General features: G+C 41.0%; 1 protein-coding gene and 1 pseudogene across 1 annotated transcript; both read left to right on the top strand.

Moving 5' to 3' along the window:
- The first annotated feature begins 914 nt into the window (after nt 1-914).
- Nucleotides 915-46567, top strand: plcl2 (phospholipase C like 2). Its single transcript, XM_088327521.1, has 6 exons — nt 915-1698; nt 15165-17648; nt 17932-18135; nt 25565-25640; nt 39502-39611; nt 42117-46567. The coding sequence occupies exons 1-6, from the start codon at nt 1495-1497 to the stop codon at nt 42324-42326; spliced, it is 3288 nt and encodes a 1095-aa protein (XP_088183647.1). The 5' UTR covers nt 915-1494; the 3' UTR covers nt 42327-46567.
- Nucleotides 10370-10486, top strand: LOC148373001 (U2 spliceosomal RNA; annotated as a pseudogene).
- Nucleotides 46568-60948: the final 14381 nt, after the last annotated feature.

Raw genomic sequence — 60948 nt, 5'->3', positions numbered from 1 at the left:
AGAGAGAGAGAGAAATAAACACAAATAGAGTGTCTTTGTTCGAGGCACCTGGCTTTGGCAACATCAAGTTGACATATTTCAACCTGCATCTTGTTTTTCTCCTGCGCTTCTCTGAGTGTTGTCTTCACGGGCCGGATTCAATCCCTTAGCGGGCCGCCTGTTTGACACCTGTGCACTAAATAATACCTACTGTCTTTTTAACGGTTATACAAATAAACTTGACGCGAAATTTTGTAAAGAATGAGGGTTTTTTACCACACGGAGGCGCCAAAAAATACAAAATGTCCCTTTAACTCACGAATGACAATTCCTTTGATTTAAGTGGGGTCAAATGACATTTACAGGAGTTTTTCTTCTTTAGAAAGAGTTTGTATAGTGTCGAATATGTCTATTTGCAGAGTTGGGTAGGGTTACTTTAACTGGATTACTTTCAATTACTTTTGGATTACTCCAATAGCAAATATGCGAATAAAAGACAAAAGAAACTAAATAGGAATAAAATGATGACTCACAACACGTGGTAAGCTTTCTCTCCTGGCTTTGATCTCCGGCAAAACTAACATTAAATGCGACAGAAACAAAATGAAAATCAATCCAAACAGCTTGCCAACATCGTTTTTGCCGTTCCATGTATTCCGTTAGTCCCCAAGCCTGCACAAAATTGAGTCATTTTATTCATAATTAGTTTCTTTTGTCTTTTATTAGCATATTTGGTATTGGAGTCATCCAAAAGTAATTGAAAGTAATCGAGTTAAAGAAACCCTACCCAACCCTGTCTATTTGCATTTGCTCCGACGCTTCAAAAGTAATCGAACATTTTCAACGGAATCGGAGTTTTGATTGACAGCACATCCTGTTTTTGTCCGGCGCGCGTTCACGAGGAAAGACAATTTGCGTGCGCGTGGACGCTGGAAACGGTCCGTGCAGTGGTTGAACGTCTAACGGCAGCTTTCGTTTCTCAAACGCGGATATTGTTACGTTTACTGCCCAGTACGTCTTATAATGGCGGTTATGTGTTTAGTGTGTGTTTTGGGATAAAGGGGGTTATTTTTTTAAAGCGTTAAAAGTTGTCACGTAAGTTGGCTAACTCTCTAGCTAGGTAGCTGGCTAGGTAGCTAACAGGAACTCCGGCAGCTGTTAACCCGCCGCCGCCGCCGCTCCCCCCGCCCGCCCGCGCTCTCCTCCCTCCAAATGGAGAGCAACGACACCGCCGATAAACTGGATCTCCCCCGGTGAGGTGTGTGGTTCTCCGCGGGGATTCAAAGCCTCTCGTTCTCCTCCACCTTGGTTAAATCTTTCGCCGTCAGCTCGGTCCAATGTCACGGTGCCGTGTGCCGACACCGCCAGTGCTTCCCCCGCCGTCTCCCCGCACACCCGGCGCCGGATGATCGAAAAGCCGAACCCCCGTACGGATGTTCCCGACCTGGAAATCGGACTGAATCCCAACCGGGAGCTTGTTTTTCGGGATTGAGGTGTGTGTTAGTGTGCGTGCCCATGGCGGAGTTCGAGGAGGATGGGGCCAGCATGCTGGATCACGCCGAGGTGGGCGTGCAAGCGGCGGAGAAGACGCCCGGCGAAGGTTCGGTATCGAACGGCGAATGTGGCATGTGCAAAGACAATATGGTCGGCGGTGGCGTGGAAGCCTCCGTCGAGCCCGACCTCCAGGCAGACATGCCCCGCAGGAGCAGCATCATCAAGGTGGGTGGAAATATGAAAGTCAGCCTCCACCTGAGCTTCCTAAACATTTCTTGATCATAATTTCCACTCATGACTGCCTAACACACTAACACACATAGCTCTCGTTTAACCAGAACACTCTGTTCTTTAACTATTTTGCAAACATCAGTCACGTCGTATTGCTCAAGAATTTGCACAAAATGATGACAACACACCCAAGGTTTTGTCTGTCGAAACTGTGCCAGCTAGTCATGATAACTTTGGCTCAGTGTGATGTAAAATTTCCTTATGTACTGGGTTGGGTAGGGTTACTTTAACTTGATTACTTTCAATTACTTTTGGATTACTCCAATACCAAATATGCTAATAAAAGACAAAAGAAACTGAATAGGAATACAATTATGACTCACAACACGTGGTAAGCTTTCTCTCCTGGCTTTGATCTCTCTGATCTCCGGCAAAACTGACATCAAATGCGTCAGAAACAAAATGAAAATAAATCCAAACAGCTTGCCAACATCATTTTTGCCATTCCATGTATTCCGTTACTCCCCAAGCCTGCACAAAATTTAGTCATTTTATTCATATTTAGTTTATTTTGTCTTTTATTAGCATATTTGGTATTGGAGTTATCCAAAAGTAATTGAAAGTAATCAAGTCAAAGTAACCCAACCCAACCCTGCTTATATACCATAGGGGCCCGTTTCAAAATTATTCTATCTATCTATCTACCTTGGTCATATCCCTCAAGAGGGGTGACCGACAGCAAGACACACACATACAATAACAAATAAAATAAAAGGGAATTAAACAGCATAAAAAAAACACACAAAAATTTTTGGACCATGGCCAACCCAATTGCCCAAACACCCAAACAAGTTAGGCACCTCGGCACCCAAGTTGGTCATGCTTTCGTCCCTCCAGATGAAATTATAGAACATTATTATAAAAAAATGCAAAATTATAGCATTTTCAAAACTCTTTTCCTTAATAAAGAACGGGATAGGTTTAAGTGTGATACAAACACTAGATAAACATGTAAAAGGGGGAAAACTAAACAAAAATGTCAACAATCAGAAATACTCCACTGCCATCCGATCCTTGGCACCGCTTTCTCTCTTCTTTGGCTCTGTTAGTTTCACTTGTGGAATACCGGCAGAGTCTGTGGAGGCTCCAGTGTATTACAGTGAGAATATGTTACACAGTGTTTATGTCTAACCCACCCAATACCATGACTTTGATATTAGTCCTAAATTTAGCTCCGTTGAATCAAATTCAACAATGAATGAATGAAAACTTTATTTCGAACATTATAAAATAAAAACAGGACAAAAACAATGACTTAACAACAAAAATAATGTTAACATGTTCGAAAAGAGTTCGTAAGAAGCAGACGCTTATTTTCCATACTCTTTCATCTTCCCTATTTATTACATTTTACAGCTAGCTCCTCTTTTGTGTCTAAATATAACAAAATCTCACAGATATACATATTACATAGGTCAAATATCAATAATTATAATAACAATGATCACATATTTTATACCCTAACCATCGTAGTACCGATCTATCAACATTATAATGTTACTACTCACTAATTATTATTGTGACACCAATGATAATAACAATAGCAATAATAAGTTATGATATAATAATAGTAACAATAACAACAAAGTTAACTATAGTTGTAAACGCAGCATTCCAATCTCTAGTATCACTCATACTCCATTTTTTTAATCTCTGTATTCTGCCAATATTGTTTTTTTGTATCTGGGTTTGAACAGGTGAATATGTGGACATTGTTTGATCCCGTCCTGTAAATGGTTCCAAAATTTGACTCCGCACACAGACACACACATGCTTTTCCTGGTGGTTCTCACCTTTGTGATTTTGAAAGAAACGGCTCGCCTCTTCTTTACACTTTACACAAACCATATTGAATGGACGCAAGAGATATTCAACGATAAAAATACCAAAAGTTCTGAGCGTGCCAGAGATAGTATAGACATAGTATAGAACATATGGAATTTTTACACATGAACTATAATGAGGAACCGGAGTTTTTTTCTTCCGGGTGGATGCTGGGTGACGCTAGTAGCGGCGGAAAGAAGCGCTACAGTACTGTCCTGTACTCTGAAAAAGGTGAACACAATACACAATCTAACTTTATCACGACAACCCTGTATGTAACATCCCACATGCCGACATTTCTTGTGTAAATACCATGTAAATTATAACTATAGCCTTATCCCCCTTGTCTTATAACATTATCTTCTCTGTTCCTTTATCTTCTTGCTCATACCTCACTATGAATGTGTAAAACTGGAGTGTCATGCCCAATTTCGTTGTCACAATATGTTAGCCCATTTGTAGCAATGACAATAAAGGTATATTCTATTCTTTTCTATTCTATTCTATTCTAACTTACGGCAATGTCCGCATATTTTTCGACAACCCCAATTTTTTTTTCCCTATCTACCGTTTTCCGTAAGTCGAATGGTTGTAAGTTGGGGAGCGTCTGTATATTGATTTAAATAATAAGCACAAATACATGAACTACCATAAAAATGCATATCTATTTTTGAATACTCGCAGATCAAGAAATTTGTATTACGCAACATGAGCCTCATCTAAACGGATCTGACCTAATTGTTTGCCATCTTGCTGCTACAGGTACCCCAAACCCTTGCACAAGGCTTGGCAAAAAAAAAAAAAAAATCAAAGGAAAAATGGTGCGGTTTGTTTACTTTGAGCTTTTGTTGTTTGTATTCTTTCTTGTGCTTTATAGCACTCTTTTTCTGTCAAACACAATACAGTGATATACAATGAAGTGGTCGAATAATATAGTGCAGTCCCACGGTTGCGGAGGTCCAGGGTTGATTCCCAGCTACCCCGTGTGGAGAAATCAATGTTTTTCTTTCAAATTATTTTGATTTATTACTGAAATAAAGTTTTTTGTACCACTTGGAGGAACGACATATTACACACTGTCCTTTTAATAACGTTTTGCGTGGTTTTTACCTGATTACGTCCTCTAATAGTACCAGTAGGTTTAATAAATCATCCTGGTTCAAGGAAATTTGTCGATCCATGATTCGCACTAAGTGTGACAACTTGATTTAGTTTTATTATAGGGGCTGCGGTGTCAAAGGGTTCGTTCACAGTAGGGACTCAGGGTAAAATAGATTTAGCTCTGCTAAATCATTTTGCGGTTGGAAAGACATTTCCCTATGTTTTTACCTTTTTTTCCCACTTAAGATCAACATACTGTATTCAATAGAAAAATGCAAACGTGAAAAGAGGGTTTAACTAATGTACAATAAACACACATACTAGGTCGAGAAGCTTTTTGACTCAAAGAGCCATAAAAGCAGAACATATTTTATTTGGGGGTTTTTGAGAGAGTGCGTCACCATATATTTTAAGAGAAAATCCAACAAAATCACCAAACCTGCTCTCCAGACCAAAGGTAATTTTTCGGAATATTTTATTTCAGAACAACTAATAGCGAGGGTGGCGTTGGGAAAAATGCTCGCATGCTTACATTGACACTCAGGTTTTTATAGTCTACTGACTTTATAAAGGCAGTTTGGAGTTGTGTTTCTACTACGTAACACCTGTTGCCACTGTCCATTCTGTTGTTAAAGGTTATTACAGCACAACGACTATGTTGTTGAGATTATATTGACATTTTCTGTTAAATATGTTTTTATTGTTTGGAAACATCCCAGGCCTCTGGAATTCGATGCATCTTTGTGGCATTTACACTAGGTTAGTCTCTGAATGAACGATAAAAACTGTTTAGGGCCGCTTTCTTTTTTGATTTCTATCTATCTATCTATCTAATCTATCTATCTAGACATCTAGACATCTATCTAGACATCTATCTAGACATCTATCTATCTAGACATCTATCTATCTATCTAGACATCTATCTATCTACCTACCTACCTACTCTGGTCTTATCCATCGAGAGGGGTGACCGACAGCAAGACAAAAACAAATACAATTTAAAAAAAAGGGACAAAGTAGCAAAAAACACACAAAATTTTTGGGACCATGGCCAACCCAAAGACCCAAACAAGTTAAGCACCTCGGCACCCAAGTCGGTCATGCTTTCGTCCCTACAGATGAAACGGGACACAAGAAAGCGGCCGTGTCATTTGGGTCAGGGTGACACAACACACTCTTCTGTTCGACAGCAAGGGCCCGACAGTTTTTACTGGTTTACCCCTGCCGCATCATACAGGTGCCCTGCCCATCCCTTAGAACACGTCTAAACATCCCACTATCCTTTTACAACACCTCTCCACTCATTCCAATCACCAACAAGAGCTCTAGCTTCCACTACATTTAGACCTCTTTCCTGCAGTGCACTCATGACACCATCCATTCACTTCAATCTCTTGGTCTCCTTCCATTTACTTCTGCTCTGTAGATCTTCTTCAACATTCGCTTCTCATCCATTCTCTCCATGTCTCCAAACCAACCTAGTACTCTCTCATTCACACGCTTGCTTGACTTTTTGTGATTTGGCCCTATATAGTCCAGAAAGGTCCACATGGCAATACCTCATAACCCCCCAGTAACATTAACCAAGCTCATCCCCCTGCCTTGTGTCTGTACACTTCATCATTGCGGTGTCCGGAAAACAAAAACAAAGCAAAAGGGTACAGTAATCACTTCACACCATCGAGATCCCCCGTGAATCAGCACAGGAGATAATTAATATGCACCGTGAATCCTTTTTAAAATCGCAGCTTGCTTTCATGGCCTTTTCTCTACACAGATGGATAAACGTCATGAGTCACTTAACACTTGGCTTTACTCGAACTTGATGTGACGATGACTAAAAATACAACACTCGAGGAAATGACACTCAAAATCTAAATGTACAACCCTCTTTTTATCTTCTTTGGAAAAAGTCATGCAATTTTAACCATGACAGTCGGCATCAGCCAAAACACCGAACCCAACACTAGTGGCAGTTTCTTGTTTTCCTTTACTCTGCACCGAACCAGTCAGGCCTGAATTTACCCTCATCTTGTGTTGTTTGCCAGGAAGTTATCGAGTCTGTTTAGCCTCCAGCTATTTTGAAATTAACATAATTTTATCAATGATGGGAATGTTAATTAGATAAACCGAGGAGAGTACAATGTATAGTGCTTTTCAATTGTTTTTAAGACTCCTCAAGAAAAAAACTTAGTTTATTAGTCTGAAGGTTGCAAAAATGAGTATGTTTATATGCACGCAATAATCCGTTTGGAAATTTACTATTACCAGGATTTACATTATGTAAATCCATGTAAACGCTCAAGGAGAACTGATCAAAGTTTGAGTCTGACTGCCAGGTAAATTTAAGTCAAGTCATGATTATTTGTGACGCCCTTAATCCCAAAGAGTCTCAAAATGCTGCACAGGTCAAAGACTATTGCAAACGACAGACTATTAAGACACCATCCCCTCATCTAAAACCTACATGAGGGCAAATAATACACAGATATTGTCAACATAAAATATAGGTTATCCATATGCTATCGAATAGAAGTGTGTTTTAAGCTTAGATTTAAACATTTCCACTGAGGTTGCAGATCAAATCTCAGGGGTAAAGAGCATTCCACAGGATCGGGGCCCGAATGGAGAACGCTCTCGAACCTGCGGATCTCTTCTTGGCTCTTGGGATCACTAGTAGACCAGCATTTTCAGAGCGAAAGCCACCGGACCGGAACATAGGGCGAGATTAAATCTGAAAGATATGAGGGAGCAAGTCCTTGCATGATTTTGTATAATGCCAACAGAACCTTGAAATCACATCTTAAGCTAACAGGGAGCCAATGCAGGTTAGCTAAAATCAGGGTAATGTGATCAAACTTTCTTGTCTTAGTTAAAAGCCTCGCTGCAGCATTTTATACCAGCTGAAAGGTTTTGATTTTGGACTTCGGGAGACCAGAGAGTAGTGCATTACAGTAATCGGGACGGGAGGTAACAAACGCGTGAATTATAATCTCCGCATCCAACTGAGACAGCATAGGGTGAATTTTGGCAATGTTGCAAGGATGGAAAAAAGATGTTCTAGTAATATTCTTAACGTGTGTTTGAAAGGACAGATCGGGGTCAAATATGACACCTAAGTTTTTGAATGAGTCACTCCGGGTGATATTACATTTGTCAATATTCAGAGCCGGTTTTGAGAACAAGTCACGGCATTTAAATGGACCAAAAACTAACATTTCAGTTGTTTCAGAGTTTAGGCGCGAAATGTTGAGTGACATGCATTCTTTTATCTCAGTGAGGCAGGCCTCCAAATTTCCACAATTTAGTGTGGCAGATTCCTCCATCTAAAGTTGAGTGTCATCTGCGTAGCAATGAAAACATTAGTCATCCATAAATCTACTACTGCTTTAACCCACTGGGGTCCGCCGCATATTATTATTTAAACTTAAAATGTCGTTGTGTACTCTACCCTAGACGAGCACGTGAGAAACCCAAATGACATAGTGCAGTTCAAATTGTAGAACAACAGCGGTAGGTTTTTCTGAACTACACTTCTGCACACCAAGAGTGTTTAGCAAACAGCATCAAGTGTTTGCCGGCCCTGTGGCGTATTTACTGTTTACGATGTGAAAACAGAACAGGTCCATCTGGCTGCCGGCGTTAAACATTTGCAAATTAGCAGGTGTTTGATCGTGGTGATAGCCGCCTTAGCGAATTTTATTCACGCTCGCAAGGTGAGATTCATATATCCATTAAAAAATACAAATTCATAAATCCCCTGCAAAGGTAATTCAGCTACCTGGAAAGCATTAAGAATATGCACAGATAGGACTAAAATAAATTGCCGAAGTTGAAAATTTTGGGGATGTTTTTATTTTTAATGCATATCACATTGTTCATTTGACCTGTGAAAAGTGATGGGTCCCGGGGACTCGCATGCTCAAAAATCTATGGGTCCCAACAGAGATCTATGGGTCCCCCAAATTTTGTGTTATCGAGGTTGAAATTGTAAATCGGCGACAAATATTTAATATAAATCTATATATTCATTCAGTTTTAATAATCACAGTTTATTGGTAATACAAATCAGTTATTACTTCAGATTTTTCAGTTCACAAAAATATTGTACATTATACAAAATAATATTGCTGAAATATTTGTCTATATATTCATGCAGTTTTAATCATCACAGTTGATTGGTAATACAAAGCAGTTCAGATTTTTCACTTCGTATATTCTTCGTGGTTTGCCGTCCCACCACAGTTGTAATGCCTTCTCAAGGTCCAATCCATTATCATCCTCCTCATAGCGTAACTAGGAATATAATTTAGTCCATTTTGGCTGAAAAGTCCTTTTCTTGCGAGGAGTATTCTTTTGTTTTTCTTTCGTCGAATCGTTCGCTTCAACACACGTGTTTTCCCTTCCCTCCGCGATCTTCCGAAGAGTTTCTCCGCCGTTTTTTTCGTGCCGGAATTATTGCCGTTGTTATCACTTTCTGCATTACGTTTCGACTTATTATTTACGCTGAAGAAATTACCAAATTTGTGTTGATTTTCACCTAATACTAACTGTTTTTTCGGAGGCATACTTCTCTTTCACGCGACAACAACCACCACAACAATGACGTAGTCTCGGAGGAACGAGATCTCGTTTGCCGATCTCGAACCGCGAGACCAAAACAACAATGGCGTATCTGCCTGACGAAAAATTGAGTCCGGTAAATCTTTGTTAAAAAAAGTATCGGGTAGTAATGACAATTTTGTGTCAAAAAAATTGCGTCCCGGGGACGCACGTTGACTCGACACTATGCGTCCCCAGCAAATATTATGCATCTAGGACGCAGGGACGCGGGCAAACAAGAACACTGATATCAGTTGTGCAAATTTTGGGGCAGACTTTAAAGACTAGTTGGAACAGCCTCAGACTTTTAAAGTGCTCTCATTTGTATTTGGAAGTGACTAGTACTGTATTTCCACACTATAAGGCACCCCCAAAAAATTGTACTTTGTGATTTTGTTTTTTGGGGGTATTTAAGGCGCATTGGACTAAAAGGCGCATGGAATTAACAATACAGTTAGGGCTACAGTTGCACATACACCAAAAAAAACAGATTTGTGCATTGATTGATAAGTCACAATTCCATAACATTGGATGCAACAGATCTTATCGACTCGTCCAGAGATACAGACGACCTTAAAAGAGATTCAGTTTTATCTCGTCACTCTATTTTTAGTCACAGAACAAATTGTGATGATTTTATTGGGCGAGGCCAGGAGAGTATGGTCAAACATTTAACTGATCCGTGGTACAGAAAAGGTTGAGGACCACTGGAATACAGTATTGTATCGATTCACAGTCATGTCTTCTAAACTGGATGAAGAGAAAGGCATTCTAAAAAGTAATTGTGTCACTAGGAACTTAATTAAGAGAAATGCATTGTGGGAAGTTATTTGGTTGCCCTGAATTAAAGACACATGGCCGCAGGTATTTAACTTATAATCCTTCGAAAAACGTTAACAAAATTTGATACAGATTTGTAATTACTTTTTCTCATTTTTTCAAAATATCTGGTACCGTGACTAAAATGGTGTTATAATTGGATAAGACCTAATGCCTTTTTATGTCGCGGTCCGGGTTTGATTTCCGATATATCCAATTTCATGCAACCATCTACTAGAAAGGCTTTGATGCTAGGTCCTTAGCTTGGCCTTTGGCTAAGTTGATTTTTGCAATCCGGAGATGGAATAAGAGCTTGCTCTGTCCACTCCACGCATCGGCCCGGTATTGCAGTACCTCCGGGAACGGTGCATTCGCAATGATCGCAGCAAGGCTTTAGGGATAGGACCTTAGCTTGGCCATTTGGCTGAGAGTAAGTGTCCCGGCTCCTAGGCTTTGTAGCGTATTATGAACTGACCGATAACGGATAATGGATAATGAATAACGAAGATAGAACAATAACCCTTAAAAACCCCTCTACTATTTTTCTAGATCACTTTAGCTCCAGAAACCTTGTTAGAATATGATATGGTGAAATTGTGAATGGGTTTATGCTGTTAAAAGTGTCGCTAAAAATTGTTCAAACCTCATATTGTTAGAATATGATATAATGAAATTGTGAATGTGTTTAATTGCTGTTAAAAGTGTCAATAAAATTGTTCAAACCCTACTATTTGTCCCAAGCTAATCGAATTAGTATAGTCACACATTTCCAATTTTGTCCACATGAGTGTGCCTTTGAAATCTCTGGACAATTTGGGGATTTAGTTAGTCTCATGTGCAGTCCCATCCCAAGGTTTCTTTATTTTCTTCATGTTGAGGTTTTTGAGTTTTCCCTTGCCCTCAAAAAAAAGCGATCCAACCTTTTTCTCAACTGCATCAAGCTTTCTTATTCCACTTTCATTTCAAAAGAAAGGGCTCGTCTCGTCTTTACACTTTACATCAACCATATTGAATGAATGCACGAGATACCTCTCACAGCGCCACACGCCAGTAGTGGCAGAAAGAAGCACTACAGCAATGTCCTGTACTCGGAAAAAGGTGCACACAATACGAAATCTATCTGAAAGCAATGTCCGGATATTTTTCGACATCCCGAACAAAAAAGTTCGCATCTACCGATTTTTGTAAGTCTAATGGTCGCAAGTAGGGGGGGCGTCTGTATTTACTGCCTCTTAGTGGTACGAAAATTTTTCTCGACCTGTGATTTTTGCAGGTCGAAAAATGTGTACGTCTTTAACACCAGGAAATCCCTTCTTAAATCTGTCCCAGGTTATCCATCACTGGCCCTCGGTCTTGCCTGACAACACAGTACTATCTAGTGGTCAAATATTACAGATTGGGGCTTTAAGCAAATTATTACAGTTTCTTTTTCAATTTCAGGTTGTAGGAATCCTTTGATTTCTGCCTCGCTGTTGTCATCCGCCTAATTTACTTGAAGAACAAATCAAACCAAACAAGAGTTACAAATATTTTCGAAAGGTTTGTTGATGACCACCTCAGTCTTCCTCGTGTTAGGTTGCTCATTTATTTTTGAGGGGTTCGTTACATCCGTAATAAAAATTGAATGGAGTTATTTTTACTTTACATTCCTAGAATTTCAAATTCCTGGGGGAATGAACACCCTCCGTGGCTTTCATCTTGTTACGTTGTGTCCCCCTTGTCCATTCATTTACGGTCATGCCGATTTGCTTGAAAGCCGTCCACATTGAGCTTTCACACACAGCTGACTCTTGTCTCATCTCATGTGACCGTCGCGCCCCGGCTCCAAGACCGAGAAGACACCGGTGTTTTGTTTATTCAGCACAAGAAGTGTTGTGTTGTCGTTGTGTTTTTTTTTTCTTTTTTGCATCCTTCGGCTGTCACTCCCGGCACGTAAGCTTACTCCAGGTGCTGAGGACTGCAGGCATGTTAAAGATGCTCTTTCAACCATTACTGATTTGTGTCACTGTGTGTGTGCACATTGCTCATTCTTGCGTCAGTTGGAGTGTTACACAAGTGTTGCTCGCCTCACCCTCTTGTTTCCTGTATTGCCTAAATTGCTGAAAAATTAGAGCTTGAAATTCAGGGAAAACAATTTGTTTGACTCTGGGGAGAGACAGATCAGCGTGACAAGAATAAAATTAGAATAATACCTCTGAATCCTAACTTGAGGAGACAAAAGGGTTCATCTATAGGAAGTATACACAGGCCATTAGTAGCGGCTGTTATGAATCCTCGTTAAATCCCTTGCATTCTTTCTGCTACCCAAAGGATTATGTCTGCTCATGCATTTCCTGGAACTTTTGAATTCGAAGTGTCAGAAAAGTGGAATGTGACTCATTATTTATACACGTTCGCCGGAACTCTGGAAGTGCTCCATTTCGTGTCGGATCAAATTGTTCACATAATTAGAAGTCACGTCAGAAGAATGCTTTTCCAACACAAGATCAAATTGAATGGAACTAAGGCTGGTAAGCATGTAAAAATATAGCTTGAACCAGGAGAAGAAAAATGTAAAATGTATAAAATAGTTAAACATAATTTCACAGCAGATAGACATACATTAAGTTGAGGTTTTTGAGTCCATCCTTGGACTTGTTTAGGTTTCAGATCAGAGGATGTTGTTATGGTAGTCTGTGCAGCGCTTTGAGACATTTTGTGATTAAGGGCTATAAAAATAAACATGACTTGACACATTCCTCCGTCATGTAGTTTTCAAACAAAAACAGCATTTCATTCCATCAAACTCTCTCTTAATGAAAATTGAATTAAATCCTTAAAAACCGTGTTGACAAAAAGGTATAGAATGCTATTTTGTGAGGCGACATTTAGAAATCAAATGTCTACAACCTTTCTCTTTTTTCTTAATCTATGCAATCAGAATTTAGGGCTAACCACTCTACTGAGACAGCCCTGATTAAGGTAACTAATGATCTTCTACTGGCAATGAACTCTGGCGCTTCATAACTCTTGCTGCTGCTGGACCTTAGTGTTGCCTTTGACACTGTGGACCACAATATCTTACTAGAATGGTTGGAAAAATGTATTGGTCTTTCAGGAACTGTCCTCGTATGGTTCAGATCGTACTTCTCAGATAGGACGCACTGTGTAAAATATGGTGAAATGACATCAGAGCCCTTTAGTGTTACCTGTGGTGTTCCGCAAGGTTCAGTAATTTGGCCCCCTTCTTTTCAGCATTTACATGCTTCCATTAGGTGATATTATTCGCAGGTATAATATCAGTTTTCATTGCTACGCAGATGACACTCAACTATATCTTCCGATGGGAGAATCTGCCACACTAAACTGCGGAAATTTGGAGGCCTGCCTCACTGAGATAAAAGAATGGATGTCACTCAACTTCTTGCGCCTTAACTCTGAAAAGACCAAAATGCTAGTTATTGGCCCATGTAAATACTGTGACTTGTTCTCAAAAACGGTTCTGAACATTGACTAATGTAATATCACCCAGAGTGACTCAGTCAAAAATTTAGGTGTCATATTTGACCCCGATCTGTCCTTTCAAACACACGTTAAGAATATTACTAGAACGGCTTTTTTCCATCTTTGCAACATTGCTAAAATTTCCCCTATGCTGTCTCAGTCGGATGCGTTTGTTACCTCCCGTCTCGATGACTGTAATGCACTACTCTCTGGTCTCCCAAAGTCCAAAATCAAGAGCCTGGTACAAAATGCTGCAGCGAGGCTTTTAACCAAGACAAGAAAGTTTGATCACATGACCCCGATTTTATCTAACTTGCATTGGCTCCCTGTTAGCTTAAGATGTGATTTTAAGGTTCTGTTGGTAGTATACAAAATCATGCATGGACTTGCTCCTTCATATCTTTCAGATTTAATTTCCTCCTATGATCCAGTCCGTAGCTTTCGCTTTGATAATGCTGGTCTACTAGTGATCCCAAGAGCCAAGAAGAGATCAGCAGGTTCAAGAGTGTTCTCCATTCAGGCCCCGGTGCTGTGGAATGCTCTTCCCGCTGAGATCCGAACTGCAACTTCAGTGGAAACGTTTAAATCTAAGCTTGAAACACACTTCTATTCTATTGCATATGAATAACCTATATTTTATTTTGACAATATCAGGGGATGGTGTCATAATAGTCTGTAATAATAGTTTGCAATAATCTGTGGTCTGTGCAGCCCTTTGAGACTCTTTGTGATTAAGAGCTATACAAATAAACATGACTTGACTTGACTTTTTTCTGAATAAAATCAAGATAAATTGAACAGCCTTCTTCATTGTCTTTGAATCCTTGAACTAAAACTATTGACCTGGTCTGAATCAATGCTTTGTTTATTGACAGATTGACAGGCTCTTAAAATGCTGCAGCTTATATTGCCTCATTTTACATAAACATTCGTTCCTACAATGGGTCTCTTAAAATCAAAGACGCCAATATATTAAGATAACTTAAAAAAAAACCTAATCAGACAAAATGAGCCTCTCTTTTCTAAACACACAAAAGTAAATGGCTACAAACCAATCATTTACCAGACTTCAGAAAAATGAACTCTTGGCATGAAAACGTTTGCATCTCATATATTCATTAGAGTCTCCTGACAAACAACTTTGACTTTCCCTGAACTCTGAAAATACCACGACATAAAGTTTGCCCTGACATTGAACCTAGTGCTGCTGCAGAAATGATGGGGAAGTTAAAAAAAAGGGGGGAAGGGTGAAAAAAGAGGGGGGGGGAACCCTGGGTTCATCGAAAATGTCATCGCTGCCTGGAGATTTTGAGTCATTTCATTCGAGCAACTTTTCTCTCCGGAAGGAAACTTCATGGTAATGTAAAGTGACAGGTTCTTGTAGTTTTCAGCTGAAGTCGGGAGTGCAGGATATGTTCCCTGTTCGGGAGGTGACCAGGCTCACAGCAGTTCTGAATGTGATTTCATGCCTTATACATGCCATGCCCTCATCCGTCCAATTATTTATAAACAAAAAGAAAATGTGTTATTTTCTATGTGTCACTTTAAAACATTTATTATTTAATTCACAGGATTCTTCGAGGCAGCGAAAGGAGAGGAAAAAGACTGTGTCGTTCAGCAGCATGCCCACTGAGAAAAAGATGAACAGTGCCAGCGACTGCATCACGACCATGGTTGACGGCTCCGAGCTGAAGAAGGTCCGCTCCAACTCGCGCATTTACCACCGCTACTTCCTGCTAGACGCCGACATGCAGTCCCTACGGTGGGAACCCACCAAAAAGGAGCCTGACAAGGCCAAAATTGATGTCAAATGTATCAAGGAGGTTCGCACAGGGAAGAACACAGACACTTTTAGAACCAACGGAATCTATGATCAGATCTCTGAGGACTGCGCTTTTTCCATCATATTTGGGGAGAACTACGAGTCCCTTGACTTGGTGGCCAACACTGCGGACGTAGCAAACACATGGATTACCGGCCTGAGATACCTTATTTCCTACGGGAAACATACACTGAACATGATCGAGAGCAGTCAGAATAACATGCGTTTGTCCTGGCTCGGTGAACTTTTTAGCCAAGTCGATGGCAACAACAGTCAACAAATTACAATATGCGCTGCTGTGCAGCTGATCAAAAAGTTAAACCCGGGATTAAAAAATGTGAAAGTTGAACTCAAGTTCAAGGAGCTTCACAAGGTAAAGGACAAAGTCGCCTCTCTTGTGACGAGAGATGAGTTCATCGAGGTTTTTCACGACCTCTGCACGCGACCGGAAATCTATTTTTTATTCGTTCAGTTCTCCAGTAATAAGGAGTTTTTGGATACAAAGGACTTGATGATATTCCTAGAGGCCGAGCAGGGCATGGCGCAAGTCAGCGAGGAAACCAGCGTGGAAGTCATCCAGAAATACGAACCGTCCAAAGAGGGTCGGCTGAGGGGCTGGCTTTCTTTGGATGGCTTCACTAATTATCTTCTTTCGCCGGAGTGCCACATATTTGACCCTGAGCACAAACGGGTGTGCCAAGACATGAACCAACCATTGTCACACTACTACATCAACGCATCTCACAATACATACCTTATAGAAGATCAATTCCGTGGTCCCTCTGATGTAACGGGGTACATCCGCGCGCTCAAAATGGGCTGTCGCAGTGTGGAGCTTGACGTTTGGGATGGACCTGAAAATGAACCTGTTATATACACTGGTCACACTATGACTTCACAAATTGTTTTTCGCTCTGTTATTGATGTGATCAACAAATACGCCTTTGTTGCATCAGAGTTCCCCCTAATCTTGTGTTTAGAGAACCACTGTTCCTTGAAGCAGCAGAAGGTCATGTTTCAGCATCTTAAGAAGATCCTCGGAGACAGGCTAAGCCTGGATCCCCCTAAATCCGATGACTTTTACCTTCCGTCCCCTTCGGATCTAAAGGGAAAGATCCTGCTGAAGGGTAAGAAGCTCGGCACGAACTGTTCTACCTCTGAGGGGGAAGTAACAGATGAGGACGAAGGGGCTGAGATGTCCCAGAGAATGAGCATCGACTCGCCGGAACAACAGACAGCGGTGCCCAAGAAGTTCCAGCTTTCAAAGGACCTTTCAGATCTGGTCACGTTGTGCAAGTCGGTGGAGTTCAAAGACTTCGCAACATCGTTCCAGGCCCAGAAGCATTGGGAACTCTGCTCTTTTAACGAGGTCTTTGCCAGCCGCTGTGCAAGCGACTTTCCGGGGGAGTTTGTTAACTACAACAAGAAGTTCCTGGCAAGGGTTTACCCGAGTCCAATGCGAATCGACTCCAGCAATATGAACCCGCAGGACTTCTGGAAGTGTGGTTGCCAGATCGTGGCCATGAACTACCAGACTCCCGGTCTGATGATGGACTTAAACATCGGTTGGTTCCGCCAGAACGGGAACTGCGGTTACGTCCTGCGGCCGGCAATTATGCGCGAGCAGGTGTCGTATTTCAGTGCCAACACGAAAGATTCAGTGCCTGGTGTCTCACCACAACTCTTGCACATTAAGATCATCAGCGGGCAGAACTTTCCCAAACCAAAAGGCTCGGGCGCCAAAGGGGATGTCGTTGACCCTTATGTATATGTAGAAATTCACGGCATCCCTGCAGATTGCGCTGAACAAAGGACTAAAACAGTCAATCAGAACGGGGACAACCCGCTTTTTGACGAGAGCTTCGAGTTTCAAATCAACCTGCCTGAGCTTGCAATGGTGCGCTTTGTGGTCCTGGACGATGACTACATAGGCGACGAGTTCATCGGACAGTACACCATCCCCTTTGAGTGTCTGCAACCGGGTTTTCGCCACGTCCCGTTGCAGTCGCTCACTGGCGAGGTCCTGCCACACACCCTGCTATTTGTCCACGTGGCCATCACAAACCGTAGGGGGGGCGGAAAGCCCCACAAGAGAGGCCTTTCGGTGCGCAAGGGTAAAAATAGCAGGGAGTACGCCAGCATGAGGGTGCTGCTCATCAAAGCTGTAGACGATGTGTTCAAGACAGCCACGTTGCCTCTGAGGGAAGCCACGGACCTCAGAGAAAACATGCAGGTCAGACATTTCACAGATGTAGTCATTAATTCTGCACGATTGCCAGAATCATTAATTAGGAAATAATTCATTCTTAACCTACACATGTACCCACTACTCATTTCCTTTCACATCATTGTGATTTATACTGCAGGCTTAGAGTAATTCCCTCTAGTAGAATAGAAAAATGTTATTGGTGCCAAATTGCAAGAATGTCCAGACTTGTCTACTCGGCCTAGGCGCCAGACATCACAAGAAATGACACCGAAGTAATCATTTCCTCATTTGTCACTCATTTCTGCAGAACGCCATTGTGTGTTTTAAAGAACTGTGCGGCCTTTCAGCAGTGGCCAATCTCAAGCAGTGCATCTTGGCACTCTCCCCTCGACTTAGCGCACAGGATTGCAGCCCCCTTCTGCTGTTCAACCTGGCCGACCATTACCCCCTCATGGAGCCGCAAGGTTTTTTGCCAGACGTCCTTAAAAAAGTGGTCACCACATATGACTTGGTGAGTAGTGGAAGAGGTGAGGTTGGTGAAGAAGTGGGAATATTTTTATTCAAGAGAAACCGTGTCTAATGTGTTAATGTTTTTGGTAATGGTTGAAGATTAGAAATTCTATCAGATTAAGGCCGTTACAGAGTAGCCAAAATTAAAATACAGTCAGACTCTTCCTTAATTACATATCTACAGACTTGACATTACAATGTGATGAAAATAAGTTTGGGTTGCTTTACTTGCTACTCAAAAGTTGTGTCTGATGCAATGCCATCATCTACACCAATGGAGAATTTTCAAAATAAAACATTACAAAATAACATTTTAATTTTTTTTTTGACATGTCTTTATAACTAAACAAAGTCAACATCTAACATAAATAACATTTGACTAAAAGGAAATAATGAACTCTTGAAAAAATCAAGAACTTTTGCACAATATAAAAGATAAAATGTATGCACTTAAAATAAACCACACAAAACAACCTCTCAGTCCAATTGTAGATGCACCTTTTACGTCTTTTACTTGTAATCCTTTTTGACATGCCGTGTATTTTAATATGTGATCATTTTTAAGGTGCTGGTACAAATGACTTGTGTTTCCTCTGGATCTAGCAACTACGCAAAAGCAAATTCTGCAACGGGCGTTTTCTTCTGTTCCACGTCCGCTTCGTCAACACCAAAATAGGTCCATATAAATGATGTACCGCCCCTTCTTCGGTTTAAGCTTGGTTTACTTCTCGTTTGTTGACTCTGGGACTATGTTTCTGGAGTCCGCCATGAGACTCAATGATCTCACACGGTGGGTGTGGCATAGTGTGTTGCTTGCAAATTTTGAATCGCGTCTAAAATTTTCCTCTGATTGGTCGGCGCTTTTAAAACTCGAACAGTAACAATTGTGGTTGGCCAAAACTCCATCACTCACTACAAAACCTTGAAAAAAACGCAGTGCTTTGCGGTTTCACAACCGCACTACGTCACATCGCGATGTCGATTTGATTTCGGTTAATTCTGCAGCCCTAACGCTTGAACTTCTGACTTTGAAATCGGACAACATATTCCCACTTTGGGAATCACTGATCTACACTCTGAAGCAACTTTCTTTGTCTTTGCAATGGTAAAATACTGAATTTCTCAGTTAATTGGGACCTCTTCCATTTCTACCTGTTCAAAAAGAGTATTCCAGTGATGATGGTAAAATCCACAGCAGCAAATGGCTTAAATATCTAAATATAAAATGGATCAAATAGATTCACAATTAGCCCACCTTGCTCTTTTCTCACTATGTAGTCTATACATATACCTATAAAGTGGAACCTCGGTTCTCGACCATAATCCGTTCCAGAACCCTGTTCGAAAACCGATTTGTTCGATCACCGAAATCATTTTTCCCATTAAAAATAATGTAAATCGTTTTAATCCGTTCCAACACCCTGAATGTTTACCTTGAATGTTTAACGTAAACATAAAGCTAACCCAGGCTAATCGTACGTTTGCGTTATCGTAATCTTCCGTACGAAAGATTACGCTAACATTAACGTGTAAAAATAAAAAAAAGGATAAAGAAAATAATTATGAATAGGATTTCTTACCTTTGTGGTAGTCAGCAGAAGGCGCAGGTGGATGGTGGGGTATTCCCTAGCAAGCTCAGACACTCCACCTCCTTCATATTTTGCTATTTTTTTCTTTCTTAAATGCAATAGTTGTACGCACTACTTTTCTTTTTTCACCTGTAGCAACTTTGCTGATTGCACTGACTTTCTTCGGAGGCATAATTAGGGGCTAAAACACTTGGTACACCTCCAGGACTGTCTCAGAAAATTAGAATATTGTGATAAAGTTCTTTATTTTCTGTAATGCAATTAAAAAAACAAAAATGTCATACATTCTGGATTCATTACACATCAACTGAACTATTTCAAGCCTTTTATTATTTGAATATTGCTGATTTTGGCTTACAGCTGAAAAAAACTAAAAAATCCTATCTCAAAATATTAGAATACTTCCTCAGACCAAGTAAAAAAAAAAAAATTATAACAGCAAAACTAAATCAAACATTTGAAAATGTCCATTGATGCACTCAGTACTTGGTTGGGAATCCTTTTGCACGGATTACTGCATCAATCCGGCGTGGCATGGAGGCAATTAGCCTGTGGAATTGCTGAGGTGTTATTGATGCCCAGGATGCTTCGATAGCGGCCTTCAGCTCATTTGCATTTGTAGGTCTGGTGTCTTTCATCTTTTTCTTAACTATACCCCACAAATTCTCGATGGGGTTCAGGTCAGTGATGCCATGGTCAGTGCACCAGTTACTGGTGGTTTTGGCACTGTGGGCAGGTGCCAGATCATGCTGGAAAATGAAATCCTCATCTCCATAGAGCTTTTCAGCAGATGGAAGCATGTAGTGCTCTAAAATCTCTTGGTACACAGTTGCATTTACTCTGGACTTGATGAAACACAGTGGACCAACACCAGCAGCTGACATGGCTCCCCAAACCATTGCTGACTGTGGGAACTTCACACTGGATTTCAAGCAACTTGGATTTTGCTCCTCTCCAGCCTTTCTCCAGACTCTGGCGCCTTGACTTCCAAATGAAATGCAAAACTTGCTTTCGTCTGAAAAGAGGACTTTGGACCACTCTGCAACTGTCCAGTGCTTCTTCTCCATAGCCCAAGTCAGACGCTTCTTCCGTTGTCTTGAGTTCAGAAGTGGCTTGACCATGGGAATACGGCTATTGTAGCCCATTTCCCGGACACGTCTGTGAACTGTGGCTTTTGATACCTGGACTCCAGCTTCAGCCCACTGTCTTTGAAGCTCCCCCAAATTCTGGAAGCGGCTCTTCGTCACAATTTTGTTAAGGCTGCGGTCATCTCTCTTGGTTGTGCAGCGTTTCCGGCCACATTTTTCCCTTCCAACAGACTTTTTGTGGATATGCTTTGAAACTGCACTCTGTGAACAGCCTGCTCTTTGAGAAATTTCTTTTTGTGTCTTACCCTCCTGATGGAGGGTATCAATGATGGTCCTCTGGACAGCAGTCAGATCAGCAGTCTTCCCCATACTTGTGATTTAGTTTACTGAACCAAGCTGAGTGTTTTTAAGGCTCAGGAAACCCTCGCAAGGTGTTTCAAGTTAATTAGATGATTCAGGTGATTAGTTGAATAGCCTACTTGTATACTTTTTCATGATATTCTAATATTTTGAGATTTTTGAGTTTTCTTAAGCTGTAAGCCAAATTCAGCAATATTAAAATAATAAAAGGCTTGAAATAGTTCAGTTGATGTGTAATGAATCCAGAATGTATGACATTTTTGTTTTTTTAATTGCATTACAGAAAATAAAGAACTTTATCACAATATTCTAATTTTCTGAGACAGTCCTGTATATTAAAAGCGAAAGCAAAACGAAGCACGTCCGCACGCGATAACAGTTGGTCAGGAAAAGAGCGATCTACACCCGTACGCCGCTCAGCATCGCATCCTAGCGTACCCACTCACGCATTACTGGCGTTCGAACTCCGATTTTTTGACCGAACGGCGAAGCAAGAAATTTCTGGAAATTTTTGGTCAGACTCCGATTTGTTCGAACTGAGAGGTGTTCGAAAACTGAGGTTCCACTGTATGTATATATATATATATATATATATATATATATATATATATATGAGTCTTCAGATAACCTCAAATTATCTCGAGACTTACAAGGTGAATAGGAATAGTTCACCTGATAAGAACACTTCAAAATTTGATGGATTTTAATCTATAACCTGCAATTGGCCTATAGGTGTGATCGTTGACTTGTCTTGTATATGTTTCACAGGCCAAAAGTCACCTTGCATACACCCCAGTTCCCCCGTGACCCCAGAAGTGCTGTGCAAATCATTAGGATGGACACTTTTGTCTATACATACTACGTGCCTATCCATCCAACACCTCGGAAAAATAATCAGCGTCCGCCCATTTTGGATCGATACCTTGACTTTGCCGCTCTTAATGGGGACAACGGCCTTAGCGGCTAATGGCGCAGCCACTGCTGTTGAGTAATAAAATCAATACCGACACATACCAGGCTTCCCCCATCTCGCTTTTATTTATTTATTTTGTTACGCATGCTTATTTCCCATCCAAAGGCTCCCTGGCACATTAGCCAAACGGATGTTGTTGTCAGTCGTTGCCGTTTTGAATAATTCATCAGTTAATCAAATGCACAGCGCAGACACACACTGCCTGTTTTTATTCAGCACATAGGCCCACTTTTAAGGAACGTGCACTTGAGCTTGTTAAGGTGACCTTTGCGGAGGTCATTGTGATGAAATAGGACAATCAAGTTTTGGGAAAGGAGAGAGTGCTTTACAGATATTTGTGGAGCAAAATCAATCCAATCAAATGGAAGACGCTGGAATTGCTACAACACTAATGAAAATGAGGCGTCACAGTGAATAATGCCAGGATCATTAGGAACTGTTACTGTGAGCCATCACCGGGGACTAAACGTTCTGGTCCCTAATTAGTGGAATCTGGGGCTAACCCGAGTGTATGCTATGATAAGAAATGTCCATGGAGACAAAAGATGCAAAGAGGGGATGTAAACTTGTCTCAAACTTAGATGTACATATATAATTTGCATACTCTGTTTGCTTACATGACTAAAGGCTGTCTGAATAAGCGATTGTTAATCTTTTGTGGTGACCAAAACACATAAAAGCACAGTACATTTTCCACTGGAACTAGAAATAAAGACAACCTGTTTAATTAGAAATAAGTGAATTCCCATTCTTCTTATACATCTTAACATTAATTACATGCATAGTAACATCCAACTTTGCCTCCACTGTAAAAGCCAAAGGAAAGGCGCCTTCATATCCGATCCGGCGTGGTTGCCAGGAAGATGCTTCACAGACGACTTACAGAAAAGGAGCTCTGCAGTCTTTCTGGGGGCAGTATGAAGCAAGTCTCTCAAAATAAATCACACAGCCATTTGATTTAACCCTGGGGGAGGTAATGACAGCGTGCACCGCTGCTATGAGCACGCTTACTGCAGCTGCGGCATCACCGTGATTGCTCTGTTGGGGCTTTGCTGAGTTGCGACAAGATTATGATCATTAAAAAAGATTCACTTCGCTCTGTTCTAGGTTTCTGAGAAACTATGTACATAAATGAATGTACTAAACTAAAGTAATGATCTCTATGTTGAGCTGACAATTATTAAATATTTACATGCAATCCATCAAGTTTTTCATTAAAATTCAACACTAGATAGCTAATGAAACGCCGACGGGAAGCTAGCCAGACAAAATTATACCTAGCCTCACACATGTGGAGGAAAAACACAAATAAAAAGCCACAATGACCGACTTAAAATCGCTGGCTGTTTCCGAGCTTGCCTCAAATGTTGTGTTAATGGAATATGCCATTTAGAAAGCGTTGAGTTTCTTCAATGATGTCACAGCTCTACAGCAAACAAGCCACATGGGTCAACTTTGAGACTAGATTTCTGAAGTCCTCCGGCACTTGGAATACCTTTAAAGAAAATTGCGGGTATTATTTTGTACCTTGTACCTAGCGATGATTTTAATCACCTGGTTGTTAACTCTAATCGAGGAAAACCTCGTCTCCCGATCAGGGTCAGGATGAATGAATGAATGAAAACTTTACGGGGAAAACGGGACAAAAACAATGACTCAATAACACAATAATGTCAACATAACATGTTCGAAAAGGGGTAGTATAATTCTGACGCTTATTTTTCCCTACCCCTTCATCTTCCCTATTAATTACATTCTATAGCTCCTCTTTTGTGTCTAAATACAACAATCTCAAGGATACACACATTACATAGGTCAGATATCAATAATTATAATAATAACAATGGTCACATATTTTATACACTAATCATCGTAGTACCCATCCCTCAATGTCATAATGCCATTGGTCACCAAACATCACTGTGACACCAATGATGAAAACAACAATAGCAATAATATTAATAATAACAGTTATGATATAATAATAGCAACAGTAACAACAAAGTTTACCATAGTTTTAAACGCAGTATTTCCAATCTCCCGTATCACTCATATCCCATTTTCTTCATCCCCCTATTCCGCCAGTTTTTGTGTTTAAATTTGAACACGTGAATAGTTGGACATTGTTTGATCTCGTCTTGTAAATTGTTCCAAAGTTTGACTCCGCACACAGACACACTCATACTTTTCCTGGTGGTTCTCACCTTTGGGATTTTGAATTTACTACAGCCCCTCAAGTTGTAATTTCCCTCTTTCCGAATGAATAATTTTTGGATGTTTTCTGGCACCATGTTTTTGTTGACCTCAAATTGCAGTTGTGAAGTGAAAAATTTTACTAAATCATCCCATTTTAATAATTTGAACTGCAGGAATGAAATATGAGTATGATCCCGATATCCTACCCTGTGTATGGTTCTAATTGCATGTTTTTGGAAGAAAAAAAGGGGCTGTAGTGAACTTTTGTAATTATTGCCCCAGACTTCTGCACAATATGTTAAGTATGGCAGAACTAGAGAACAATATAATAAATACAATGCATTATAGTTTAAAAGGAATTTGGCTTTATTAATTATTGAAATGTTTTTAGATACCTTAGTTTGTATGTTTGTCTGATGTGTGTTTTCCAGCTTAATTTACTGTCCATTATGACTCCTAAAAACTAAATAATAATTAGGATAATTATGAAATCATCAACATAACTTTTCGGTTTGACAAACTTCGTACCATGCCCAATTACAGAATGGATGCTAAGTGGACTAAGGCCAGAAATGTAAAAGAGGGTGTTTGATGCCAAACAGCTGCGGTCTAGCACCAGAAGCCCATAAAAAATGTCTACATTTTCATAAGGCTGAAGAAATGACACAAACCAGGCATAAGGAAAGGCGGCAGTGTAGTAAACCTATTTAAAGCTATCTGGTTAACTAGCTAGCTTAGCCGAAATCTTACAGATATGAATTTTCACTACAGACAATGAACAATCAAGCTATCTAGAATCTCCAGTATGTGTGCTTTAGCATTGGTTTTTCTAAGACTGAAGAGTGCCCTTCTTAGCAACAGTCTGCAGGTCACCGCGGTCTGCTCTATCCATTCAAAAGCTAAACTTAGCGTGTTGCTATGACTCACCCTTATGTTTGACTTACTAAAATTACCTCAAGAGCCACATTTTCTCCTTTCAAAGCCAGTCGCATCGACGTTTTAACCCTCCAGACGCGATGCTTTTAATAGAAAAGTCTTCCTGTCTGCTTTCCCTTTAATTTAGGGATTTAGTGAGCGGGGCCTCGCCCACGCGGGCCCTCCTGTAATAGCGGCCGCTGTCTTTTTCGGAGAGACCTCCCGTGCGCGGAAGCACAGGGAAAACCACAGCATGACCACGTGGCTTGTTAGGCTAATGTGAATGGTGTGTATGTGTCTTGGTGTCAGGTGATCCAGACGAGCAAAACCCTTCTGGAAAACTCTGATGGCGTCTATGAGAGGATGCTCCAAACCCAAAGAGCCGGTAAGCAGAGGCCACTTGGCACTAATTCACTAGCGCAATTAACATCAGCTATTGTTTTTGTCTTTTTATAATGACACACTATGTTTAAAGGATGCTTGGCTATTTTAAGTTTCTCTGTCATTTACTTCCGTCGTTTCCGAATGCGTATTGACTTAACCACATTCTGCTCAGTAGGGTGAAACGGGACTTTCTTTTAGTTTCGTTGTCCTATTGTGCTGGATGGCTGTGAAATTGGGCATACACATCCTGATTTTCATCTGGAATTTCTACGGTCTTCTAAGATTGTTGGATTACAATTATCCGTCAAATCGCTGAAATTTCATGCTCTAACCCAGGGATGTCAAACTCATTTTAACGCGGGGGCCACACGATAGAACATTCATTCTGTCGGGGGCCGGACTTGTAGATAAAAGAGAAAGAAAAAGAGAGATAAAGAAATAAGAGAAAAGAGGGAGGGAAAAGCCGAGAGGGCGGGACAAAGAAAGAAAAAGAGAGAGAGGGAGAGAGCGCGACAAACAAAAGATAAAAAGTCATGAGACAGGAGGAAAAGAAAGGGAGAGGAAGAAAGAAATCCAAAGAGAAATAGAAAGACAGAAGGAGAGAAAAGAGAAAAGAAAGCGCGAAGGGTATGAAGAGAGAAAGAGAAAAAGAAAAAAGGAAGTTAAAGCAAAAGAGGTTAAAAGAAAGAGAAAGAGACAAAGAGCAACAAAGGAAGAGAAAAAGAGAGACAGAGAGTGAAAGAGACACAGACAGAGTGGGAGAAAAGGGGTGGAAAAGAGAGAGAGAGAGAGAGCAAGAGAGAAAAAAATACAAGTACAGCGTCTTTGTTCGAGGGACCTGGCTTTGGCAACATCAAGTTGACATATTTCAACCTGCAGCTTGTTTTTCTCTTGCGCTTCTCTGAGTGTTGTCCCGCGGGCCGGATTCAATCCCTTAGCGGGCCTGATCTGGCCGGCGGGCCGCCTGTTTGACACATGTGCTCTAACCCATTGTTTTTTTAATATTTTTTGATCCAGGGCATGTTTTTTACATTGTAAAAATTTTGCGGCACACCACTAACCAAAAATGTTATAAAATGACACTGAACAGTATGTTTAATTACAATATAATTTATAATACCCCCGGTTTTACACCACAGACACTTGACAATGACATCATATTTGCAGAAAATGATTCATAAATGTTTTATGAAATTTAAAATTTTAAAAAGTGACATTGGATAATTTCTCACGGCACACCTGACAATCGCTCACGGCACACTGGTGTTGAAACTCACTGCTCTAATCATTGTTTCACACTCTTAGCTTGAGCTTCAAAATGTTATTCATTATTTTGACTGTAAATTCTGAACTACATGCCGCAACTCTTTTTCTACATTTAAACACAGCGCCTTTTTTTTTTTTTTTTTTCACTGTTCGCAAAGGCTTCGGCGACGAATTTAAACAAGCGCCGGGCCTTTTCCGCGGATCTCCCCTGCTGCGGTGCCTGTCAGACAAAAATATAACTCTTCTTTGATACACAAACTGAAACATAATGACTGTCCACACAACACAATAATAAAACTCTAACTCTTTATTTTAAACTGTAATCAGACAGGGAAAGAGACAGAAATCCAATGAGATGAGAAGTCTCATTTTTTTAAAGGGTATTCTGTTTTCATTCCTTTTAGAGAAGGAAATTAAATGTCTTTGAGATAAAGTGTTCGAGGAGTATGTTAGGAGTTACAAGATTGGATCGATTGAGAAATGAAATTGTGAGAGACAGAACTGGAGTAGTAGTGGAACTGAGCAAGCGTGTGGATAAGAGAGTACTTGGTTGGTTTGGACACATGGAGAGGATGGATGAGGAGCGAATGTTGAAGAGGATCCACAGAGCAGGAGTAAATGGAAGGAGACCAAGAGGAAGGCCGCGATTGACGTGGATGATTGGTGTTATGAGTGCACTGCAGGAAAGAGGTCTAAATCTAGTGGAACCTAGAGCTCTTGTTGGTGGAAGAATGAGTGGAGAGGTGTTGTAAAAGGATAGTGGGATGTTTGGATGCGTTCTAAGTGATGTGCAGGGAACCTGTATGATGCGGCAGGGGTAAACCAGCTAAAGCTGTCGGGCCCTGCTGTTGAACAGAAGAGTGTGTTGTGTCACCCTGACCCAAGTGACATGGCCGCTTTCTTGTGTCCTGTTTCATCTGGAGGGACGAAAGCATGACCGACTTGGATATCGAGGTGCTTAACTTGTTTGGGTGTTTGGGCATTTAGGTTGGCCATTGTGTGTGTTTTTTGCTACTTTTTCCCTTTTTTTTCTTTATTTTTGTATGTGCTTGTGTTGCTATCGGTCACCGTTCTCAAAGGATATGACCAGGGGGAGAGAATACTGCAATAAATTTTACAATAAAACTAAATTGAAAATGTAAAAAAATACTGGTTTGCTAGCCTCGGCGCTGTTGTTGCAAACCTCTGATTCAAAACCGTGAATTCCCTCTCTTGAAACCCAGATTTGACATTGTCTTGACAGGTTCCAGTTGCACATTTATCTGCCACAAATCTTCTCAGACTTTCCTCAGCTTCTTTACATTTAAATATTTAGAGCAACAGTCGGCAATATTGTAACCCATCTCGACATTTGTCGCTCATCTATTTTCCAGCCTTGCCATCGCCTCAAAATAATTCGGGTTATTTAAAGCTAAACAGGCTGTTATTTGGATCTTCCCTTCCGCTGCTGCTTAACATCTTGTCGAGCGCTCCAGGATGTGATGTAACTGTTATTGTATTACATGCACGCACACACAAACACAAAGTGCGAACGCCTGTTGACCAAGTGCTTTTTTTTGGCGGTCACGGCGTTTTTGAGCAAACAGTAGTCCTCACTGAAGTGTGAATATAAACAAAACTCTTAAAAAAAAAAGAATTTGTCTCCATAAAGTCAAATCGGATTAGATTGGAACAAATCCGCTCCTTTTTATATTGTGTTTACTGTGTATTTATTGTGATGTGTAGAAAGTGGGTCACAACAAAGCCAATTCCCCTTTCTATCCAACAGAAGGTTCATACAAGTCAAGTCATGTTTATTTGTGACGCCCTTAATCACAAGGAGTCTCAAAGGGCTGCAGAGACCACAGACTATTATGACACCATCCCCTGATCTAAAACCGACATGAGGATTTTTCCTGGCTATCTGACTTGGTAGACCACGCAATAAATGAAGAAAACTAAAACAAGTGCGTAAAAATGACGCCGATGGTGGCGCCGTCCTCATTATCGAGTTGTCATGTAAAGTGTCATTAACACGGGAGGCATTAGCTCAGGAGGTAGTCTTGGGATCAAGAGATTGCAGGTTCGATTCCCGGCTCCTCCGTGTTATATGTCGGGCTGAATCCCTGATGCCCCCAATAAGCAGGTCGGCGCATTGCATGGCTGAATGGCCGCTATTGGTGTGTGAGTGTGTGTGTGAATGGGTACGTGTGAAGCACATTGTAAAGCGCTTTGGGAGGTCTTCATTGACTTGAAAAGCACTATATAAATGAAGACCATTTACCATTTACCAATTTAACCCCCCCTACTGGTTGCATCCAAAACAACAGGTGCATTTGAGGAGTCTTGCGAATTCTGGCTATTTTTCGAGAACTGGCTCTGGAGGCACTAAATATGATACATGGTCCCTTAACGCATACTTAATACCGCTTATCCTCAGTAGAGTCAGTAGGGTCGTGGGAGTGCTGGAGCACAACCCAGCTATCTTCGGGTAATGGGCAGGGGACACCCTGAACTGGTTGCAGGGCACACAGAGAGAGACCACTCCACCAGGAATCGAACCTGCGATCTCTTGATCCCAAGACGAGCGTGCTTTTGTGTTCCTAAAAGGACCTACAATAGGCAACATCTGAGCAGTTAGAACCTTATTTAAATACATTATTACACATTGAAACCAAAGAACAAACCCTATATACAGGCTTAAGCATGTAAAATGAATAACAATAATAATGACTTGTTGAACTCAACACAAGAGGCAGATTTTTAAGCCCTTTGAGACTTTTTGTGATAAAGGGCTATACAAATAAAAATGACTTGACTTGACCACTCGCTCGCTCATTCACTCATAGGAACAATTTAGACCGGCCAATTAACCTGAAATGCAAATATTTTTGGAAAGAGGGAGGAAACCCACGCAAGCACGGGGAGAACATGTAAACTCCAGTTTTGACCCCGTATTATTTTTGATACATCCCCAAGAAGGCAGTTTGAAAAATCTTGTGAAATCTGAAGGCAGGGTCGTGTTTTTTTTTTTAACTTTGAGTTTAAAGCCAAGATTTGTCTTTAAATAATTGACCTTTTCAGAAAAGGGCTTTAACACTGTGGTATTGAATTGGAGTTTTGTTGTTCCTTTTTATTTCCAATGTCATTAAGCGTAAAGTTTGTTTACAGTTAGTTCTTAGCAAGCTTCCACTTTACTCAAAGCATGTTTCTCTCTTTTTTTACTGGGTTCTGCTTGGCTATTTAAAAAAAAAAGAACGCGCATAAGCTGTTAAAACACAAGCACACCACCACACACTGAGGGGAAGAAAATGAGGCCTGTGGGGGGTTTTGTAAATCAAAAGGCAAACCCAGCGAAATCCTGAAAATCACAGTTGCCTTAATAATCTCCCAGTGAAGAAAATGAGCATTTTTGTACTTTTCAAGCGTGAGCCAAAATTACAATACATATGTCTTACAGGGTCATTTCAATGTTGGTAGTCTAATCATTTGTGAAGTCTTACTACACAAGAGGTCAATATCAAAATTTTCTATACAACTAGGTGCGGTATTTAATCAATTACTTGCCCAACACTGGCAGCGACCGATATCATAACAAAAAACCCAAGTCTCACGTGAAATAGGGAGAAGGTCCTATGTGTCAGCGCTTCAGGAGAGGGCAAAATTGAACCCTTTCTGCAGTGCTTGGATTAATCGATTTTTTTTTTAAGTGCATCATATTGGTGGGAAAAAAACCAACGATTGCTCGATATCGGTTGTAACACGTCACCTCCGTCAACGCCGCCTTTCAGCACAATTTCATTATCAGCGTGAATGGAGTGTAATATCTTGAGGTGACTGCTTCATTTGTTTGGTTTCATGCTGCCCACTGCCAACAGTTTGCCAAAGCTAATACAGTGGAACCTCGGTTTTCGAACATCTCTCAGTTCGAACAAATCGGAGTCCGACCAAAAATTTTGAGAAATTCTTGCTTCGCTGTTCGGTCAAAAAATCGGAGTTCGAACGCCGGTAATGCGTGGGTGCGTACGCTAGGGTGCGATGCTGAGCGGCGTACGGGTGTTTTAGCCCCTTATTATGCCTCCGAAGAAAGTCAGTGCAAGCAGCAAAGTTGCTACAGGTGAAAAAAGAAAAGTAGTGCGTACAACTATTGCATTTAAAAAAGAAATAATAGCCAAATATGAAGGAGGTGTGCGAGCGCCTTCTGCTGACCACCACAAAGGTAAGAGATCCTATTCATAAGATTACGATAACGCGAGTGTACGATTAGCCTGGGTTAGCTTGTAAGTTTACGTTAAACATTCAGGGTGTTGGAACGGAGCCCAACATTGAGCCCCCTTTCCAATGAACCGCTCACCACTTGTTGTGGAGACCCGGGTGCTAAATGACTTGTAAACGACCTGATTTTTTTATTTTTACACGTTCATGTTAGCGTAATCTTTCGTACGGAAGATTACGATAACGCGAACGTACGATTAGCCTGGGCTAGCTTTATGTTTACGTTAAACGTTCATGGTAAACATTCAGGGTGTTGGAACGGATTAAAACGATTCACATTATTTTTGATGGGAAAATTGATTTCGGTGATCGAACAAATCGGTTTTCGAACAGGGTTCTGGAACGGATTATGGTCGAGAACTGAGGTTCCACTGTAACCCGGTTTTAAAAATACAAAAAATAATTCTCGTCTCCCCCTCGTGGTCGCTGTAAAGTGCAACATACGCTTCCTCAAACTTCCTTGTCTTGTCTTTCGATAGGAGACTTAAGTTTCTCTTAACTCGCTTCACCTGACTCCTCATCCGCGTTAAATGATTTTTTTTTTTTTTATTGTGTCATTTGAGGTTCTGCTCCACCTCCTACACAGTGGTCATACTCTGCTAAATGAACAGCGTCGAGGCCAAATGTAAACAAAACACTCTGCCAATGAGAGCACTAGAGCCTCCTTGTGTAGTGAAAGTGCAAGTGCACTTGATTGTTTGGAAAGTTAAAAAAAAAAAAAGTTCCCCAAGGTCAAACACTCCCGCGCCCCCACTTTTTGAAAAACACTTCTGTATGCCAAGAACAGGCTCATTAGCAAGAGTAGAACAATAAATATGTGCATTTTGTGAATTATTTCAGTGCTCAATTGAAAGTCTTTTACAAATGTACTTAACAATTCTCAACAGTTTGAGATCAAATGGTTTTAACAAGGGACGTTTGTTCGTCAGATAGCATGCATTTAATTTCAAATACATTTGTCAGGCACAACTTAAGCTTTCTTTTTCTTTTTTTTTATCTGATCTTTCAGGAGTAGTTGCGTCGTTTCCTTTATATAAAGGCTCTATTGACTGACTCATGAATGAGTTTAATGCTACCCTGGCTAGTGTCCTGGATTCAGTAGCGCCCCTACGGCTTAAATCACGACTTAAAGACGCATATTCATGTTAAAATACCACAAACTTTAGAATTGTCTTGATTGTCATTGATATCAACTTTGTGAAATATTGTATGCGACGAGATTAGACATCCCTAGTGATTTAGGATCTAGTATTAGTTTTGTCAAATGTCGCTGCCCGTCATCCCTGAGGAGTGGGATGATGCTTTGCACTGAAGAACAACACTGACCAAATGATGAAGGCGCTGTATCTGAGTCAGATCAGGAGGCTTCCTTTTGCTAAGGGTAAACATGGAGAACAGTGCATTATGTTATTCATGCGGGGGCGCAAACTCCTGCCCAAAAAACCCGCCTGGAGAGGGATGGGCACCGCCAGACTCTATTAGCTATCACAGGAAGTGGTGCCCCTACGACCCAGGTGGTTAAGAGATCTGTGCACCGTGAACGTGAAAGACTGCAGCGACTCCACTTCCTGAGAGTCCTCAGTAGGAACAACCTGGAACAGAAGTGACTGGTGTCCTTCTACAAAGCCACAGTGGAAAGCATTCTGGCTTTCGACATCAACGGGTGTTAGGCTGGTAGCACGGCAGCGGACAGGGAAAACATACAGAGTAATCAAAACAGCCCAAAAGATTATCTGTTGCTCTCTGCCCAGTATGGAAGACATTGTGGCTTGTGATACCGTCGCGCAGCCATTAACATTGTAAAAGACAGTTCCTGACCCGGCCACCACCTCTAGCGCCTATCAGAGGGTAACAGGTCCTTCAAAACAAGGACAAACGGGCTCAGAGACAGCTTCCTAAAAAAAAATTTATAAACATATTTTGCGACAATTTTGTTTTTTTTCTCTTTTCGTTGTTGCTGAAATAAACTGATATTACTGTGAAATACTATTGCACAAATCAGTCAGGGAGGGGGAGGGAATATATATGAAATATCTATACCTTGTGAATTGTAGTTTTTTTCTGCTGCTAAATGTCATTGCAATTACTTTAATTGCACTATTGTTACAGTGCAATATTCTTGTTCATTGCATTATTATGTTAACTATTTTATCTTTTTTTGTTTTCAAAGTTTTTATTACATGTTTAACATGTTTGCCATGTACGTAGCCATAATACAATACAACTTTTACATATATCTGTACATTCGAGGAAACTGTGCGGGTCAGATGTATCGACATTTCGTTCTGTATACACGTGTACTAGAATGACAATAAAGTAGATCTGATCTGATGTCTAGTCAAGTCAAGTCATGTTTATTTGTGACGCCCTTAATCACAAGGAGTCTCAAAGGGCTGCACAGACCACGGACTATTATGACACCATCCCCTGATCTAAAACCTACATGAGGGCAAATAATACAAAGATATTGTCACTCTCACATAGGACGCACTGTGTCAAATGTGGTGAAATGACATCTGAGCCCTTGAGTGTTACCTTTGGTGTTTCTCAGGGTTCAGTACTTGGCCTTCTTTTCAGCATTTACATGCTTCCATTAGGTGATAATATCAGTTTTCATTGCTACGCAGATGACACTCAACCATATCTTCCATTGGAGGAATCTGCCACACTAAACTGTGGAAATTTGGAGGCCTGCCTCACTGAGATAAAAGAATGGATGTCACTCAACTTCTTGCGCCTTAACTCTGAAAAGACCGAAATGTTTGTTATTGGTCCATCTAAATGTCGTGACTTGTTCTCAAAAACGGCTCTGAACATTGACAAATGTAATATAACCCAGAGTGACTTAGTCAAAAATTTAAGTGTCATATTTGACTCCTATCTGTCCTTTCAAACACACGTTAAGAATATTACTAGAATAGATTTTTTTCGATCTTCGCAACATTGCTAAAATTCGCCCTATGCTGTCTCAGTCGGATGCGGAGATTATAATTCATGCGTTTGTTACCTCCCGTCTCGATGACTGTAATGCACTACTCTCCGGTCTCCCGAAGTCCAAAATCAAGAGCCTGCAGCGAGGCTTTTAACTAAGACAAGAAAGTTTGATCACATGACCCTGATTTTAGCTTACCTGCATTGGCTCCCTGTTAGCTTAAGATGTGATTTTAAGGTTCTGTTTGTAGTATATTTGCGTTCACAACGTTGACATCAATGACAACACACACAATTCTATTCTTTTGGGTGAAATCAAAATGGCAGATTCGTCGAACGTTGCTATTTGCAACCTCCCTGTACCGCCCGAAGCAACTTGAAACAATCGGGGGGGGGGCGCGCAGGTGGAGTGAGGTCTTGCTCGCCGTCCTCAGGAAAAAAAAAAAAAGGATCTTCCCTCCTTCTGCTGCGCGCCTGCCAGACTCTGTCCATTGTTGCTAGGCAACCCCCCACATACACGGGTGCGCTTGTTTCTGTGTGCAACTCGCAGCCCTAAAGTGCCAAAGGAGGTAATCGTACCGGAAATGGAAATGTAAAGGGAAGCATTAGCGGCGGTCACGTGGCGAATGTGCGCATCGCCGATTAGAATAACCGCCTCGTTGATGTTTGCGCCGGCTTTTTGGGGAGGGTGTCTCCTCCTGTGTTTCCATGGCAACGGCACCAACAGGACCCGTGAGGAAGGTTGACTCCAGTTGACGCTGGTGCAATGTACCCTATTTTCTTGACTATAAGACACACCTTATAAATCCAATTTAGCTAGAAATTCTAAAGTGCACGTTATATACCGCAGAATACGGCAAATGATGCTAATTATGGCTGCTAATGCTATTTTTTTTTTTTTTTTTGCATCAATGCCTTATTTTTGTACAAGTTATAATGATAATAGTGGTAAAAATAGCGTGCAAAGAACAATTTTGAATGTTGGGGGCAGGAGTGGCAGCAAATTGACAAATTTGTCATTGGTAGTACAGCAATACCTCGGTTTCCGCGGCTAATGGGGCCAGTACCATCTACGTAAAGGGAAAATTCGTCACATAGCATCACACTTTATTTTTATTTTTATTTTTTTATAATTTAAAAGGCGAAAAAGGTGAAAGTAAGAAAAGGACTGTTTCAAATACAGTCCAAATGCCAACCCTAAAAAAGATGAATAAGAATTTCACCTACTTGAACGCTCCACAAAAGGAGCTTGACAGAGGCTGTAATGATGATTTAAGCCAGAAGATGACATCAGCGAGTAGAATATTTTGAAGTTACGGACACCACCTTTAATATGCATTTAATCGATATTATACAAAATGGTGGTCTGCTAAAGGTTAGTGCCACAGCATCATGAAAATGCTGATATACTATTGGCTAAACTACCTCCCACAATACCTTTCTCTCCATTCGATTAAACATTTTGTGAGCTTTGTAAAAATATTTGAGAGTTAGCAGTATATAAATTTTGTACAGCATTTATTTGCTATGGTTCTCAAATGTTTCAGTAATGATAAAAACTATGATAGCCATTGAAACAAAGATTGCGATAATTGCTACCAATTCTTAGTTGCATGGCTGTAACCTGTGGACAATCGGGAATATTATCAAAAACATAAAGGCGATTTAAGCAAGGGATCTTCTAAGAGCCTGACAATCCTTGCAAGTGGTAGGTTCAAAAGCAGTTTCCCTCTTAATCTGCTGGTTCCTGCCTCCTTCCCTCTGCATCCACCCGCTACTCCACTGCACCAATTCAAGACACATCACATCAAACTTTAAGTAAATAATATTTCCTTTTTTACATTTGTTATGGAGGACATTTGTAAAAAGCACGAGCAGCTTAAGTATGAGCGAAGAGCCCCCATTTTCTTCAACACGCACGGCCCGTCCACCACTTAGTTGTCCGGGCTTTATTACCCGACCCTCACGCGGAAATCAGACCGCTTGGACCCTCACCACACCGTCATGGATATTGAAGCCTCTGCACGCTAGCACCGGGTGTCCTCGAATTGAGCTAGGTCTTCATGGTGATTGAATTGCAAGAGTTCCGAATGTAGCGGTATCCCACAAGTTGTAGCTCCAGGTCATCCGTTTCGTGGCGTTGCTGACTTCGCATGGGGGTTGCTTGTGAGGGTTGCTACGTAGCTTAGCCGTAGCAGGGAGTAGCTTTTCTGCGACGCGGGCTTAGTCGTTTCTTGAAACCGATAGTAATTCTCAAAGCTCTCACTAGTGTTCACCATTATTTTGCGCACTTCTGACTTTCGTCAGAGTCGGATTTGATTAATGAGTTTATTTTCAATGTAACAAGCTGCTAAAAGCTAGCTCGAGCTGAGCACCGAGTTTGTTTTCGGGGGCAGCGGGGGCTGGTCACATGAATGTTTGACTGACAGCATATACCAGCCTATCACAGTCGCGCTAATTAACAGTCACACCCACTCAACACAATCCGCAAAGGAGTGAAACAGCGATAACCGAAGCGTGAAGTAGCGAGGGGTCTACTCTTTCTCTTTTTTAAACATTTGTGTTTGGCGGTCAATTTTAAAAAGCGAGAGTTTGCCCACCTCTGGTGTAGATCAATGTTAGGTTTGTTCCTTTGACTCAACTGCCTCTTAAGACCCCTCGCCCCACCCCTTGCGCGTTCCAACTGTAGGCTGTAAAAAAAAGCAATAACAGGCTAAGCTATTAACACACACAGACAACCACGCAGAGCATGAGGACCTCTCTCCTCAGAGTGCATTTTAGCACTCCGACACATACTCAAAGGCACCCTCGGGCGATGGCAATTTTCCAGAAAAACAATAGATTGAAAAGTTGCCTTTTGAACAAAATGATTTAAAGTGGCCAGAAATCAAACACAATAAAGTACAGAACAAACCACTCCCGATCACAATTCCTGCGAGAACCTTCGGTTGCCTTTGCAAGGAAGGGATTGAAAGAGCTTGGAAATCATATTAAAATGGAACTCTGTACGTGTGTTGGATGACAAAAGGGAGTTCGAATCTCAATCGCTGCTATACTTGAATGTCGAATGTTCGATGTCTATTTCAGTTAGTGGCACTAAATGTGCCACTACAATGCAGGTCATGATAAAACCATTTTTTTTTTCAATGTGTTTCAGAAACTTTTCTTTAGGCATCTTTTGTAGCTTTTCCATTTACACAAACATAATCCTCAATGTCAAGTCATGTTTATTTGTGAGGCCCTTAATCACAAGATGTCTCAAAGGACTGCACAGGATTACAATGACACCACCCCTTGATCCAAAACCAACATGCGGGCGAGGAAAAACTCAAAACCTCTGCACGAGGAAAATGAGAAACCTTGAGAAGGCTCCTCACAAGTGGTAATCCCCCTTCCAGAATGACCAGGGTAAAACAGATTTAGCAATTGGGTAATGTAAGGTTTTAACATTTATTGTACTGATATCTGACTCCGACTTGTGTAATCCCTTACAGTTGGAGGATGTTCTAAAGTTAGAGAAATTATATAGCTGAGCGCCGGATATAGTCCACATATCAATTTATTTGGCCAAATCAAAGAATTGAACAAATTGGATCTTTCTGCCGTGCCAATATTATGATCGTGTGCAGAAGACGACAAGGTTCAGGGGTCTCCTCATCTTATTACCCATGCCGATGAAATGTTCACGCCCCATGACCAAGCATCTGGCTGATTTGTCCGCGGTCGTCGATGCAAATTTCCCAACCATAATTTGAAGAATGGGAGGAGGGGTGACATGAAGTGCCAGGCAACACCCCAGGCGAGATGATAAGTCATTGTTATCTGCACAGACTGAAACCAAAGGAACATTCCAAAGCAAAGGCGGTTTACAACACCCTTCTGTCAGAGTTTGCTCTCAAACACGGAAGTCAGATTTTAGAACAAGTATATTTGACTTTACGTAAGATAAAACAGTGTAAAAAATAGTATACAACTTCAGCTACCTTACACATTAATAAAAAGTAAACATAGGTAATATGTAGAAATTCATCCAAGAAGTACATGACAGTAACAAAACCTTGTGCCTGTAAAATTGTCCAAAACGTCACTGAGAGCAACGACGCAGCTTCCCATCTCTGCCGGCTGGTCGATGCAGACGTTGACATGCTTCAGGTCCAGATCTTTTCGAGTTTTCTTCCAAATTTAACTCTCAAATAAAACGAGCCCTAAAACGGATTTAAAATTGCTACATACTAAAAGATATATAGTAAACACCCAAAATATAAATGAGACTTGAACCTTAATATCCTGGTAAAGGAGACAATAATGAAGCACTATTCCACTATTTCTCTTTATCACTAACTTTCATTGGACTCTTTATTGTCAAAGAAGCAATAAAACACAGTAAATCACAATAAAATGAGATTTGGTTCCTCTAGAACACAACAGGAAGAAGAAATTGTGTTTTGGGCCATTGGGTGGCTAGTGTAGTTCTAAATGTGGCCTATGTAGAGTATATAAAGAGGGCAAATATCAAACTGTTTGATAATTTGCCACTGGCACTTAAAAGAGTATTGTTTGTATATAGAGGCTACAGACGAGATATGCTATCAGTACCTATGTCAGCCTTAGAGCTAACAGATACAGATTTTCCTCACTTCACCACACCTATTAATAGCAAATTACAAAATAGGCATTTGCAACCGAAACTACTGAAATAATGGGGGGGGAAAAGAAGAATCAATCAATAATTTGTGTAAGTCGAAAAATATGGTCGAAGAACCACTTGCAACCTTATTGTGGTGATCCTAAACAGGGTTCGCACGGGTGCTTTTTTTCAAAGATTGAAAAGTGCTTGAATTTGGGCTGATGTGCTTGTAAATGCTTTAAATTGTCGCCATGTTTCTCGACAAGTCTGCTTAAAATGACGCCAACACTGCTTTTTGGTGGCTTGGCTTTGTCATTGCATATCTTCTTCCCTCGTGATTAACGTTGGCTGGCATTAGTTTGTATGGCATTGTCCTTTGAAGCGTCATCACCCCCCTATAGCTCTTGCTTAAGAGGACAGGTACATGCTAAACCTTAACAATACACCCCCCTCCGGGGGAAAACAAAGCCTATGCTATCAATGACAGTACAAACATCTTCTTTGTTCCTTTATCTCTTTGTTTTCTTTACCCTCACTTTAAAATGTGGAACTGGAGTGCCACGTCCAATTTCGTTGTCACAATATATTCAACCCATGTTATAACAATGACAATAAAGGTATATTCTATTCTATAACATTGCCATTTATTATGGGCCATGCAAAAAATGAAGGTGGTGTTATCCAGCGGTAAATAGTAATGAGTTGAACGGTTGTGGTGTGACCGAACATCCCTAGTTGCCTTTGTCCTCTTTTGACTCGACATTTCGATCCGTTTTCCCGGCAGCCATGGACTTCCACCAAAATCTCCACGACCTGGCAGTGAAGGAAGGTCTGAAGGGCCGCAAGCTTCACAAAGCTGTGGAGAGCTTCACGTGGAACATTACCATCCTCAAGGTAACTTCCTAATTCTGAAGAATGTTTTTCTCCTGAACAGTGTCGAAAAGAGCTCACCTGATTACAAGCAGTAAAACTTTCAAATCAAATGTCACTTTCTAGCTTTTTAGCTGGCAAACGAGAGCGACGTATCGCACTGGTTTTTCTCCTTTGAAGCAGACTTGAAACTGTTTTTTGGGAGAATTTTTTTTTTTACTCTGAAGGTGTCGACTTGTATGAACCTCTGTGGAAGACGGGACACTCTGAACTGCTAAAGTTATGGGGAACGGGATGTTTTTGTTGTTGTTTTTCCTCAAAAATGTATTCCGTTTTACAGAGAGTATATTTTCCTGACTTTTTCTGCCTCTGTAGAATCCTAATACTCTGTCCCCACCAATTTAGTTGATCAGAAAATAGAACCCAGCATACATCTTAAACAAATAACAAGTGACACAAACCATAAGAATCTAAAATAAAACTGCAGTAGAGGATGAAAAAAACCTAAGAGACAGTTGAAGCATAAAACATAGCAACCATAGTTGTTCATTTAAACCACTGCTTCTAAATTATTTTCTGTCACGCCCACCCTCAGAAGAAGAAATCCTCTTTTTTTACTGTTCACATTATATAAGTGGGGGCAAAACAATGATTGCTGGATATTTGTTGTAACACTTCACCTCCATCCATTCCAGATGAAACCTTACGGCACAATTTCACAGATTGGATTGTTTATTAAGTGATAGCTAAATTTATTCGGCTTCATGCAGTCCGCCGCCAATATTTTTAACATAGCAAGCACACCGGTCTTGGCTCGTCTCCCTTTGTGGTCGCTCTGAAGTGCTTTGTATGCTTCGTGAAACTTCTTCCTCTTAGCTCTTGGGAGCAGACTTTTGTTTGGCTCTTTACCCACTTCTCTTCGCCTGTCTCTGCATGTGTGTTGAATTTTTTTATGGGGTCACTTGAGGGCCTGCTGTTTGTACACTTCATACTCGATGCTTACACTCCCCCTGTGTGAACTGCTAAATGTAAACAAAACACTTTTCCATTATACGCCAATGCCCCCTAGTGTAGTGGAGGTGCAATTTCACTTTATTCTGAGAAAGTTAAAAAAAAAAGAAAATCAAAGCCTCGCGCCCAATCAGGGGGGCCCGCCCCACTATTTGAAAACTACTAATTCAAACCCAAAAAGCTCCCTCGGAACACCTGAGTCGGCTACGGATTGGTTTTGCAGATGGTTCACCAGTAACAGGTCATTGTGATTTTCCTGGACAATTAATTTCCATATGTCATAATGTATTAGTGGTTGACAGAGCCTATTTTTAACTTCTAATAATCACTACCTCGTAATAACATGTCAATCACATCCTAACCACATATTAACAACATAACTTGTTATTTTGGAAATGTATGTCAAACCATTTGCCCTTCGCGCTAATCGGTAACAAAAATGTAGCTCTGAGCTTCACAAAGGTTTGTGAACCCTGATCTTGGCAGTGTACAATTTAAAGTACGTCGTTTTCTGGACTATAAGATGCATCTAAAAAAAACAAAATTTGACATTTTCAGGTGCATCTAATAATTCTGCGAGCCTTATAAGCCCGAAAATATGGATAAAATAGCATATTTACCTTAAAATTGTCAGGACCAGAACGGAGACAGGACCCACTTGCGTAACGTTTCTCACAGTTCTATTGGGAAGAAGGGAAAGGATTGCACACACAATCCGGAGATTGCTGGTTGCAGAGAGTAGGTTGCTCAGACGCGGAAGTGGGACTTCCGTGGCGAGCGATGGTAGTGTCGGGAACGGAAAAAACTGTAGCCGGAATAGAAGAGCAAAATCGGGATCGAAAACAAGTCGAAAGCCAGGAGAGGAGAGTAGACGTGGTCGAGATCAAAAAACGGATCGTTATTGGGGGCGGCAGAACAGACGTGGTCTAGCTCAAAACAGATCGTAACAGGAGACTAACAGGAGCAAAAAACAGGACAGGCGAAAAAACGACTTGCCGTGTAAAAACAGAGATTCGCAGACGGACCGACAAAAGGGGACTGACAGGGAGCCAATTTGTCAACAAGCTGCAGCTGAAGCCACACGGGCGGGGCCAATTGGGTGCTATGGCAACCGTGATACACGGGTGGGGCCAATCGGGTGCCATGGCAACCGTGACTAAAATGCTACTTAGTACCTAAAATGCTACTTAGTACGGTAAACATTTGTGAAGTAATCTATTTTAGTGGTGAAAGAAGATTTCATAACGATAGTTTATATTTTATAAATTTACATTATTTTCTGATATTTTCTTGATGCAACCTTAGCCATCACAGTAGTTTGAATTGCATGCACCTTCTAGTCCGGTGTGCCTTATATATGAAATTAATATTTCACCAAAGACTATTTTTGAAGGCTCTCCTTATAAACCGATGCGCCTCATAGTCTAGAAAATATGGTACAACATTAAAATGTTAATTTTCGAAAACATAATCGAGATTGATTTTTCGACGAAAATAACTTTCCAAACATCTTGTCAGGGGCAGGCAGACCTTCTGAAGCACGCCCGAGCCGAAGTCCAGGAGAACCTTAAGCAGATCCATTACGCAGCACTCACCTGCGACCTCGCCAAAGGAAGACCAACGAGCGGCTCGTCCGACTCCAAAAGCAGCCGACGCAGCCTGGAAGCCATTCCCGAGAAAGCCACGGCCGAGGCCGAGCTCACCGACGACGACGAAGGGGACAACTGACGACCGTCTCGATTTCTATTCCAGGCTTTGGACTGCCAGACGCTGCTTAGCGATCTTCAGGTATTTTGTACAGTGAGAAAAACAAATTCCGTGAGAAGATTGAGAGTCCTTGCCCTGCTTGAGTGGAAGAACATATAGTTTACGGTGCTACTTTGAAGCCCGGCCCAAATTTCGGGCCCAAGATCTTACCTTTACCCAAGATTACAGCAAAATCCTTTTCTGGTTTTAGTAGATGACGTATTACCTGAGATGAACATAAAAGTTTCACCCAAAAACTAGTCTGTTTGGGGGAATTTCACTAGATTTGACTGAAGTTTTTTGCAATCCTGTTTGAAAAATTTGGATTGATAGTCCAAATTAGAACTCCTACTGCAGAATTCCTGAGGGATAAAAGAAGGAAATGTATAAAAGCCCTGAGGAATTTGTTGGAATTGTTATAGTACTGTATGGCAGCACGGCGGCACAGTTCTGAGGTCTTGAGATCAAACCTCCTGTGTGGAGTTTGCATGTTCTCCCCGTGCACTCCCTTTTCCTCTCACATTCCAAAAACATGCATGTCAGGTTAATTGGCCGGTCCAAATTGTCCCTAGGTGTAAATGAGAGAATGAGTTGTCTATGTGCCCAGTCAGGGTGTCCCCTGCCCACTGCCTGAAGATAGCTGGGATGGGCTCCAGCATCCCCGCGACCCTACTGAGGATAAGCGGTGCAGATAATGGATGGATGGATATTACTGTATGTTGGCAAAATCGACGCAGGTTAAAATCTGAGTTTTATTAAGATTTCAGCGAAATTCCTGTGTCATTTTTGTAGAACCTTAGAGGATTCTCACATGAACAGAAATATTGTTGCAAAGGCGTCACAAAATTTGAACGGAAGATTTAGCAGTAGGATGAAAGGGATTTTTGAGAGAGTCTCAAAAGTTTTTTTATGATTATTGTTCTTAATTTTGGTTTATGTATAATTATCGTCAGATTAATCGGAAAACTCGCAAACTAAAATCGAAAAAATAGTTCATAATCATTGACTTTGAGTGATGTATGACATTTCCCTTAAGTTTCATTGATATAGGGCCTAAAAAATATCAGACCATTTAAAATGTGGTCCTGAAATCGAAGAGTTGGTGGTTTCTACGGAACTTCCAAGTAGCACGGTTCATAAACTCTCCTGTTCTCCCACGCTAGACTTGTTGGGACTTCGGTGCTTTAGTGCCTGGTAGAGTTCCTTCTCTGCGTTCCAGACACACTCAAACGTTCCCCCGAGGACACCTCATTCCCCACAACGAACACACACACACACGAGTCGTTTGGATATTCCGAAATGTTCCTTAAAGCACAATAGTGAATGTGAAGGGAAGAAATGTTTACATTCCTGAACTTGTTGCGTGCCAAGCAAAGCTAAATGTGTACATATGGAGATACCTGTTACTTTTGTTTTTTTTCTTTTTATTACTACACGAAAGAAATATAGATATATATACAATATGACTTCTGAGCAACCAGCAAACGCATGTGCAGAACTACCCTTGAAACATTTTCTGACAAGGTTAACAGAAGGAGCCATTGCTGAGAATTCTTCTTGGATCTGTGCTCCAATTGAATTCCGTGGACCAAGATCCTTCAAGGTGTGTGAGATGTTTTCAATGCTCAGATAACGTACAGTAATACTGCCTAGTTGAGGGTGCAGCTGGCTGCCGGCCACACTTGTCTCGTTTCTAAACGTTCACTCGTGCACATCTAATAGCAAACAACAAAGAAAGGTTGGATTTCAGGGACGGGGTGTGTTTCCGATTCCCCGCGAGATGGAACTAAAGATCATTTGAAGCATTTCAGCGAGTCCCATCTTTGACATGAAAATAAAAATGGTTGTTAAAAAACACAGCGTCTGTTTCGTGGTTTTAACACTACAGGTCGGACGATTATTAGCGGGTACGATTATCGTCACCAATATTTAGGAATTTGACGGATATTGGTATCGGCATTTTTATTTATTGAGGGGGTCAATGAGGCTCGGGCCTCTCTCCCTCTCACGCTGCCCAACTTGCGGCTTCTGATTGGATAAGCAACTGGGGGGTGGAGCCACTGAAGCAGGAAGAATAACTTAACAGCAGTTCTGCTAACTCCTGACTCCTGACATGCCTTGTGATTTAGAGAGAGCATACAAAACATGCAAAAGTTGAAGGCTGAGTTGATTAGCTGTTACCATAACATACGTTCGTCAATCTGGCTCTAAAACAGGAGTGACCACCCTTTTAATTTTCAATGATCTTTTTACTTTATTTAAATCTGTCATGTAGGTTGTAATGACATTCTTATTTTAATTTATTATAAAAAGTAAATGTTATGTACCATTATACAAGTTGCTGCTAACCCTATATTTCCTGCACTGTTAGTTTTGGGTTTGAGTGAAAGATTAGTCATGTTACTAGTGTTGAAATTTAGATTTATTTACTGTAAAAAAAAAAAAAAACAACTTCGAGAGCTATTAGTTTAATCTGAATTTATAACAAATATCCTTTGTTGCGTTTTGCTTATTAAAAATTAATTGCGCTAATTTCTAAGATTCTACGGCAAAAGAATATCTGCTCAAATTTGGGTTTTCAGCCTCCTCTTAATCCTAATAATTGGTATCGGTATTGGTGTCACGGTAGCCATGGCGCCCAATTGGCCCCGCCCTTGTGGTGCCAGCTGCGGCTCGTTGACAGATTGGCTTCCCTTCTATTTAAGCTCTTTGTCAGTGACGTGGGTTTAGACTCTGTCCGGTTTCCTGCTTGTGTTTCCTGTCCGGTATTGTTCCCGTCTATTTTGTCCTGTTTAATATCGATCTCCAGTTTTGTTATCAATCCTGTCTGTCCCGTCCTGTCAAGTATCGACCCTATCTGTCCGATATCTGCTCGTGCAATTGGTATCGATCTCGTCTGCCTCTGGCTTCCTGTCATTCCACGCCAGACTGCCGCCTTACGTCTTCCGCCCAACGATCGCCCAATCACCGGCGTATCGGTTAACGTGCATGACTGCCCCATTAACCATAAAATAAAAGCTTGTGTGAGAAACGTCACGCATTTGGGTTCTCCTCCTGTTCTGGTTTTTGACAATCGCTCCTGAAAAATGCATACTGGTCGATCCTTAGTCAATCAATAATAATACTTACAGTACTTGTATTGGATAAAACATCTTATAATGTATGTCTGTGTTGTGCTGCCCCCAGGTGGCCAAGGCTTGCACTCACACATTACGATAAGCCCGATTGCCATTTAATAGCCTTAAATGCTAGTACTGTTTTGATACTTTAGTTTGTATCTGATATCAAACTTGGATCGCCTCTGATCATCCCTTCAAGGTTTCTACTTGCTTTCTGCGTAGAGTGAATTCCTAACACGGGATTTTCTGCTGCTTTACAGCACTTAAGTGTGACATTTAATGCTTATATAATTTACGTGTTACAAGGAAGTATTCACTACTGGCTGATTATTCCTAAGCCAACATAATCAACTTAGAGTCGTCATTTAAATTGTGTATTTTATTGTTTGGTTGTCATTTAAATGGTGTATTTCATTGTGTGGTTGTATAAAACAATATTTGGTTATTAAAGGGTCAATTTGGAGAAGTCAATCCATTTTAGGGTATATGTCACTTGAAACAGCACTTGGAGCCATTGTATCCTTTTAGGCTTTTTACAGCTCCTTTTTTGTTAGGGATTCAAATGTTTTGAAGATCTGAGCAGTAAAATAGCTCTTTGACCAGTTTTATTGCCGGCGTGAAGTTCGGGCTGGTAATGTCAACAAACAGCATCTTATCTGGTTCTTACTGCATTTTTTTTTAAACTGGGAGATTTTTATAATGCTCTTATTATTTATGTCATTTTCATAATACTTTATTCATTTTTTACTGAGATCAGTGTCTGAAATAACGTCTGCCCTGGGCGTTCATCTTTTACGTCGGGCGTACAACTTACAAAACGTCACCGCCCAGGTGGCCCACAACTTTTTCAAGAAAAAAAAACAAAACAAAAGATTTCAAATCAACCATTTGCTTTATTCCAATTTCGAAATCTTAGTCCGGTTTGGAAATTTCAGTTTGTTTGGCAATTTGCATACTCAGAGGCCAATCAGAAGCCTGCATCGTATAACTTCGTACTTCTAGACTTGCCGGAGCGTTATGAGGTTGTGCATTTGCATATAATTTTCCAAAGTAAATGCACAGAGAACGCAAGAAAAATGGAGAAGTGGTTAGGAATCAAGCCAAAACCTCAGTCCCAGAAGAAAGATTCAAAAGAAGCTAACAAAATTAATGACGCTACAAAACGTACACACAATGAGTGAATTTGAGCTGCGGATCGCCACCAACAACGTCCGGAATTGGAGTATTTTTTGTCATCACGGAGTCTTGGCTTTCCCGACGCCGCATTACATCACCGGCTCAAACGAGACGAAGACTCCGGTAAAAACAGGGGTTGGAGACTACGCGCTACAATAACAGCCGAACCATTGACACACACTGCTCACTCGATATGGAGTTTCTAGCAGTATCGTGCAGACCCTTCTATGTACCGGGAGAGTTAACTGTGGTCTTTGTGTTTGCTGTTTACTTTACACCGCTAACCGTTTCACTGGATGCTAACGTTAGCATAGCGCTAAATCTCCTGCCCGCTGCTATCAATAAACAGCAGCTTGCACACCCCAACGGAGCTTTATCGTCGACGGCGACTTTAATCGGGCATGTTTATGGACTGTACTCCCAAATCCATTCAATTGTGGACTGAGCAATTCGGAAAAAACACTGGACTATGTGTAATGTAAGATCAAACATCAAACATTCCGGTTGTATCCAGCAACTCTTGTTTGTCCCTCACCCCCCTCATCATTCAGAGTTGTCTGCCCTGGTGTCCGCTAACTTTTTCTCATGAGTTTCAGACACTGCTGAGATACTTGTATGCTTTGGTAAACATTTTGTGTCATAACTGAATTAACTGTAAAAACGTATGCTTCCTACATTCTGAATAGGTCCGTGTTCATTTTGAAACAAGTTAGTTCACCAACTCCTGAAATGAGCCCAACACATGACCGATAATGTTGAAACCAGGCCACAAAGGTGAGTACACCCCGAGTTAAATCATATAGAATGATTTCTCTCTCTGGTATAATTGGGGAAAGGGGTTTTTCTTTTGAAAATTGTGTTTCCATTTAAGAAAAATCTTGTAAATCAATTGCCCAATTCCCTCCAATTATTTACGAGGCTGCAACAACTAATCGAAACATCCATCCATTCATTATCTGCACCTCTTATCCTCAGTAGGGTCGCGGGGGTGCTGGAGCCCATCCCAGCTATCTTCGGGCAATGTGCAGGGGACACCCTGAACCGGTTACCAGCACACAGAGACAGAAAACCATTCACTCGCTTGTTCACACCTAGGGACAATTTGGACCGTCCAATTAACCTGACATGTATGTTTTTGGAATGTGGGAGGAAACCGGAATGCCCGGAGGAAACCCACGCAATCGATGATTCAAATCTTTGGTAACGTATTAGGTCTTCGATTCGTTTTATCAATTGATTTGAGCCACCAAGTACGGTAAATAAATGCAAATAAGAGCAAACCCTTCCGTTGTGACGCTGGGATTTATAGTGCCGGTTTAGTCCAGCAGAGGGCGCCAAGATCGATAAAATTATTGATATGTTTAACTCTACTCAAGGGGCAAATTCTTGAGCATGTATCATTTTTATATTGGGAATATTTGTCATATTCCAAAATTTTAAAAGAGTATCCCACATAGTTGGACCAGTATAGCATACATTTCCATTTTTGTAGTCAAGTTAACATTTTTTTATTTTATATTACAGTATACTTTGTTTTGTGCACTATTTTTTAATCTGTAAAAAACGTCAACATTTGAATAAAGAGGAAACTTGAAATGTCTTTTGGAAATCCGATTCATCGATTATTCGTAAAAATAATTGACCGATTCATCGATTATAATAATAATAATAATAATAATTTCCTTTGTATTGTCATTCTTTTGTAACAATGTACACAGAACGAAATGTCGATACACCTGACCCGTTGTAGCGAGCCGATGCAGCCGCAGCCAACAGAGGGCGCCGCCATTTTACCAATGTTATAAGTCTTAGGTATGACTCGGCCGAGGCGCGAACCAGCGACCTCCCAGTCTCAAAGCGGGCGCTCTACCATCATGATAATAATCGTGAGTTGCAGCCCTATTTACAATTATTACTCACAAAATTGTTGTGCAATTAAGTATGGGACAGCCTCAGAAAATCATATTGTGATTGTTAATTCTTGTAATGCAACTTAAAAAAAACATTCCAGAGTGCATTACAAATCAACTGAAATATTGCAATCCTCTTATTATTTTAGTACTGACAAGTAAGCATTACTTGGGCGAGGTTGTTGGGGCCAAGGTTTGTTGAAAAAGTTCCAAAGAGACACTTGTAAACGAAAGGAGATTTTAATCTATTTAGTTGTTATTTATTGTGGGTGCCTTGACAACAAACCTTACTAAAAACACTCGTGGAGGTGTAAAGTACTACTGTGTATATTTTCACAAAAATCAGTGCAGCCGTTTCGGAGCCTATAAGCCAGATATGAAAACGTGCATGCCCACAAATCGAGATTTATAAATGAATGTAGATTATTAAATATAGCTTACTAGTATACATTCTCATTATATTCTTAGATTAAGAGATGGGGTATATGAGTTTTATTCGTGATCAGCAATATAAGAATCAATAGGAGACTTCTAATACTACAGTTGATTTGTAATAAATCCAAAATGTATGACTTTTTTGGTGTTGTACCTGCATTACAGAAAATATTCGACTTTATCACAATATTCTAATGTTGAACGGCCCTACATATGAACAGGGTTGGGTAGGGTTACTTTAACTGGATTACTTTTGGATGACTCCAAGACCAAATATGCTAATAAAAGACAAAAAAAACTAAATATGAATAAAATGATGACTCACAACACGTGGTAAGCTTTCTCTCCTGGCCATGATCTCCGGCAAAACTAACATAAAATGAAAATAAATCCAAAAAGCTTGCCAACATCATTTTTGCCGTTCCATGTGTTCCGTTACTCCCCAAGCCTGCACAAAATTTAATAATTTTATTCATATTTAGTTTCTTTTGTCTTTTATTTGCATATTTGGTATTGGAGTAATCCAAAAGTAATTGAATGTAATCCAGTTAAAGTAACCCTACCCAACCCTGCTTATGAATATATATTCTAAACAAAACGTTCCATAGTTGAGTGTTGTTGCTGTTGTCCAGTATTAAGTGTTAGCAACCGTCATATTCCTTATTTGTAGGTGGGGCACAAATTCTGTATTCTTGGTAACTAATAATAAGCAAGCTTAAACATTATTTTGCTTATTTTAGTACAAAACCCAGTTTAAATCTGTTAAATATGTTTTATTGGAGAATCCTTTTTGCTAGTCATTAGTATAATTGTTCCTTTTTTTTACTAAAAAAAACAATTGTTAGCAGATTTATCTACCTGTACATTCTGAGCCAGGAACACCCACACTAAAGTATTCCTGAATATTCTGTACATGGGCTACATTATAGCCTGGCTTTGCAATTTTCTACAAAATTTAAGAAGGCTGGCGAGAGTGCGGTCGTGATCTCGATAAATGATGAGGCGGGCCGAGGTGGTCTCCGGACGGGAAACACTGCTGCCATTGTCCTTGAGATGTCCCAACAAAACAAATCACTGCCCGCTCTCTTGGAAAACCTGAATATTTGTTATACAAAGCATGCTTGTGAAATACTTAATTAAAACAATATGTTAAAACTTTTTAAAGTCAAACATTTTATTCAGCAAATATATGATAAGTGTAACGCTATTGTCAAAATTCCTCCAATTTGCCTCAAAATTAAAAGCCGATTCACCCGGTTGTGTAATGCATGTGCCCGCTCATTTGGTGCCACCCGCCGCGGGTTCTGATTGGTTCCCTTTCACTATTTGAACCCATTCCTGTCAATCCCCTGTTAGTCCGTCTGCGAACCTCTGTTTATACAAGGCAAGCCTTTTTACGACCCTGACTCCAGCCTGTCCCGTTTTGGCTACGACCTATTTTGATCCCGACCACGTCTACTCTCCCGTTCTGGCTTACGACTCGTTTCCGACCTTGACCACGTTTTTGCTCTCCAGTCCCGGCTTCCGACCTGTTTTTCCGTCCCTGACACCGCCATCACTCGCTATGGAAGATCCACTTCCATATTCGGATCACAATCAGAGTGCGAAAACGTCTTACTTCCCGCGTCCAGTGAGCATCGGATCGCGGGCGCTGCCCTTCCTCTTTCTTTCAATAAAATTTTGAGAAAACGTTACGAGATTGGTTCTACCATGTGTGCTGGTCGTGACAAGGTCAAATGCACTAAAAGTGGCTCAATTCGAATCCTAGAACGCCGCACAAATGGAGAAAATATCCGTCACCATCAAATGAATACACTCAAAAAGTCTTGATAAGACCACTAAAATGTCCAGACAAGCATTACTGTTTGAACACAATCGGGCGACCTGGGGATTTCAAAAGCAGGTTTTACATTTTGGAAAGAAACAACCAATAGAAAGCTTTCCAGATTTGAAAAAAACGGTTCGGGCAAATGGAGGATCAACTCCAAAAATAAAAGTACTCAGAGGGAGCCTTTGTGTGGTAGTTAGCAGATAGAGCAAACTGTTCAAATCAAATCATACCTTATTGGGAGACGTTGACTGCGCATGCCCCGGCTGTTTGACTGACAGCATCCACCAGCCTATCACAGTCACCGACACAGACAGTCACACCCACCCAACTCAGAACGGCCTCCCTAATCTTTTCTGCGATGTTTATTAGAAACACAATGCACGACACATACATATCAATGACAATAAGGACAATTCAACTCAAATAAAAATCCGCGAAGGGGAAGTAGCGAGGGGTCTCTGAAGATCTATTAAAATCGACTTCATTTTGCAGATTTTTCATTGTTGATCTATTTTGAATGCATACTTTATTTATTTTATGTAATTTTATTCTTCAGTTTATAGTTTGACACGGTCAGTCGAAAATGTTTGTAGTTTAAGCATTTTTATTTTATTTTTAAATTTCAAATGTACTTTAAATCTTTTCTGTTACCATTAGTAAAGCTATTCTTTGTTGTAAGTTGGTCCTTATTTCTTACTTTTTTAAATGTATTTTATAAGTTACCGTATTTTACGCACTATAAGGGGCACCTAAAAGTCTTAATTTTTTTCAAAAGCTGACCATGCGCCTTATAATACAGTGCGCCTTATATATGGCTCAATATTAAATTCGCAAGGTCTCGCAACTTACTCAAAAGCCGCCGACTCGATTTTCCCCCGAACGTGGAGTAGTCCGCGGTGTATGCTGGGATTTATATACCGGCGTTTTATTGGCTAACCAATGTGTCAATCATCATTTGAATCGATCACTATTGGCTGAAGTTATTCGGAGCCTCGGATTGGCTAGAGCGCCGAAACAAACCCTGCAATTGGCCGAAAAAGATGTGTCAATCATCCGTTAAATCGATCGCTATTGGCTGAAGTTATTCGGAGCCTCTGATTGGCTAGAGGGCCAAAACAAACCCTGCAATTGGCCGAAAAAGATGTGTCAATCATCCGTTAAACCAATCGCTATTGGCTGAAGTTATTCGGAGCCTCGGATTGGCTAGATGGCCAAAACAAACTCTGCAATCGGCCGAGTTTAGCAATGGCGTAGCAAGCTTAGCACGCTTGCTAAAGTTCGCCATAAAGAAACATGTTTCATTAGTCTATATTTGTAAATATTCTACTCTCCTGGATTTACTTCACTCACAGTTGTAAGAAGACCATGATTGCGTATCATTATTGAACGTGAGAACTTTTAGAACGATCTTGATGTTGCTGTGATGAGTTGAGTGAATTAAACTCAATTCCAAGTGTTTATTGTCATATGCACAGTAAAGTTGCGAGCGAAAAAGAAATTAGAAACATAGAAATGTTTGGCATTTCTTGAATCCAAAGACTTGAACCTTCCGAATGATATTTGAAATGACGCATTTAAGTGACATCGTACGGACACCGCATCCGCACGTGTCTACGACACGTATTTGCTTCTTTGCAAGCTTTGGGAATGTGAAGGGGGTAATCAGTTGGACTGAATCATCTGACTGTTTTGTCGACGTTCCCATTGTAGCGCCTTATAATCCGGTGCGCCTTATCTATGGAAGATATAGGACCAAAAACTATTTTTTGGGGGTGCGCCCTATAACCCGGTGTGCCCTATAGTGCGGAAAATACGGTAATCTGGATACAGTGTTATGCAGTGGACTGCATGTACTTAATACAATTTGGTGGATACATTTTACTAGGGGGAGAGGGTAAGTCTTGGGGGGTGCGCGAGAGGATTTCTTCTTCCGAGGGGGTCCCGCGGCAGAAAATAATTCACCTTTTGTGCAGGTGGGAGACTCCTGGTTTAGACAGTCAAAAGAACCAAGTACCAAGATAAGATCTGTCTTTTTCTCATCAGCCCTTTTTTTTCTTTCTGTTTTGGATTAACCTTAGTAAAAAAATGTCAATCGATCAAAAGGGTTTGTTATTTAAAGCAAACAAAATACGTTACCAACATTTTTTAACATCAACTACCCAGCTCATTATTTTTAAATGGGTTTGCTGCCACCTACTGGATACAGAAAAACATAAGTTTGCCGAGGACCGGAAGAAAACTTCATAAGTACAGTATTTTGCCTGCCTCACTGAGATAAAAGAGTGGATGTCACTCAATTTCTTGCGTCTTAACTCTGAAAAGACCGAAATGTTAGTCATTGGTCCATCTAAATGCCGTGACTTATTCTCAAAAACTGCTGTGAACATTGACAAATGTCACATCACACAGAGTGACTCAGTTAAAAATTTAGGTGTCATATTTGACCCTGATCTAACCTTTGAGATGCATGTAAAGAAAATTACTAGAACCGCTTTCTTCCATCTTCGTAACATTGCCAAAATCCGTTCAATACTGTCTCAGTCTGATGCGGAAATTATAATTCATGCATTTGTTACCTCCCGTCTCGATTACTGTAATGCACTACTCTCCGGTCTCCCGAAGTCCAGAATCAAGTCTCTTCAGCTAGTACAAAATGCCGCAGCGAGGCTTTTAACTAGGACAAAAAAGTACGATCACATAACACCGATCTTGGCTAACTTGCACTGGCTCCCAGTTAGCCAAAGATGTGACTTCAAGGTTCTCTTAGTATTGTACAAAATCATACATGGACTTGCTCCCTCTTATCTTTCAGATCTGATCTGCCCCTATGTCCCGGTCCGAAGCCTACGATCTGAGAGTGCCGGTCTTCTGGTGATCCCGAGAGCAAAGAAGTGTTCTGCTGGTTCGAGAGCGTTCTCCATCCGGGCACCGGTGCTGTGGAATGCTCTTCCCCCTGAGATCCGATCTGCAACCTCAGTTAGTTATTGCTCCAGCGAAGGTCGGGGGGTCCCGTCCCTGTGCGTTGAGCCGACCAGATGAACCAGGTTTTTCCAATGCTGGCAAGAGGAGGCTAAAGTGCTCCTTCCAGCGCTCGAGGCAGTTGGCTTCTGTCATGATGAGGTTGCCGTCTGAGTCCTTTACCAGGGCTGTCTTTATGTGTGGGCCGCTGCGGGCTTGGCGTAGTAGACTGAATACGCGGCTCATGTTGTTGTTGTTGGCCGCGGACTCAAGCTGTTGGGCTTCTGCCTGCCAAAACCTCTCCCTATCTTCAGCAATGGCCACATTGCGCAGGCGATTCAGTCTCCGATACTCTGTGAGGTCGCCTCGGAGTCGGGCCTCACGCCGCTGGTCTATGATGTTTAGTGTCCTCTCTGATATCCAGGGCTTTCTCGGGGAGGATCGCGGGCGTCCGAGGACATTGTGAGCAGACTGGAGGACACTTTCCTTGAAGGCCGCCCAGTCTGTCAGCTTGTCAGGAGCCAGGGTATCAAGAGAGCGGCGGATGGAGCAACTGAAGTCTCTGGCGATGTTGGGGTCGCTGAGTCGGGAGGAGTCGGGGCGAGGCAGAGTCTTGTGCTGGTTGGCTCGGAGCTTTAGCTTGAGCTGGGCCACCAGCAGACGATGGTCTGTGTTGCCAAGCTGTGCTCCTCTGAACACCCGGCAGTTGGTTACAAACGACTTCCAGCGTCGTGATATCAGGATGTGGTCCAATGCCTTCCCGGTTCTGCCATCTGGGCTGTACCACGTCCAGTGATGGATGCATTTCCGGGGAAACCAGGTGTCAGCAACACAAAGGTTGTTTTGGTGGCAGAGGAGGAGGAGGCGGTTGCCATTGTCGTTTGTTGTGCTGTCAACGAAGGTGGTGCCGACAGGTGAGCCGGGGGACCGATCATTGCTGGATAGAGTGGCGTTGGCATCAGTGAGGATGATGGTGACGTCGTGTGGTGGGGCTTGGTTGACAGCCTGGTGGAGTTGGTCAAAGAACGCGTCCTTCGCATCCTCATCAGCGACATCGGTGGGGGCGTAGGCGACGATCACTGTCATCTTGCCGTGATGGTGGAGGAATCGAGCAGACAGTAGTCTGTCGCTTATTGGTGTCCAGCTGATGAGGGACCTCCGGAGGGCTTTTGGAATGGCAAGAGCCACACCGTAAAGGCCGGTCCGACTCTCGGGGCCACTCCAAATGTAGCAATGGTTGCCAGCTGTTGTTTCACCATTGCCTTGCCATCGTACTTCACAGAGCCCTGCCATGGTGATGTTATAGCGACAGAGCTCTCGGGACAGCAGGGTGGCAGCTCCGGGGCGAAGGAGTGTCTGGACATTCCAGGTGGCGACACGGGTCTTATGACGAAGATCGATCCGTACTCGTTGGTCGGGGGCAGGCTGGGGTCCGTTACCGTGTTGGTCAGTCCGGCTTCTTTCTCTGGTCAGTTTCGTAACAAAGTGTGTTTCTCCTGGGTGAGTTGTTAGCCCTCCGCAGGATAGTCGGTTGGTGGGGCTGCCACCTCACAGCGTACCATTTGAATTTGTCACTCCTTTCCAACCTCAGTGGAAATGTTTAAATCTAAACTTAAAACTCACTTCTACTCCATTGCATATGAATAATGACCTACTCTTCTTGTCGGCTGAAAAATAGTCTGTGTAATATAGTGTACTAATCTGTGAAGCCCTTAGAGACTTATTGTGATTAAGGGCTATACAAATAAAAATGACTTGACTTGACTTGACAAAATAGGTTCTCTAGACAATAAACAATATTTAAAACGTTTTCAAACAATCACAGTCCAGCCCTTTAAATTTTTATTTGGCCTTTCCATCCATTTGAATTTGTCACTCCTTTCCTAGATAGTCATATCGGAATTCATTATAAGCGTTTATCAAGTAAAGTTTATTTAAAAATAATAATCATCATCATTGTAAAGATTAAACTCTTCAGATTCAAGATATGAAGAACGTTTCAAAATATACCCATCACGGAAACATCACGATCAGTCTGAAACAAGATACCCAAAAACTATAAAGCTGGCGTAACTCACCATGGCCGTCTTCAAACTTCTTGGAATGTCCGCAAAATAGTCTCCTGACATCAAGGACAATCCATAGAATCCAACCGTGTCAAATATTTACTCCAAAACACGTGATAATGCCGACAGATGAATAGGAATCCACTTAAAACATTTCTGCTTCGTTGGACGTAGCTTCTTGTAATCCTTTCTTTTCACCACATTATACAGACAGACCCGTCATATTATTTCCCAATATGGTAGTTAGCCCTCCCCTTTCGATTGAAACCTTTTCCATGATAAGGGTCTGTTTATGCTAGTTTTATTCATGCACAAAGGGAAAAGTTGCGTTAAACTTGCGTCTTCTTTGGGACCCTGGCAGCCGTTAGAAAAAATGCATAACTTAGCCGCATCGTTGCATAAGCCGCAGGGTTAAAAGCTAGGGGGAAAAGTCGCGGCTTATACTTACGAACAAGATAGGTTCCAGACGATCGTTCGTGGGTTGAATTTGTCCGTAAGTTGCTTCAGTGCTATATTTTGTATGTTTAAGGCTTGGAGACGTAATCTGTATTGTTTTGTACAAAAAAAAATAACATTTCATAAAATAATATGCTCTATAAAGATAAAGTGAAGTTCAACTTACTTTTGGAAGATGGGCTTCAAGAGTGAGGCGACTTCCTCCTCCGCGGTAAAAAAGTGGCCCAAAAAAAGCGTTCCGACCATTTTCTCAACCGCATCAAGCTTTCTTATTCCACTTTCGTTTCAGAAGAAACGGCTTGCCACTTGTGCACACTTTACACCAACCATATCGAATGGACGCACGACATATTAAACAATTAAAACGCCAAAGTTTTCAGCGCGCTGGAGATACATTATACAGTAGTATGTTTACACAAACTAGGAAGGGAAGCGGATTTCTTCTTCGGGGTGGATGCTGGGTGACCTCTCACAGCGCCACACGCCGGTAGTGGCGGAAAGAAACACTACAGTACTGTCCTGTACTCAGAAAAAGCACACATTACAAAATCTAACTTGCAGCAATGTCCGGATACTTTCCGACATCCTGAAAAAAATGACTATATCTACCGTTTTACGTAAGTCGAATGGCCATATGTAGGAAAGCGTCTGTAGTCCGAATCTGACTGTAACTTGCTCCTAGCCTTTTCTGGAAATAGGACATCCAAATGTATGTGGCAGACCAGATGAGTTCTCATGGCACCCTTGTGTGCTTCAATACGCTGGTAAAAAAAAAACATTCTAAAAAAAATAACCTAAAAGCCCCAAAACAATGACTACCAAAGTCTCAGGATTGGATTCCCTTAAAAGTAGAACAGTCGGAATGCCTGACTTGTCCTCAGGCCCTCTAATAATTTCCCTTTTGGACGCCCTCCAAGTTAATATAAAACAAACAAAACAGTATCTGTTTTTGTCCTTGCAGTTTTATGGCACTTCATATCTCAACATCCAAAAAGTGGTTCACAAATCCATCAAAGGAGAAAAAAATGTGTCTGGAGCAATGCGAGGGACATATTAGTTTTCAAGGTCCAGACTTGTATCGATTATGGAATATCACCAGAAATGAGATCAAGGGCAAGAAAAGTAACAATGTTGTCTCTGTCGTTCCGATAGCATAGAGAGAACTAGCGGGCGGCAGTAGCTCAGGAGGTAGAGCGCTCGTCTTGGGATCAAGGGATCCCAGTTCGAATCCCAACTCGTCCGTGTTACATGTCAAAGTGTCCTTGGGTAAGACACTGAACCCCTAATACCCCCAGTAAGCAGGCTAGCGTCTTACATGGCTGCAATACAAGGCCGCTATTGGGAAATGTGGAGCACATTGTAAAGGGCTTTGGGAAGTCATTGACTTGAAAAGCGCTATATAAATGCAGATCATTTCATTTCATAACTAGCTATGGTAAGTACCGTATTTTCCGCACTATAAGTCGCACCTAAAAGCCTTTATATTTTTCAAAAGCTGACCATGCGCCTTATAATACAGTGCGCCTGATTTATGGATCAATATTAAGTCTTGCAACTAATGCAGCAGCCGCCGACTAGATTTTCCCCCGAACGCAAAGTAGTCCGCGGTGTATGCTGGGATTTATTTACCGGCGTTTCATTGGCTAACCAATGTGTCAATCATCATTTGAATCCATCACTATTGGCTAAAGTTATTCGGAGGTAAAGGGGGCGGATCCTTTTTATCATTTACAGGCTCGCATAGGCTAAAGGCGCAAAACAAAGCCTGCAATTGGCCAAAAAAGATGAATGTGAATTTTTTACTATTCTGTATTTGTAAATATTTTATTCTCCTGGATTTACCAAACTCACGGATATAAGAGGACCATGGTTGCACATTATTATTGAACACAACGACTTCAGTGAGCTACTCCGGCTATATATTTTCCCTGTATCTTGTTTCAGACTGAACTCGATGTTTCTGTGATAAGCGGTGCAGATAATTGATGGAATGGAGTGTCTATTTTTAAATTAAACTCAATTCCAAGTGTTTATTGTCATATTCACAGTAAAGTTGCAAGCAAAAAAGAAAATAGAACCTAAGGAATGGTTGGCATTTCTTGAATCCCAAGACTTTAACCTTCCGAATGATATTTGGAACGATGCATTTGAGTGACATCGTACGGACACCGCATCCGCACGTGTCTACGACACGTATTTGCTTCTTTGCAAGCTTTGGGAATGTTAAGGGGGTAATAAGTTTGACTATACTATCTGACTGTTTTGTCGACGTTCCCATTGTAGCGCCTTATAATCCGGTGCGTCCTATATATGTCAAATATAGGACCACAACTATTTTTTCGGGGTGCGCCCTATAACCCGGTGCGCCTTATAGTGCGGAAAATACGGTAGTTAGTCCAAGTGTTTATCTAATCAGCGTGTGAGTATTGTTGCAAAGAAAACTTAAAGGGACTGCGAGTATTATTCGACCAATAAATGCAGCTGTATTGTCAAGGGCAACTAAAATGAGTGATAAAAAGCACAAAAGAGAGTAAACTAGGGTGGGGGTCGAACTGAAAAAGATGGAGGAGGCAAATATAGTTTTGTTTTAAAATCGTTTCTCCAGTAAGAATAACATGACACATACATTTTTAACATTTTCCAATGTGTAGAAAAATATTATATTTTTACGACTTTGGCGCATCTCTCCTGTGCTTGTTTTCCTTTCTTTCCCGTGTTTCCTGTTTTAGAGCTGAGCAGAGTGCAAGTTCTACCCCTTAAAGGGACAGCGTTACAATGTAACGCTTCATTCCTAATTTCAACACTGCAGTCACATTAAACAAGTTGGAAGACGCGCCGCCGTGCCAGACACCAGACAACTTTTCAGAGTTGTCTGCCCAGCCATAAAGTTGCCTGCCCCATTTTTCACAACTTGAAACACAATAAGACAACTCATCGCAAAACAAAAACATTGTTGCAAAGTATTAAGGATTGATAACCAGAATATATAACAGAAAAACACTTTAAAATTAAGTTTATTATCCTAGGTGTGATGAGCGAGTGAGTTGTCTGTCCCTGTGTGCCCTGCGATTGGCTGGCAACCAGTTCAGGGTGTCCCCTGCCCACTGCCCGATGATTGCTGGGATGGGCTCCAGCACCCCCGCGACCCTATTGAGGATAAGCGGTGTAGCTAATGAGATGAGATGAGATGAGATAATTCTACTTATAATATTCATTGCATGTATATGACATCGCTGTTTTCCATCCGCCATCAGTATGCACCTGTATTTACTCATCTTCATTCATGCAATGTTTGCGTTGCGTCGTCTGCTCCAAGTCACGTGAACTCCTCTTTCCACGATGCTTTTAATGTACGCTTACGTTTTGTAGCGTCATCCATTTTGTTAACTTCTTTTGAATAGTTCTTCTGGGGCTGAAGTTTTGGCTTGATTTCTAACGCCTCATCCATTTTTTTGTGTTTTCTGTCTACTTTAGAAAATGATGTGCCAATGCACGACCATATAACGCTCGGGAAAGTCCGGAAGCGCGAAGTTATTCGATGCAGGCTTCTGATTGGCTGCCGAGTATGCAAATTGCCAAACGAACCGAAATTTCCAAACCCAACGAAGATTTCGCAATCGGAATAAAAGAAACGTTTGTAACAAGCTACCATTCCATCCTGTCTAAAACTAAAAAAGATATTTTTTTTTTCTTGAAAAAGTTGTCGGCCACCCGGGCAGATGCTATTGCAGACACTGCCAAAGCACTTTGTCAGTAACAAAGTAGCTGTTTTGCTAAATAATTTCAGATTTTTGGCAGAAATATCTGTTGATATATTTACGGATATTTTTCGTTGGATGGCAAATTAAAAGAGAGAAGAGTATGCTGCTGCGTTCTACCCATGCACTGACTGGTTTGACATTTGCACTGAAATCAAACCTAAACTGTATAAATGTGATTTATCAAAAGGCTGCTGTTATATTCTATAAATGCGTGCTGAATTTGATTGTACTCTTTTTGTAGACCGGATGAGGGGCTTGTTAGCATGTTCCATTTGTTTTTTTTTTTTAGATCCTCTAATGAAAAATGACATCAAAATTTGAATTTCTGTATTGCATTTTTTAAAATTGAGCAAAGCAAGTAAACATACTGTAATTTATTAATATTGTAAGCTAAACCTGAGGCGCTATCCTACAACAGATTAGTCATGTGGTGCAGTGTTTTTTTAACCCCTTTGTGAACCAAGGTACACTTTTATTTATGAAAGAGTTCCGAGGCACACCGTCTGTAGAAAATGTTTGAAAATGAAGTTATGTCAAATATTTCACTGTACTACCTCGTAAGCAGGTAATTAGTATATAAAACAAAGAAATAATACTTAAAATAAAAAAAATAATGACGTGGTTTTTTTAATGCTTTTATTTTTTACGGTGCAATCTTAAACCGCTTTGTTAAACAAATTATTAAATGTACTGTGCTACCCCAAGAGCAGATAATTAGTAAATAAAAAGTATATAAAAATCTACTGCCATCTACTGATATGGATGACTATTACAGTTTCTTGTCTGAAGAAAGCAAAAAATACTGAATAATGGCCTGATTTTTTGGAAAGATAAAATTGGGCAAATTCCAGCGGTACACTAGACAAGGTCTCATGCATACTAGTGTGCCCCG

The sequence above is a fragment of the Urocampus carinirostris genome, chromosome 2, assembly GCF_059441175.1.
Source record: "Urocampus carinirostris isolate Australia breed hairy pipefish chromosome 2, RoL_Ucar_1.0, whole genome shotgun sequence".
Classification (NCBI taxonomy): domain Eukaryota; kingdom Metazoa; phylum Chordata; class Actinopteri; order Syngnathiformes; family Syngnathidae; genus Urocampus; species Urocampus carinirostris.
Note: the sequence above shows the minus strand (reverse complement) of the source record. Positions and strands in the feature narration are given on the sequence as shown.

Bases quoted from the DNA above. Each gene is read 5' to 3' on its own strand.
- plcl2 (XM_088327521.1), top strand. From the start codon at position 1,495: ATGGCGGAGTTCGAGGAGGATGGGGCCAGCATGCTGGATCACGCCGAG. The intron at 25,641-39,501 runs GTAAGCAGAGGC...TTTTCCCGGCAG, and splicing joins GCTCCAAACCCAAAGAGCCG to CCATGGACTTCCACCAAAAT. The intron at 39,612-42,116 runs GTAACTTCCTAA...ACATCTTGTCAG, and splicing joins GGAACATTACCATCCTCAAG to GGGCAGGCAGACCTTCTGAA.